The sequence below is a fragment of the Scyliorhinus torazame genome, chromosome 1, assembly GCF_047496885.1.
Source record: "Scyliorhinus torazame isolate Kashiwa2021f chromosome 1, sScyTor2.1, whole genome shotgun sequence".
Classification (NCBI taxonomy): domain Eukaryota; kingdom Metazoa; phylum Chordata; class Chondrichthyes; order Carcharhiniformes; family Scyliorhinidae; genus Scyliorhinus; species Scyliorhinus torazame.
Window position 1 is genome coordinate 410,968,169 of NC_092707.1, and position 72,089 is coordinate 411,040,257.

The 72,089-nt window shown below is 50.7% G+C and overlaps 1 protein-coding gene and 1 gene segment (V, D, J or C); one reads left to right on the forward strand and one right to left on the reverse strand.

Annotated features, from left to right (window-relative positions):
- Window positions 1–2,189, reverse strand: part of LOC140411142 (Ig heavy chain V region HC-3-like) — a 19,751-nt gene extending 17,562 nt beyond the window's left edge. The window contains 1 exon segment of the V gene segment in view: window positions 1,858–2,189. Within this exon segment, the coding sequence occupies window positions 1,858–2,122 (265 nt within the window).
- A 14,362-nt stretch (window positions 2,190–16,551) lies between these two features.
- On the forward strand, window positions 16,552–43,780 carry LOC140423527 (titin-like). The gene is made up of 5 exons (XM_072507793.1): window positions 16,552–16,591; window positions 38,286–38,636; window positions 39,867–40,211; window positions 41,164–41,505; window positions 43,649–43,780. Exons 1-5 carry the CDS (start codon window positions 16,552–16,554, stop codon window positions 43,753–43,755), a joined length of 1,185 nt encoding a protein of 394 aa, XP_072363894.1. The 3' UTR covers window positions 43,756–43,780.
- The last annotated feature ends 28,309 nt before the right edge of the window (window positions 43,781–72,089 follow it).

Sequence of the window (72,089 nt, forward strand, 5' to 3'; positions counted from 1 at the left end):
TCACTGAATCCCACCCCAACAACATCATGGGGGTCACCATTGACCAGGGACAAGCTGGACCAGCTACATAAATACTGTGGGTGCATGAGCAGATCAGAGATCACCAGCTACAAGGCACAAGACAGGAGTGTGAGGGAATAGTCTCCACTTGCCTGGATGAGTGCAGCTCCAACACTCAAGAAGGTCGACACCATCCAGGGTAAAGCACCATGTAGCTTGGCCCCCCCCCATTCATCACTTTAAACATTCACTCCGTCCACCACTGATACACAGTAGCAGCCGTGTGTACCATCTACAAGATGCACTGCATCAACTCGCAAATACTCCTTCCACAGCACCTACCAAACCCACAACATCTACCACCTTGAAGAACAAGGGTAGCAAATACATGGGAACACCACCAACTGCAAGCTTCCCCCTCAGGTCACACACCATCCCGACGTGGAAATTTATCACCATTCCTTCAATGTCGCTGGGTCAAAGTCATGGAAGTCCCTCCCAACCAGCACTGTGGGTGTACCTACACCACAAGACGTGCAGCGGTTCAAGAAGTCAGCTCACCACCACCTTCTCCAGGGCAATTAAGGATAATAATAATCATCACTTATTGTCACAAGGGGGCTTCAATGAAGTTACTGTGAAAAGCCCCTAGTCGCCACATTCTGGGACCTATTTGGGGAGGCTGGTGCAGGAATTGAACCTGCGCTGCTGCCTTGTTTTGCATTATAAGTCAGCTGTATAGCCCACTGTGCTAAACCAGCCAATTTGGACCATTGTCAATAATGCCCACCAGATATGAATATAAAACAAAACAGGTAGAGGCACCACATTGACAAATACCTGAATAAACAAAGGAGAGAGAGAAGGTTAAAACAAAGAGAAGGAGCGAAACAGAGAAATGTCAAAGAATTGAAGTTATGGAGACAGAATCTTTCTGTGAGTAAAACCACATGAGTTCAAACAGTCTATTTTCTAATGGGTTCCCTTCACCAGGGGGGATTGTGATATTTATCACTAACACACCTCCGATACAGTCAATGCATAAGAACATAAGAAGTAGGAGCAGGAGTAGGCCATCTGGCCCCTCGAGCCTGCTCCACCATTCAATGAGATCATGGTTGATCTTTTGTGGACTCAGATCCACTTTCCGGCCCGAATACCATAACCCTTAATCCCTTTCTTCTTCAAAACACTATCTAGCTTTATCTTAAAAACATTTAACGAAGGAGCCTCTACTGCTTCACTGGGCAAGGAATTCCATAGATTCACAACCCTTTGGGTGAAGAGGTTCCTCCTAAACTCAGTCCTAAATCTACTTCTCCTTATTTTGAGGCTATGCCTCCTAGTTCTGCTTTCACCCGCCAGTGGAAACAAGCTGCCCGCATCTATCCTATCTATTCCCTTCATAATCTTCTATGTTTCTATAAGATCCCCCCTCATCCTTCTAAATTCCAACAAGTACAGTCCCAGTCTACTCAAACTCTCCTCGTAATCCAACCCCTTCAGCTCTGGGGTTAACCTAGTGAATCTCCTCTGCACACCCTCCAGTGCCAGTACGTCCTTTCTCAGGTAAGGAGACCAAAACTAAACACAATACTCCAGGTGTGGCCTCACTAACACCTTATACAATTGCAGCATAACGTCCCTAGTCTGAAACTCCATCCCTCTAGCAATGAAGGACAAAATTCCATTTCCCTTCTTAATCACCTGTTGCACCTGTAAACCAGCTTTTTGCGAGTCATGCACTAGCACACCCAGGTCTCTCTGCACAGCAGCATTTTAAAATATTTCATCATTTAAATAAGTCATGAGTAAGTGATGATTACTTCAGAATATTGTTATGGAAACTGTACTTACTGGTTACATTCAGCTGTGATCCATTCCCACTGATATCTCCCCACACGGAGCAGTAATAGATGGCAGTGTCATTGGGCTGCACGTTGCTGATTGTCAGGATGAAGGTTTTATTGGACGTGTCTCGGGAAGGATGGAAACGCTCAGTGAAACCTGGACTCCGTTGTGTGTTGTTCTTTATATCATGTGTTAAAACCCTCTCCATATCTTTCCCTGGCAGCTCCCGGTTCCAGTGAACATCGGTGTGTGTCACTGCGGCGTTCCGCATGGTGCACTGTAACCGTGCAGTCTGACCCTCTGTGACACGTTCCAGGCTCGGAGACTGGATAAGGACTGGAGCATTCGCACCTTTAAGACAAAAATATCAACAAGTTATAACCAGTCTGAAGGTTGTGAATATCTGCAAATGTTTCAAGGAGAAATGTATCCGCTGATGTTACCTTGGGGACAAAGTCAAGAAATTATCAAACGCTCTGATCTGAAAAAGCGAAAGATTTATTTGTTGAAGGTCACATGTTCAGCTGTCTCTGCCACTCCCCCCACCATTCCCAACTTCCCTATTCCTCCTCCGTGATCCCTATCACGGCAGAATCTTCCCATTCTCCCTCCCAATCCCTCTCTCCATATTTCCTAAATGCCCCCCTCCCCCGTTAATTTCTATTTCTTACCTCCCCTGACACTTTGTCATTGTTTACTCTCGGGTCACACACTGGGGGCTTTCCTCAAATATTCAAAACCATTGTCATCAATCCTCTCTTCATAGAAACCATCCAGACATATCTGCCCCCCGACTGCTGACTCTTCATCTAATCTCAATCCATAAACCATCTCAAATCCACCTGTTCAAATCCATCCAGCGTCAGGATCCCGGAGCAAACCCCAACATTTGTTAGGATCCCGGAGCAGACCCCAACATTTGTTAGGATCCCGGAGCAAACCCCAACATTTGTTAGGATCCTGGAGCAAACCCCAACATTTGTTAGGATCCCGGAGCAAACCCCAACATTTGTTAGGATCCCGGACCCGACCCCAACATTTGTTAGGATCCCGGACCCAACCCCAACATTTGTTAGGATCCCGGACCCGACCCCAACATTTTTTAGGGTCCCGGACCAGACCCCAACATTTGTTCGGATCCCGGACCCGACCCCAACATTTCTTAGGATCCCGGACCAGACCCCCAACATTTGTTAGGATCCCGGACCCGACCCCAACATTTGTTAGGATCCCGGACCAGACCCCAACATTTGTTAGGATCCCGGACCAGACCCCAACATTTGTTAGGATCCCGGACCAGACCGCAACATTTGTTTGGATCCTGGACCCGACCCCAAATATTTTTTTAAAATTTGTAAAGCTGTGAGGAAAATATACTTCACCCCAGGAGTGATGAGCCTGACCAATCGGCACCTTTTATGTTAAAACAAACATTAATTTAAACACAGAATGAACCACATCAACACCAAATAAATAGATTTACAATTAACACTTAAACAGTTCTGAAATAAAAAGAAAAACTTTAACTTAGTATCTGTATCTGTTGTTGACTAAAATTAAGGAACCCAATTCAGTTCAAATGCCTCTTATAAATAAAGTTAACAAGAAGATTATTTGCTGAGCCGTGTAAAGACTTTTGGAGAAAGATAATTTCAAGAGAAGATCTTCAAACTAGCAGTAGTTGACAAAACTGCTTAAAACCCGATATCAAACTGCGAAACTACAGACAAACCGGGCTCCTCCCTTTAATTCCATCATCTGTATCCAACTGAGTTCCACGGCCTCCTTAGCTCGGATGAAACACCTCGCCCCCATAAATTGTCTACACTCCAGGAAATCCCCAGTAATCAAAACATGATTCCATTAGCTCTTCATCTGGAACCAAGTAAATGGTTGGATTCAATACCTTTTACTACTCCTTAATTACAGATTTAGCAGATGCACAAACTGTACCTACATTACTGCCACAAATATGAAATATAATATATAATAATTTCTGCATCCATCACACCAGATTAACTCCCAGCATCCAGCGCAGTGTTGCTCGTTCACCACTGGAGGCAAAACCTATCTGTCTGTCTCTGAATTCACCAAATAGATGCCATGTTTTCATCTTCAAATCTCCATCTATTCATATCCCACCCGAGCTCTCCACCCTCTTGCAGACCCGGAATGCCAATGCTCCTTGCTGTTCTAACTCTGGGTTCTTTCCCTGAGTTGAGGAGCTCAATGTCCATCAGTTGTGTGGGTGAAATCCATGGACACACATTTTCTCTCCTCACTGCCTGCCCTCTTCACACAGTTCGGCCACTGGAACACCTCTGGATCCCAATATTCCCGTAACCACAGGAGCAGGAGGCGGGGATGTGACAAGGGAGGAGCTCACGCTGGTCAACAAGAGGGTTTGCAATGGCAGCGGCAGAGAGGGGGAGGCTGGCCAGGATGTAACCATCCAGGGAGGACATTGTGGAAGAGCTTCCCTGTTTGACCAGAGGTTCTGTAGCCCACCTATCGGTGCCACATCAGCAGCTTCCCTGCCCATAGCCCAGCAGAGTGCCCACACTGCCCGCACGGTAAAGTTTAATTACAATCAGCTGGGAAAGGCAGAGAGAGAGAGAGGACAGAAATTCACACTTTCAGTTCTGTCAAAATCCACCCCGAATCCCCACTGGGAATCTGAACGGGAAAATCCCAGACAACACCCCCTGGAGCTCTGAGAGATTTTAGGGGTGAAACTTTGATGTCGCACCTTTACACTCACGCTGTCGCTTTACGTCTGTGTGTGTGTTTAAATTGTACATTTTTACTTCACAGACTTCAGGCTTCTTCCCAGATCGTTCCTCCCTCTGGGTCACAGCCTCCGAGGCTGGCAATGTTCCATCATATTCCTCTAATATATGGTCAAATATGGAATAAAAGCAATATAAGATAGACATTACTCACTGGTTACATTCAGCCGGGTTCCATTCCCAAAGATTTTCCCCCAAATCCCACAGATATAGACAGCGGAGTCACCGTGCTTCACATCTCTCACTGTCAGAATGTAGCTGTTACCGGGAACATCTCTGGAAGGCTGAAACCGATCAGACAGATCTCTCGCCCGGGAAACTTTGCCATTTAAATCATGACACAATATCCATTCCTTACTTTGTGAGCGGTACCAATGTCCATTGTATTTATCCACAGTGTGCCCTACATGCTCGCTCTGTAAGTCACACAGAAACGTCACTGTTTCACCCTCAGGCACTTTCACAACGTGAGGAGATTGGATAAGAACCGCCCCTGTCACATGACCTGTGAACAGAAAATAACTGAAGATCAGAACAAATAAGAAAATACAAAATCGAAGCTGAGAGCATGTTATAAAGTCTCCTGTGTATTGATGTGTGGATATTGTGTATTATCCGCACTAACTTGTTGAACAACAAAGAACAAAGAAATGTACAGCACAGGAACAGGCCCTTCGGCCCTCCAAGCCCGTGCCGACCATGCTACCCGACTAAACTACAATCTTCCACACTTCCTGGGTCCGTATCCCTCTATTCCCATCCTATTCATGTATTTGTCAAGATTCCCCTTAAATGTCACTATCTTCCCTGCTTCCACCACCTCCTCCGGTAGCGAGTTCCAGGCACCCACTACCCTCTGCGTAAAAAACTTGCCTCGTACATCTACTCTAAACTTTGCCCCTCTCACCTTAAACCTATGCCCCCTAGTAATTGATCCCTCTACCCTGGGGAAAAGCCTCTGACTATCCACTCTGTCTATGCCCCTCATAATTTTGTAGACCTCTATCAGGTCGCCCTCAACCTCCTTCGTTCCAGTGAGAACAAACCGAGTTTATTCAACCGCTCTTCATAGCTAATGCCCTCCATACCAGGCAACATTCTGGTGAATCTCTTCTGCACCCTCTCTAAAGCCTCCACATCCTTCTGGTAGTGTGGCGACCAGAATTGAACACTATACTCCAAGTGTGGCCTAACTAAGGTTCTATACAGCTGCAACATGACTTGCCAATTCTTATACTCAATGCCCGGGCCAATGAAGGCAAGCATGCCGTATGCCTTCTTGACTACCTTCTCCACCTGTGTTGCCCCTTTCAGTGACCTGTGGACCTGTACACCTAGATCTCTTTGACTTTCAATACTCTTGAGGGTTCTACCATTCACTGTATTTTCCCTACCTGCATTAGACCTTCCAAAATGCATTACCTCACATTTGTGCGGATTAAACTCCATCTGCCATCTCTCCGCCCAAGTCTCCAAATAATCTAAATCCTGCTGTATCCTCTGACAGTCCTCATCGCTATCCACAATTCCACCAACCTTTGTGTCGTCTGCAAACTTACTCATCAGACCAATTACATTTTCCTCCAAATTATTTATATCTACTACAAACAACAAAGTTCCCAGAACTGATCGCTCTGGAACACCACTGGTCACAGCCCTCCAATTAGAAAAGCATCCTTCCATTGCTACTCTCTGCCTTCTAGGACCTAGCCAGTTCTGTATCCATCTTGCCAGCTCACCCCTGACCCCTTGTGACTTCACCTTTTGTACTAGTCTACCATGAGGGACCTTGTCAAAGGCCTTACTGAAGTCCATATAGACAACATCCACTGCCATACCTGCATCAATCATCTTAGTGACCTCCTCGAAAAACTCTATCAAGTTAGTGAGACACGACCTCCCCTTCACAAAACCATGCTGCCTCTCACTAATACGTCCATTTGCTTCCAAATGGGAGTAGATCCTGTCTCGAAGAATTCTCTCCAGTAATTCCCCTACCACTGAAGTAAGACTCACCGGCCAGTAGTTCCCTGGATTATCCTTGCTACCCTTCTTAAACAGAGGAACAACATTGGCTATTCTCCAGTCCTCCGGGACATCCCCTGAAGACAGTGAGGATCGAAAGATTTCTGTCAAGGCCTCACAATTTCCTCTCCAGCCTCCTTCAGTATTCTGGGGTAGATCCCATCAGGCCCTGGGGACTTATCTACCTTAATATTTTTTAAGACACCCAACACCTCGTCTTTTTGGATCTCAATGTGACCCAGGCTATCTACACACCCTTCTCCAGACTCAGCATCTACCAATTTCTTCTCTTTGGTGAATACTGATGCAAAGTATTCATTTAGTACCTCGCCCATTTCCTCTGGCTCCACACATAGATTCCCTTGCCTATCCTTCAGTGGGCCAACCCTTTCCCTGGCTACCCTCTTGCATTTTATGTACGTGTAAAAAGCCTTGGGATTTTCCTTAACCCTATTTGCCAATGACTTTTCGTGACCCCTTCTAGCCCTCCTGACTCCTTGCTTAAGTTCCTTCCTACTTTCCTTATATTCCACGCAGGCTTCGTCTGTTCCCAGCCTTTTAGCCCTGACAAATGCCTCCTTTTTCTTTTTGACGAGGCCTACAATATCTCTCGTTATCCAAGGTTCCCGAAAATTGCCATATTTATCCTTCTTCCTCACAGGAACATGCCGGTCCTGAATTCCTTTCAACTGATACGTGAAAGTCTCCCACATGTCAGATGTTGATTTGCCCTCAAACATCTGCCCCCAATCTATGTTCTTCAGTTCCCGCCTAATATTGTTATAATTAGCCTTCCCCCAATTTAGCGCATTCATCCTAGGACCACTCTTATCCTTGTCCACCAGCACTTTAAAACTTATTGAATTGTGGTCACTGTTCCCGAAATGCTCCCCTACTGAAACATCTACCACCTGGCCGAGCTCATTCCCCAATACCAGGTCCAGTACCGCCCCTTCTCTAGTTGGACTGTCCACATATTGTTTTAAGAAGCCCTCCTGGATGCTCCTTACAAACACCGCCCCGTCTAAGCCCCTGGCACTAAGTGAATCCCAGTCAATATTGGGGAAGTTGAAGTCTCCCATCACCACAACACTGTTGTTTTTACTCTTTTCCAAAATCTGTCTGCCTATCTGCTCCTCTATCTCCCACTGGCTGTTGGGAGGCCTGTAGTAAACCCCCAGCATTGTGACTGCACCCTTCGTATTCCTGATCTCTACCCATATAGCCTCACTGCCCTCTGAGGTGTCCTCCCGCAGTACAGCTGTGATATTCTCCCTAACCAGTAGCGCAACTCCGCCACACCTTTTACATCCCCTTCTATCCCGCCTGAAACATCTAAATCCTGGAACGTTTAGCTGCCAATCCTGCCCTTCCCTCAACCAGGTCTCTGTAATGGCAACAACATCATAGTTCCAAGTACTAATCCAAGCTCTAAGTTCATCTGCCTTACCCGTAATACTTCTTGCATTAAAACATATGCACTTCAGGTCACCAGACCGCTGTGTTCAGCAACTTCTCCCCAATAAACCCCAAGAAAATTACTGCAGATTTTGACAATCAGGATTTCAGAAAATGCTGGGAATGAATGCCCAGGAGACCCAGCAGCCTCTGTAGACAGCGAGACAGTGACAATCAGATCACCATGCCCGTGTTGAATGGCGGAACAGGCTCGAGTGGCCCAGGGGACTCTGTAGACAGCGAGACAGTGACAACCAGATCACCATGACCGTGTTGAATGCTGGAACAGGGTCGAGGGGCCCAGGAACCTCCTGCTGCTCCGAATTCATACACTGGCAAAACGTTTCAAACTGACAACCCTGCATCAGAACTTACCGACTCTTTCACATTGCACTGTACTGACCAACAGTCCCTCAGGATGAAGTTAACCCCCCAATTCCTCTTCAGAAGCCCTCTTGACATGCATGCTAATATTGCATTTGCCTTCTGAACTGCCGACTGAACCTGCACATTAACCTTTAGAGAATCGTGAACAAAGACTCCCAAGTCCCTTTGTGCTTCTGATTTCCTAACCATTTGCCCATTTAGAAAACAGTCTGTGCCTAAATTCCTCCTTCCAAAGTACATAACCTCACACTTTTCCATTGTATTTCATTTGCTACTTCATTGCCCACTCTCCCAGCTTGTCCAAATCCTTCTGCAGCCCACCTGCTTCCTCAATAGTACCTGTCCCTCTACAGATCTTTGTATCATCTGCAAACTTAGCAACAGTGCCTTCAGTTACTTCTTCCAGATCATTAATGTATATTGTGAAAAGTTGTGGTCCCAGCACAGACCCCTGAGGCACACCACTAGTCACCGGCTGCCATCCTGAAAAAGACCCCTTTATTCCCACTCTCTGCCTTCTGTCAGTCAGCCAATCCTCTATCCATGCCAGGATCTTGCCCTTAACACCATGGGCTCTTAACTTATTTCACAATCTCCTCTGCAGCACCTTATCAAAGGCCTTCTGGAAATCTAAATAAATCACATCCACTGGTTCTCCTTTGTCTAACTTTCTTATTACCTCTTCTTTAATAACAGACTCTAAAATCTTACCAATGACCGAAGTCAGGCTAACCGGCCTATAATTTCCCGTCTTCTGCCTCCCTCCCTTCTTAAACCGCGCAGAAGGAAGCCATTTGGCGCATTGAGACGACACCAATCGCGCCCTCAGTTGGAGCCTTCAAGTTGCAGCGTCTCAAAAGTGTATCCAAGTAAATGTGGTTTGGATTTCTGTCTCTGCCACCCTCTCAGGCAGTGGGTTCCAGTGGTTTGGGCAGTTCCCAGCATGTCCATTAACTAGCTGTTAACCCCTGGGAGAGGTGGGTAGGGCAGGGTGAGTAACTAACACATGTCGTTATGGTCCGTTATCGATATCGTTATAACACATATGGTCCACCCACGTCGACGCTACCACCAAGAAAGCACAACAGCGCCTATACATCCTCAGGAAACTAAGGAAATTCGGCATGTCCACATTGACTCTTACCAACTTTTACAGATGCACCATAGAAAGCATCCTATCGGGCTGCATCACAGCCTGGTATGGCAACTGCTCGGTCCAGGGCCGCAAGAAACTTCAGAGAGTCGTGAACACAGCCCAGTCCATCACACAAACCTGCCTCCCATCCATTGACTCCATCTACACCTCCCGCTGCCTGGGGAAAGCGGGCAGCATAATCAAAGACCCCTCCCACCCGGCTTACTCACTCTTCCAACTTCTTCCATCGGGCAGGAGATACAGAAGTCTGAGAACACGCACGAACAGACTCAAAAACAGCTTCTTCCCCACTGTCACCAGACTCCTAAATGACCCTCTTATGGACTGACCTCATTAACACTACGCCCTGTATGCTTCATCCGATGCCAGTGCTTATGTAGTTACATTGTATATGTTGTGTTGTATTATGTATTTTCTTTTATTCCCTTTTCTTCTCATGTGCTTAATGATCTGTTGAGCTGCTCGCAGAAAAATGCTTTTCACTGTACCTCGGTACACGTGACAATAAACAAATCCAATCCAATCCAATCCAATCGTAGTGTGAAATGGTCAACTCTGCTCTCTGGCACCCCCAGCCCCACACCCAACACCCTCTGGTATCGACCCGACCAACTGCTACCTGAGCTCGGGAGAGGAAATTGAGTGCTGGCCAGGTTGTATATTGTGGTTATGCCGGAATTCACAATGTCCTCCTTGCTTCAGTTTCACAACTTCCTCTTGCTAAAGAATTGCTTCACAGTTACATTTCCCGGCAATCGCTGAGAAGCTGAGCTTTGGAGCAGATCGGGGAATACGGATTGTGAAAGAAGAACCTCCTGAACAGAGGAAATGAGGAGAGTTTGAACAACTTCCAATTGTTTCCTTTGGCCCACTCCCCCGCAAGCCCGTGCAGTGATCATGGCCAATCCACCTAACCTGCACTTTGGACTGTGGGAGGAAACTGGAGCACCCGGAGGAAACCCACGCAGACACGGGGAGAACGTGCAAACTCCACACAGTCACCCGAGGTCGGAATCAATCCCTGGTACTATGAGGCAGCAGTGCTAACCACTGTGCCACTGTGCCACCCCGAGTGACATGTGTTACTCTCCAGTGCAAATACTACCCCTGGATCTCCCGAGCTTTGGAAACTTCTGAGGAACACGTTTACAATTTTCTCAGCTGTTCTTTTGATAACTTGACATGGAAACCATCAGGTCCTTGAGATTTATCGATCTTAAATCCCAACACTTACTCCACTGTCACTGCCTTTACCCGTATCAAATCCAATTTGTTTTCCTGAAGGACTGCAACATTCTCAGTGAACAAACCTGCCATTTCCTTCTCATCGATCATTCTTCACAGTCTTTTCCTGCATTCCTTTCCTCACTATTCTCTCTCACTCTCTCTGTATCTCTTTCCTTTTCACATTTTTTATTGTATCTGCCTTTTAGTTTAATATCAGCTTGAACTGACAGGTGATGTCAGCCCTGGTGTGGAAATGATTATTCTCTGGGAGGCTGCAGGCAAACGTTTGGGTGGCTTCTCGAGCTCGACGAGCAGCTGATTGGCCTCCAAGTCTAGCAGTCTGACACACACCGATAACTGGGCTGGGGACTCAGTCTTATCTCCGACTTTCCCATCGAACCGCGAGGAATCCCAAACTATCACCTTCCAAAACAGAAATATCTGACCCAAAATACACGTCGCCCACCAATAACCAGCAAATCGAATTCCAAAACATAACCACACCAAACAAAGTCACCCCTGTGTGTTTACTTACTGATTGTGAGACCGAGGGCCAGAGTCAGCGCTGAGAGAATCCAGTCAAACATTTCAAACAAGCTGGTTTTTCAAAGGTGAAATTCCTGATCTTTCACACCGAGTATAATCTGATACTGCTGAAGTTTCAGATGTAACTGACTCTCACTACGGTTCACGTAACTCGAATACCAGTCACAGAAAGAGGAAGGAATAACAAGAGAAAGAGGGACTGCCCTCTGATATACAATTCACAAATCAGGAACAAGAGGGCAAACAGATTGGCACCAATCACCCTTCAATGTCTCTTTTATTGAATCCAGTGACTCCCACTCAAGTCCAGGTCCACAGGCACTGTGTAAACTGCAGGCTGTGGAACCAATTCACCCAAAACGGGATCAACACAGCAGTGATTTCAAAGCTGTTAATTAAGTGAGTTATTATAATGTACTGGCATAAAAAATATCCCAACACTAAATAGACATGGAAAGCACATGAGCCATGAGAGTTAGAACTGTCAGATAGAGATGGACAGCGCGGAGCGAGTGTTGATCTCTCTCACTTACGTTGGCAGACTTGTACGCTCCAATCGAAGTGTAAAGAAGCTCTTCTCCCCGTCTCCATCACTCTATCCCATCACCCTCACTCTACCCAGAGTCTCCCTCAATCTCCCTCACCCCTTCTCACTCGACCCCGAATCTCCCTCAATCTCCCACATCCCACCTCACTCCAACCCATCACCCTCACTCTATCCCGAATCTCCCTCAATCTCCCTCATCCCTCCTCACTCGACCCCATCAACCTCATTCTACCCCAAGTCTCCCTTAATCTCCCTCATCCCTCCTCACTCGACCTGTTGCTCTTTTTAGATTTAGTCTATTTGCTCATGAGTCGCCAGGTACCTTTATGACACCGCCATGTGGTTCAAGTTCAGGTTATGATTCTTAATACAGCACACCGCTTAGTAAGGATTAAAACAACGGTCATTTATTAGATACAACAAGCAATATTAATACCCTGATACTACTTTCTATGTAATAAACCTATCACTACTGGCCAATACTTAACTTGAGGAAGAGCCCACCAGGTCAGGGAAACGAATGGCTTGTCCAATCAGATCTGGCCCGCGGGATTCAAAAGGCTGCTACAGGTCGGTGGCTAGGTGTCTCTACCGGATAGCGATCGCTGGATTCAAATTTACAGTTGCCGGTTGCTGTTCTTGCGAAGGTCTTGAGCAGGCGAAGAGGAGAGAGAGAGAGATCTGAACTTGGCCCCTCACTTTTATAGGGGGCTTCCCGCCTCCCGGGGCGGCCCTTGACCCTGATTCCCAAGGGATTGGATCTGTCCCCAATCTCTGGGGTCGATGTGTCCAATGGTGAGGCGATTCCTCGATCGGGGGGTGGTCGCTCACCTGTCTTTGTTTCGGCCACTGCAGGCGCCGACAGGTCTGGCCCGGTATTCAATTGCTAATATGTTGCAATTGTTCCCGGGGATAGCCGATTTAACTGTGGATGTCTGAGTAGATTAGGTGTAAACAGTCCCGAATGAAACTGCGGATACATGGGTTGATGGGCTGTTGATAGCCCTGAGTATCGATCTGGGCTACCTTCCCAGAGCTGAATATGCAAACCTGTCTGCAGCTGCCTGCCTGTGTCTTCTTAGCTGCTTTTCCCAGCAGTCTTTCGGGTTAGCCATTTCAAACTGGGTTTTGGCCAGATTAATCGGAACGCAGCCATTTTACGTGGCTACAGACCCCATCAACCTCACTCCACCCTGAGTCTCCCTCAGCCCTCCTCACTCTACCCCATCACCCTCACTCTACCCCGAGTCACCATCAATCTCCCTCAGCACTCCTCACTCTTAACCCAATGTCACTCTATCTGAGTCTCCCTCACTCTTCCCTGTCTCCCTCACTCTTCCCATCTCCCTCATCGCCCTCATTCTTCACTCATCTTCGTCACTGTTCCCTGACTCCCTCACTCTTCGCTCAACTCATTGGGTCACTGTCTGTGCGGAGTCTGCACGTTCTCCCCGTGTCTGTGTGAGTTTCTTCCGGGTGCTCCGGTTTCCTCCCACAGTCCAAGATGTGCAGGTTTGGTGGGGTTACGCTGATAGGGCGGGGAGTGGGCCTAGGTAGGGTGATCAGTCACAGGCTAGGTGCAGATTTGATGGGCCGAATGGTCTCCTTGTGCAATGTAGCAATTCTATGACAATTAAAAACCTGCCATTGTGAAAATGAGCTGCTGAATTTCCTACTTTACTCGGCAGACAGCGGCTGTGATGTACTGGGACAAGTCCAGCTGATGTGAAAGGTGCTACAGAAATGTAACTGTTCTTTTTTTGGCTCTTTATTCAGGTACCTTCCTTCCAGAATAGCAACTTTGATAAGAAATACATCCGAGTTTGTTGCTGACTCAGTTTTCAGTGCTGGCCGTGTATGTAAAGGACACAAACCCCTTCTTGATGTAAATGTCATTGAGGAAGCTGTAAAAGGGAAAGTTGAACTTTAAACAATACCACAGGAGTTTATTTTTGAACAAAGAACAAAGAAAAGTACAGCACAGGAACAGGCCCTTCGGCCCTCCAGGCCTGTGCCGACCATGCTGCCCGTCTGATCTAAAATCTTCCACACTTCCTGGGTCCGTATCCCTCTATTCCCATCCTATTCATGTATTTGTCAAGATGCCCCTTAAACATCACTATCGTCCCTGCTTCCACCACCTCCTCCGGCAGCGTGTTCCAGGCACCCACTACCCTCTGTGTAAAACACTTGCCTCGTACATCTCTTCTAAACCTTGCCCCTCGCACCTTAAACCTATTCCCCCTAGTAATTGATCCCCCTACCCTGGGGAAAAGTCCCTGACTATCCACTCTGTCTGTGCCCCTCATAATTTTGTAGACCTCTATCAAGTCGCCCCTCAACCTCTGTCATTCCAGTGAGAACAAACCAAGTTTATTCAACCGCTCCTCATAGCTAATGCCCTCCATACCAGGCAACATCCTGGTAAATCTCTTCTGCACCCTCTCTAAAGCAGCCACATCCTTCTGGTAGTGTGGCGACCAGAATTGAACACTATTCTCCAACTGTGGCCGAACTAAGGTTCTATACAGCTGCAACATGACTTGCCAATTTTTATACTCAATTCCCCAGCCAATGAAGGCAAGCATGCTGTATGCCTTCTTGACTACCTTCTCCACCTGTGTTGCCCCTTTCAGTGACCTGTGGACTTGTACACCTAGATCTCTCTGACTTTCAGTACTCTTGAGGGTTCTACCATTCACTGTATATTCCCTACCTGCATTCGACCTTCCAAAATGCATGACCTCACATTTGCCCGGATTAAACTCCATCTGTCATCTCTCCGCCCAAGTCTCCAAACGATTTAAATCCTGCTGTATCCTCTGAAAGTCCTCATCGCTATCCGCAATTCCACCAAACTTTGTGTCGTCTGCAAAGTTACTGATCAGACCAGTTACATTTTCCTCCAAATTATTTATATATGCTACGAACAGCAAAGTTCCCAGCACTGATCCCTGCGGAACACCACTCGTCACAGCCCTCCAATCAGAAAAGCACCCTTCCATTGCTACTCTCTGCCTTCTATGACCTAACCAGTTCTGTACCCATCTTACCAGCTCACCCCTGATCCCGTGTGACTTCACCTTTTGTCCCAGTCTGCCATGAGGGACCTTGTCAAAGGCCTTACTGAAGTCCATATAGACAACATCCACTGCCCTACCTGCATCAATCATCCTTGTGACCTCCTCGGACTGAACATGTCTCAATGCGCGCTTTTGTTTGTGGAGTTGTGGCCTCTGCACATTTGACTGTCCAATAGCAGGGTGCACAATGCTGCTGGCCTTGTCACTTCTCCACTGAAGTCTACGTTGAAACATTTAAGGAAGTCATTAAAGAAATATACAATCATTGCAGTCTGTCTGGCAACAGGTTTTTTATTCCACGGGATGTGGGCGGGGCAGGCCGGGCCAGCATTTATTGATTCATTGCCCTTGAGGGGGCAGTAAAGAATCAACCACGGTACTGTGGGTCTGGAGTCACATGTAGACCAGACCAGGTAAGAACGGCAGATTTCCTTCCCTCAAGGACATTAGTGAACCAGATGGGTTTTTATGATAATCGACAATGGTTTCATGGACATCTTTCAATTTTTAATTCCAGATTTATTTCCTTGAATTCAAATTTCTCCATCTGCCCTGGTGGGATTTGAACCTGTGTCTCCACAGTATTACTCTGGGTGTCTGGTTTACTAGTCCAGTGACAATACCACTACACCACTGCCTCCTGAAGAGAAATACAAGGACAAATAGGCTTGACAGAGATCCTCTTTTTATTTACATACTGTCCCAATTGTGGTGCAAAGGAAAATGTGATGTTGTAAACTGAGGACATACTTTGGCTGCCTCCCCCGAATCCCCCAACAACCCCCATCCATCTGAAACCCTCGGCATTGCTCACTTTCAAATAGAACACCCCTAAAGCTGTCCAGGCCAGCCTCACATCTTCCACCCTTCATCAACCTGAACTCACCCGAAACTCAGTCCCGATGTTCTATTTCTCACCAAGTGCCGTTCAATTTTCAACTGATCAGAGAGATCATAAAATTATAAAACATCGGAGCAGAAGTAGGCCATTCAGCCCATCGAGTCTGCTCCATTCAATGACATCATGACTGATCTGATGTGATAATCCTCAACTCCCCTTTCCCGCCTTAAACCCATAACCCTCGATTCCCTTGCTGATTAAAAGTCTGTCTATCTCAGTCTGAAACATACCTTACGACCCAGCCCCTGCAGCTCTCTGCGGGAAAGAATTCCACAGATTCACTCCCCTCTGGGAGGAGAAATTCCTCCTCATCTCTGTGTTAAAATCCGAGACTCTCCCACAGGGGAAAAGAACAAGCGAGTCAGTGTGGATGTGTAAAGGGTTGGTCATGCCTGACAAAAGTGATTGAACTTTTGAAGAAGTGGCTAACACAGTGGAATGTCAGTGGATGGGGGGAAATTGGGAGGAGAAGGAAAGTCGGAATGATTGGGGACTCGATTTGGCCGAATGTGATGAATGTGTCCCACAATAATCTGTGTTGGGGGCTCAACTATTCACCAAATGTATCAACAACTTAGATGATGGGACGGAAAGCTACAAATTTCCACACGGTGTTGACAAGTAATTGTCTTGTCAACAAGCCCCTGGAATGAAAGGAACAGTCGTGGTGTGGGGATGAAGTTGGGAATAATGTGGAAAATTGTCACTTTGATGATGAGAATGGAAAGGAGAATATTTTGTAAAAGGCACGAAGCTTCCAGATGTTGTTGTTCAGAGGGAGTCTGAAGGGATGTGGGCGTCGCTGGGCTGGGCCAGCATTTGTTGCCCATCCCTAATTGCCCTTGAACTGAGCTTGCTCGGCCACCTCTGTGGGGGGCAGTAAAGAGTCAACCCCATTGCCGGGTGGGTCTGGACTCACACGGAGGCCAGGCCGGGTTAAGTTGTCAGATTCACTTCCCAAAAGGACACAGTGAACCAGATGGGTGTTTATGTTAATCAACACTAATATTGCAGATGACACCAAGATTGGTGGCACAGTGGATAGTGAAGAAGGTTATCTAGGATTGCAACGGGATCTTGATCAATTACGCCAGTGGGCCGACGAATGGCAGATGGAGTTTAATTTCGATAAATGTGAGGTGATGCATTTTGGCAGATCGAATCAGGCCAGGACCTACTCAGTTAATGGTATGGCGTTGGGGAGAGTTATAGAACAAAGAGATCTAGGAGTACAGGTTCATAGCTCCTTGAAGGTGGAGTCGCAGGTGGACAGGGTGGTGAAGAAGGCATTCGGCATGCTTGACTTCATTGGTCAGAACATTGAATACAGGAGTTGGGACGTCTTGTTGAAGTTGTACAAGACATTGGTACGGCCACACTTGGAATACTGTGTGCAGTTCTGGTCACCCTATTATAGAAAGGATATTATTAAACTAGAAAGAGTGCAAAAAAGATTTACTAGGATGTTACCGGGACTTGATGGTTTAAGTTATAAGGAGAGGCTGGATAGACTGGGACTTTTTTCCCTGGAGCGTAGGAGGCTTAGGGATGATCTTATAGAGGTCTATAAAATAATGAGTGGCATAGATAAGGTAGATAGTCAACATCTTTTCTCAAAGGTAGGGGAGTCTAAAACTAGAAGGCATAGGTTTAAGGTGAGAGGGGAGAGATTCAGAAGGGCCCAGATGGGCAATTTCTTCACTCAGAGGGTAGTGAGTGTCTGGAATGTGCTGCCAGAGGTAGTAGTAGAGGCGGGTACAATTGTGTCTTTTAAAAAGCATTTAGGTAGTTACATGGGTAAGATGGGTATAGAGGGTTATGGGCCAAGTGCGGGCAACTGGGACCAGCTTAATGCTAAAAACTGGGCGGCATGGACTGGTTGGGCTGAAGGGCCTGTTTCCATGCTGTAAACTTCTATGATTCTATGATTCTATGATTCTAACACTGGTTTCATGGTCATCATTAAAATTCTCATTCCAGATTCTTTTATTGAATTCACATTTCACCATGGGCCCTGGTGGGGTTGGAACCCGGAACCCCAGAGCATTACCCTGGGTGTCAGGATTACTCGTCCAGTGGGAATACCACTGCACCACTGCCTCTCCCCAAAGAGACTTTATAATGTGTCACTGGCGATTGTGGAGATGGGGAAGTATGCTTTGGAGCATGCCCAAGCCGGGCAGGAAAATCCCTGGCTGGGAAGCCATTATCTCCCTTTGACTGAATAAGCGATCGCTGTCGCTATTTTGAAACTCCTCTCCACGTGGAAACTCCTCGAGTGGAACCATCCTCTCCAAGTCCACTCTATCCAGGCCTCGCAGTATCCTGTAAGTTTCAACGAGATCCCCCCTCATCCTTCTAAACTCTGAGTGTAGACCGAGAGTCCTCAACCATTCTTCATATGACAAGCTCTTCATTCCAGGGAACATTCTTGTGAACCTCCGCTGGTCCCTTTCCAAGGCCGGCACATCCTTCCTTAGATACGGGGCCCAAAACTGCTCACAATACTCCAAATGGGGTCTGACCAGAGCCTTATATAACCTCAGAAGAACATCCCTCGTCTTGTATTCTAGCCCTCTCGACATGAATGCTCACATTTCATTTGCCTTCTTAACTGCCAACTGAAGATGCACATTGACCTTAAGAGAATCGTGAACAAGGACTCCCAAGTCCCTTTGTGCTTCTGATTTCCGAAGCATCTCCCTATTTCGAAATAGTCTATGCCTCCATTCTTCCTACCAAAATGCATAACCTCTTTTCCAGATTGTTTTCCACCTGCCACTTCTTTGCCCACTCTCCCAGCCTGTCCAAGTCCATCAGCAGCCCCCCTGCTTCCTCAATACGACCTGTCCCTCGACATATCTTTGTATCATCTGCAGACTTGGCAACAGTGCCTTCAGTTCCTTCTTCCAGATCGTTCATGTATATTGTGATGTGGACTAAAAGCAATGATGGTCGAGTGAACCTTTATAAATGACGGGTCCAGTCTCAATGGAGGTTTGCGTCTAGCTCTGGGCACCACACTTTAGAAAGGATGTGAAGGCATTGGAGAAAATGCAGAAAAGATTGACAGAAATGGTTTGAGGATGAGGAACTTCACTGGGGGGTGGGGGCAGGGGGGTGTGGGGAAGAGCTTGGGGGCATTACCCAGATAGGCCCAATGGGGGCATAAAGGAGGAGCCCCCTCGCTCGCCAGCAGCCCACCCAATGAAAGCTGCCCGGCTGCAGGTCAGCTTTGGATTTCTCCTGCTGCTGGTTCAATGCCAGTGGTGGCAAAATGTTTGGCCAATTAATGGCCTCTATTGGCCCAGTGGACAGGTCGGCCTCCCGATATTACCCTTGCCATGGGTACAATTGTGACGGGGTCAGGGTGGGTGGGCAGGTGGTGGGCACGGTGCCCATGGACTATAAACAGAAAATGCTGGATAACCTCAGCAAGTCTGGCAGTGTATTTGGAGAGGGAAACACGTTTCGGATCTAAATGACTTTTACAGAACTGGAATGTGGATCTGATTCCAGAGGAGTACATCTCTGTGAGGGCCTCCTCCAGGAACCACAGACAGCACACGCATAACTCTGGATACTACAGGAGATATGGAAAATGCTCCCTGACCACCCAGCATGGATAAGGCTACCTGCTACGAGACTTTCTGTCTCAAAGCACACAGCACCTCCGGAAACTCGGAGTCAGGAGAAAATAAGCAGCAATTAATTTGTCAATGATTGTTGAACCCAATCATTGTCTCTGGTGGTGATTGAAGGAGTCTTCCTGTTGTTGAACCCATGTTCAGCGCCTCCTGCGGAGGAGGTGGTCCGGATTGGTTCTGTGCCAGCTGGGCATTGGAGTGGTCCTTCTGGCCTCCGCTGATGACATGTCCTCATGTTCATGAACCTTGCTGACCTGCAGCGGAAGCTGCGTCTCCTCCCTGGATCCACTGGAGTGCTACTGACTCCGGGTCAGTCCGGGGCGGATGGACATCCCTCCTAGAGGAGATCAGGCCTTTCACCTGGAGCAGGACCAGCCTCCTCTACTTGGGCGTCCATCTTTGTCCGGCTGAGGAATCCTGGCCGGCTAACTGGCAGGAGCTGGAGGCCAAGGCCACCGCTCGCCTGAGAGAGTGGACAGGACTGCTCCGAGTGCTGTCTTACAGGGGCCGAGTTCTGGTCATAAACCAGCTGATGCCTTCATGTTGTGGTACCGGCTGGTCACATTGGCCCCTCCCCCTGACTCTGTCACAGAAATCCAGAGAATGTTCATACAGTTCCTCTGGGACAAACACTGAGGATTCCCGGACACCTAAATCCCGACTGTTTGGATGCCGGGTGCCGGGGTCGATGCCGGGTGCCGGGGTCGATGCCGGGTGCCGGGGTCGGTGCCGGGGTCGGTGCCGGCTGCCGGGGTCGATGCCGGCTGCCGGGGTCGGTGCCGGGTGAATGTTTGGCACCACGGTTACCCCTTTGCGTCTCAGATATGCTGATCAAACACCCAGCTCTCTGAAATCATGTTCACGGTGCTCCACCGACAGATAATTCAACCGGTCCCATTCAACACTGGACACCAGAGGGAGGGCCTCACCTGGCGAGCCGCACTTCACTCACAACTTTGGGGTTGGGGATTTAGATGTTTTTATATTTATTTACGGGGCATCGCTGGTTAGGCCGGCATTTATTGCCCATCCCTAGTTACCCTTCAGAAGGTGGGGGTGAGTTGCCTTCTTGAATCGCTGCAGTCCCTGGCGTGTAGGTGCACCCACTGTGCTGCTAGGGAGGGAATTCCAGGATGTTGCCCCAGTGACAGTGAAGGAACGGCGATATATTTCCAAGTCAGGGTGGTGAGTGACTTGGAGGGGAACCTCCAGCTGGTGGGGTTCCCAGGTACCTGCTGCTCTTGTCCTTCTGGATGGTAGTGGTTGGGGGTTTGGAAGGTGTTGTCTAAGGAACCTTGGTGAGTTACTGCAGTGCATTTTGTTGATGGTACACACGGCTGCCACTGCTTGTCAGTGGTGGAGGGTTTGAATATCTGTGGAAGGAGGAGCAATCAAGCGGGCTGCTTTGTCCTGAGTGCTGTTGGAGCTGCACTCATCCAGGCAAGTGGAGAGTATTCCATTACACTCCTAACTTATGCCTTGTAGGTTGTGGACAGGCTTTGGCGGGTCAGGAGGTGAGTTACTCACCATAGGATTCCTAGCCATTGACCTGTCCTGGTAGCCACAATATCAATATGGCTAGTCCAGTTCAGATTCTGATGAATGGTAACCCCCAGGATGTTGACTGTGGGGGATTCAGCGATAGTAATGCCATTGAATGTCCAGGACCGATGGTTAGATCCTCTCTTGTAGGAGACGGTCATTGCCTGGCACTTGTGTAGCGCAAATGTTATTTGCCAATTGTCAGCCCATTTAACCTGAGGATCACCACACCTCAGGCGAGGGCAAGGTTGAGAAGGCGAGGCCTGAATGTATAACCTCAGCTGGTACAGGAATTGAACCCGCGCTGCTGGCCTCGCTTGGGTAAGAGGACCAATCTCTGTCTTACAAAGGAAATTAGGGATAGTATCCGATCCAAGGAAGAAGCACACAGATTGGCCAAGAAAAATAATAAGTCTGAGGATTGGGGGCAGTAAAGAATTCAAGAAAAAAGGATCAAGAGATTGATTAACAAGGGGAAAATACAGTCCGAAAGTAAGCTTGCAGGGAACATAAAGACAGACTATAACTGTTTCTATAATACATAAAGAGAAAGAGATTGGTAAAGACAAATGTCGGCCCCCTACAGACAGAAATGGGGGAATGTATAATTGGTGACAAAGAAATGGCTGAGCAATGGAATACATACTTTGGTTCTTTCTTCACAAAAGAGGACAAATTAGATACCAGGAATGTTGGAGAATGAAAGGCTGAGTGAGAGGGAAGAATTGAGGGAGATCAATATTAGGAGAGAAATGGCGTTGGGGTAATTGATGGAACTGAAGGCGGATAAATCCCCAGGGTCTGATAATCTACATCCCAGAATACTGAAGGAAGTGGCTCTGGAAATAGTGGATGCATTGGTGGTCATCTTCCAGGATTCTATAGATTCTGGAGCAGCCCCTGCAGATTGGAGGGTGGCTAATGTCACTCCAATATTCAAAAAGGGAGACAGAGAAAAAGCAGGGAATTATAGACCAGTAATCCTAACATTGGCAGTGGGGAAAATTCTCAAATCCATTATCAATAACTTTGTAGTGGACATTTAGAAAGCAGTGGCAGGATCAGTCAGAGTCAGCATGGATTTATGAAGGGGAAATCATGCTTGACAAATCGAATGGAATTCTTTGAAAATGTATGTAGTAGAGTTGACAAGGGGGAGCCAGTCGATGTGGTATATTTGGACTTTCAGAAGACATTTGACAAAGTCCCGCATCAGAAATTCTCGTGCAATATTAAAGTGCATGGAATTGGGGGAAGTGTATTGAGGTGGATAGAAAACTGGTTGGGAGAGCAGAAACAAAGAGCACAGATTATTGGGTCCTTTTCAAATTGGCAGGCAGTAACTAGTGGGGTACCACATGGACCGACACTGGGACCCCAGCTATTCACAAGAGATATTGATGATTTGGATGAGGGAACAAAATGTAACGTCTCAATGTTTGTAGGTGACACCAAGTTGGGTGGGAGGGTGAATTGTGATGAGGATGCAGGAATCCTACAGCATGATCCGGACAGGTTGGGCGAGTGGGCAAATCATTGGCAGATGCAGTAGAATTTGGATAAGTGTGAGGAAGCAAAAACAGGAAGGCAGATTACGACCTGAATGGTTGTAAATTGGGAGAGGGGAGTGTGCAGCGGGACCTGCGTGTCCTTGTGCACCATTCGATGAAGGTAAGCATGCAGGTACAGCAGGTGGTAAAGGAGGCGAATGGCATGTTGACCTTCATTGCGAGAGGTTTCGAGTACAGGGGCAGGAATGTGTTTTTGCAATTATACAGGGCCTTGGTGCGGCCACACCTAAATATTGTGTGTAGACTTTCAGTAGCGGCCATGACCTGCTAGGTCACGCGAACGGCAGCTCCCGCCGGGATCGGTGTTTCGGGCCGCTAAAAGGAGCGGCGGCGGCAATTAACAGGAGGGACCGGCATGGGAACAGACGTGGGAGAGCCCCCCCCCCTCTGGTGCATGGAGAGGACCAGGAGCGGAGCCGGCAGATGCGCGAACCCGGGGAAGAAGGTCGAGAAGGTCCGGGAGGACAAAATGGCGGCCGGAGAATATCGGGAGGTGTGGGCCCAGTGGGCCGGACAACAGCAGGAGCTCCTGAAAAACTGCTTCATGGAGCTGAAAAGGGAGATGCTGGCCTCCATGGAGAGAATTGTGGTGACCCAGAAGGCGCAGGAAAAGGAGATCAAGGAGGTGAGGAGGAAGGTGGCGGAGAACGAGGACGAGATCCTGGGCCTAGCGGTGAAAGTGGAGGCGCACGAGGCGCTCCATAACAGATGGCAGGAGAGGCTGGATGGCCTTGAGTGCAGATCTCGGTGCCACAATCTGCGGATCCTGGGCCTTCCTGAAGGAGCGGAGGGGGAGGACGCGAGCACGTACGTGGCCACAATATTGGGGACGCTGATGGGCGCGGGGGCCTTCCCACGGCCCTTGGAGCTGGATGGGGCGCACAGGGTTCTCGCTGGAAAGCCGAGGGTAAACGAGCCACCGAGGGCGATGGTGATACGGTTTCAGCGCTTGGCAGACCGGGAGCGAGTCCTGCGGTGGGCGAAGAAAGAGCGGAGCATGAAGTGGGAGAGTGGCGAGATCCGAATTTCCCAGGACCTGGGAGATGAGCTGGCGAGGAGGCGTGCAGGGTTTAACCGGGCAAAGGCGGTCCTTCACGCTAAAGGGGTGAGGTTTGGGCTCCTGCACCCGGCGAGACTGTGGGTAACATACCAGGACAGGCAACACTATTTTGATACCCCAGACGAGACGTGGTCGTTCATCAGGCAGGAGAAGCCGGACCTGAACTAAGGGACTGTTGTATGGGGGTGAAATGTGCGGGTGGGGAGGGGCCGAGGGGAGGACTGCGGGTAAAGCATAAGTTTATGGGCATGTCTGCCCTAGTTTGGTTGGGGTTTGTTGTTTGTTTTGCTTGTTTTCCAGGTGTTTTGTTTTACAGGTGTTCGGTGCTAGGGGGTGGGAATCGCCCGGGACGGGCTGTCCGGGGCACGGGGAGGTCCCAGATGGCGCTTCTCCCTCTACCCTGTGGGGGAGGGGGGGGATTGGGTGGCCCGAAGGGAGCAACAAGTTAAGGGTGGATATATAGAGGCGGGAGCGGCCGGGATCAGCATGGGTGAGCTGACTCACGGAAGCAAAATGGGGGGGAAACCAGAGCTAAGCGGATGCTTGGCTGGGGGGGAGGGGGGGGGGGGAATTTTGGGGGGGGGGGGTTTGGGGGGGGAAGGGGGGGAGGGGTGCTGCTTTGCTGACTGAAGGGGAGCCAGGTGAGGGGTATGGATGGAGAGTCGGGCGGGGGGGGTCGCCGGGGGGAGAGCTGGAGGAGGGAGGCCGGGGCACGCGGTTGGCCGAAAAAGGGAGATGGCTAGTCGGCGGGATGGGGGGATGGTTACCCCCCCACCCCCCCAAGCAGGCTGATCACATGGAACGTGAGGGGCCTGAATGGGCCAGTCATGCGGTCCCGCGTGTTCTCGTATTTGAAGGGGTTGAAGGTAGACGTGGCCATGTTGCAAGAGACGCACTTAAAGCTCGCGGACCAGACGAGGCTAAGGAAAGGATGGGTTGGACAGGTGTTTCACTCGGGGTTAGACTCAAAGACCAGTGGAGTGGCTATTTTGGTCAGTAAATGAGTGGCGTTTGAGACGGGGAGTATCGTGGCGGACAAGGGGGGCAGGTATATATTGGTGAGTGGCAAGCTGCAGGGGGCTCGGGTGGTGTTAGTGAATATATATGCCCGGAACTGGGTCAATGCGGACCATATGCGGCGCGTACTGGGTAGGATCCCGGACTTGGAGATAAGTCAACTGATTATGGGAGGGGACTTTAATACGGTCTTGGATCTGGGCTTGGATCGTTCCAAATCCAGAACGGGAAAGAGGCCGGCGGCGGCCAGGGCCTTGTGGGAGTTCATGGGCCAGATGGGGGGGGGAGTGGACCCCTGGAGGTTTACACGGCCAAGGATGAAGCAGTTTTCCTTTTTTTCCCATGTCCATAAAGTCTATTCACGAATAGACTTCTTTGTGTTGAGTAGAGCGTTAATCCCGAGGGTGGAGGGGGTAGAAAGATCGGCCATTGCGGTCTCGGACCATGCGACTGGGGTGGAACGGGGTCAGCGCCCTCTCTGGCGACTGGGTGTGGGGCTGCTGGCGGACGAAGAGGTGTGCGGGCGGATAAGGAGGAGTATTGAGAATTATGTGGGAACGAATGACACAGGAGAGGTGACGGTGGCAGTGGTTTGGGAGGCTCCGAAGGCGGTCAGTAGGGGAGAGTTAATCTCCATTAGGTCCCACAGAGAGAAGGAGAGGGTGGAGAGGGAGAGACTGGTGGGAGAGATACTCAGGGTAGATAGGAGGTACGCGGAGGCCCCAGAGGGGGGATGTTGAACGAGCGCCGGAAATTACAGGCGGAGTTTGTCTTGCTGTCCACGGGGAAGGCGGAGGCGGAGCTGAGGAAAGCGAAGGGGGCAGTTTATGAGCATGGGGAGAAGGCGAGTAGGATGCTGGCGCACCAGCTGCGCAGGAGGGAGGCGGCCAGAGAGATTGGGGGAGTGCGGGATATGCCTTTTACCCCTGCCAACACCCCCCCCCCCCCCCCAGGAGAAGCGCGCAAACAACAATAGGGAGCATGTGAGGACTGGAGGAGGGCCCGCTGATGAGAGGCCACTGACCGTACACGAGGAAAGGGCCCTGGAACTGGCTGGCGGACCTGAGGACCGGGAGGTTGCTGATGCAGAGGTCGGGGCCCCACGAGCAAGTGAGCCACCAACAGCCCGTCCCCATATCCCCCCTCCCCTATATCCCCCTCCCCCATATCACCTGATCACTGCCTGATGTCTCACCATGCATGCTTCATTGTGTATCGCAGGACCAAACGTCCAGGCACCCATCCCCGCAGATGAAGACCGCCCGCAGGATGCCCCTCGGAGACCACGGGAGACGGAGAGACCCGCACCCTCCAGCATGCGACGCCCGCAGGATGCCCCTCGGAGACCACGGGAGACGGAGAGACCCGAACCCTCCAGCATGCGACGCCCGCAGGATGCCCCCCGGAGACCACGGGAGACGGAGAGACCCGAACCCTCCAGCATGCGACGCCCGCAGGATGCCCCTCGGAGACCACGGGAGACAGAGAGACCCGAACCCTCCAGCATGCGACGCCCGCAGGATGCCCCTCGGAGACCACGGGAGACGGAGAGACCCGAACCCTCCAGCATGCGACGCCCGCAGGATGCCCCTCGGAGACCATGGGAGACGGAGAGACCTGGAGCAACAGGGAGACGACACCCCCGTCACGTGCGGGAGTGACCACCCAGCGATGAGGGGGGCAGTCACAGGCCCCCGTCACATCCGAGCCGGGACACCCCTACCCGGGACACCCCTACCCGGGACACCCCTACCCGGGACACCCCTACCCGGGACACCCCTACCCGGGACACCCCTACCCGGGACACCCCTACCCGGGACAGCCCTACCCGGGACACCCCTACCCGGGACAGCACTACCCGGGACACCCCTACCCGGGACACCCCTACCCGGGACACCCCTACCCGGGACACCCCTACCCGGGACAGCACTACCCGGGACAGCACTACCCGGGACAGCACTACCCGGGACAGCACTACCCGGGACAGCACTACCCGGGACAGCACTACCCGGGACAGCACTACCCGGGACAGCACTACCCGGGACAGCACTACCCGGGACAGCACTACCCGGGACAGCACTACCCGGGACAGCACTACCCGGGACAGCACTACCCGGGACAGCACTACCCGGGACACCCCTACCCGGGAAGACGAAATACCGGACAGTGACTCAGAGTGGATGGGTGGAGACGAACCCCCAACCCAAAGTGCCATGGACTCAGAGTGGGACGAAGAGCACGACACAACGCCACTGCTGTCACCAACACCCTCCACCATCGCAGAAACACTCACCACGGTTGGGCACATTAGTGATGAGGCGTCTGGTACACTCACTGGTGCGCACAACACAGCCGTCCCGGTACAGCAGGTGGAGGTAGGAGCAGCAGAGGGACCGGGCGGTCGGAGGGCAGCCCAGGCCAAGCGAACATCTGCCGCCCAGATGGATCCCGGGTTCCTGCAGTTACCACACCCACACATAGATCCGATGCAACCACCGACACGGAGACGAGTGAATAGGGTGACGGGTGGCTTGCGGCGGCTGCGGTCGCAGGTGGAGGAGTCCACCCGCGTCCAGGAGCTGGGAGTGGTCCCGGTCATGCGTGCCACCCAGGCTGACACCGCACGGGTGGCGTCCGCGGTGGAGGCAATGGGTGCGACGGTGTCAGACATGGGGAACGGTTTGCGAGGCCTGGGGCCTTCCGTGCAGGCGGCGTCTGTGGCCCAGGAAATGGCTGCCCTCTCACAGGAGGCCATGAGCCAGTGCCAGCGCCAGATGGCAGAGGCGCTCAACGCCATAGCCCAGTCTCAGCAGGCCATGGCCCAGTCTCTGCAGGCCATGGCCCAGTCTCAGCAGGCCATGGCCCAGTCTCAGCAGGCCATGGCCCAGTCTCAGCAGGCCATGGCCCAGTCTCAGCAGGCCATGGCCCAGTCTCAGCAGGCCATCGCTGAGGGCATCGGCGCCAGTGGCCATGTGCGAGCTGGCGTCGCACTGTCGCAGACAGGGTTCGACAACCCCCTGGGCTCCATGGCTGCAAACCTGCAGACCCCTGTCGATACCAGCACGGGCCTCCAGGACTGGCAGCGCCAGATGTCGGGGGCGCGTCGGATGGCCAGTCCGTTCGCATCCCCCACCCATGTAGAGGCCTGGGGGCCATCGGGCACCCCGAGGGAGGAGGAGGTGGTGTGGTCCGTCCCGGCTCCCTCTGTAGGGGAGGTCCCGGTTCACCGCGACACCTCGGACTCCCCCCTTCCGTCCCAGGTGCATCGGGTGGGCAACGGGCAGGACAGGCTGGCAGCTCGCCATCCCAGTCGCCCGGGCCGCAGCCTGGCCCATCTAGGCCAGGACGCCCCAGGAAACGGCCGCCAAAGGGATCCAGTGTCAGAGGGCAGGAATCACAGGAGTCCACCTCCAGTTCTGCTGTACCGTCTGGGGAACCACGTAGACGTAGTCAAAGGGCCCGTAAGGCTAAACAATTAGACACTGAGTAAGTTGGCACGGGTGCAGGGCACAGATGAGTTTTAGGCGCTAGGGCACATGCATGAACTCCTTTGGTTATTAAAGTCAATGTTACACCTACCGAAGCTGCCTTTGTGCTCTGTCCAAAGTGTGCGGGGGTGTCATGTACGTTGAGCGCAAGTGTGTGTGTGAGGGGTGGTCTTACCTCAGCCCCAGGTGAGTCTGCCCCCTTCCCCCTGGGCCGCCATCAACATCCCCCGGGCAGAGGACGGGACCGTGCGCTGCAGTGTCACAGCCGCATGCAGGGATGGTCCGGGTGGATGGTGGTACTGTGGCCATGGGTCAGACATAGTCCAATGATGTAGAGCCAGGAGCTCATCGGAGGCGGGTTGTCATCATTCTCCATGGCCTGCGATCGACACGCGTCCACCCGCAACTGTGTGAGCCCGGCCCGTTGTGCCGCCGGTGGATCGGCAATTGGGAGTGGGGGGGTGGTGTGCATGCGGGTGGGGTGTGTGGGGTTGGGGAGGGGGGTGAGGGTGCTGGGTGGGTGGATGGGTGGGGGGTGTGGGTGGTCGGCTGTTGTCATGGTGTGTGGTCTGTGGCCATACTACCCGATTCCCACGCCCATCTAGTCAGTGAAGCGGGCGGCTATCAGCCTGTCCCGTGCCCGCTGGGCCAGCCGGTAATGGTGGACAGCCACCCGTCTGTGTCTACCCCGTCTGCCCTGACCATTGCCCCCATCCCCCTCATCTGGGGAGGACTGGGCCTCTTCCTGCTGCTCCTCCACTCCGCCCTCCTCTGCCTGCGGCACATCGCCCCTCTGCTGGGCTATGTTGTGCAGGACGCAGCACACCACAATGATGCGGCCGACCCTATCTGACCGATACTGGAGGGCGCCCCCAGAGAGGTCCAGGCACCTGAAACGCATCTTCAGCACGCCAAAGCACCTCTCGATCACTCCCCTTGTCGCTACATGGGCATCATTGTAGCGGTTCTCCGCCTCATTGCGTGGCCTCCGTATAGGCGTCATCAGCCACGATCGCAATGGGTAGCCCCTGTCGCCCAGCAACCAGCCCCTCAGCCGGGGATGGCGTCCCTCGTACATGCCGGGGATGGATGACCGCGACAACACGAATGAGTCGTGTACACTGCCTGGGTGACGGGCGCAGGATCATCATGCGGTGGTCGCAGACCACCTGTACGTTCATCGAATAGGTCCCCTTCCTATTAGTGAACACGGCCCTGTTATCTGCAGGTGGCCGCACGGCGACGTGCATCCCATCGATCGCGCCCTGGACCATGGGGAACCCGGCAATGGCAGAGAAGCCCACGGCCCGGGCATCTTGGCTGGCCCGGTCCACGGGGAAGCGGATGTAGCGGTGCGCCATGGCATAAAGGGCATCTGTCACTGCCCGGATGCACCGGTGCACCGATGTCTGCGATATGCCGGACAGGTCCCCACTCGGTGCCTGGAATGACCCCGTTGCATAAAAGTTCAGGGCCACCGTAACCTTGACGGACACGGAGAGAGGGTGTCCCCCGCCAGTGCCACGCGGTGACAGGTGTGCCAGCAGGTGGCAGATGTGTGCCACGGTTTCCCGGCTCATCCGGAGTCTCCTCCTGCATTCCCGGTCCGTGAGGTCCTGGTATGACTGCCGGGGCCGGTACACACGGGGCGCCCTCGGGTGCCTCCATTGCCGTGGGGCCGCGACGTCCTCCTCCCCCTCCTCGTCCTGTCGGTCAGGTGTCCCTCCAGCCTGGGCGGCTGCCGCCTGCCCCTCTGCGGCAGCCTGCGCCGCCTCTCTGGCACGCTCCTCCTCCTCCTCCTCCTCATCCAGGGCAACATAGACATGAGCGGCTGCCACCACGGCGGCCAACATCGCTGGATGATCTGAAAACATGACGACCTGGTGGGGGGGAGGGGAACGACGACATGTCATCATTGCCCATATCCCCTCCTCCCCCCAGCCAGGTGGCATGGACCGCATGGGTCCAACTGTTGGAGGCGGGCACCTGGCCAGGTGGACCAACTCATTTGCCCTCCCATCACCCACCCCGGCACAGACCCCCCCCCCCCCCCCCCAACTTCCACCCCGGCACGGACCCCCTCCCCAACCCCCAACCTCCACCCCAGCACGGACCCCCTCCCCAACCTCCACCCCGGCACGGACCCCCTCCCCAACCCCCAACCTCCACCCCAGCACGGACCCCCTCCCCAACCTCCACCCCGGCATGGACCCCCCCCCAACCTCCACCCCGGCACGGACCCCCTCCCCAACCCCCAACCTCCACCCCGGCACGGACCCCCTCCCCAACACCCAACCTCCACCCCGGCACGGACCCCCTCCCCAACCCCCAACCTCCACCCCGGCACGGACCCCCTCCCCAACCCCCAACCTCCACCCCGGCACGGACCCCGTCCCCAACCCCAACCTCCACCCCGGCACGGACCCCCTCCCCAACCCCCAACCTCCACCCCGGCATGGACCCCCTCCCCAACCCCCAACCTCCACCCCGGCACGGACCCCCTCCCCAACCCCCAACCTCCACCCCAGCATGGACCCCCTCCCCAACCTCCACCCCGGCACGGACCCACTCCCCAACCCCCAACCTCCACCCCAGCACGGACCCCCTCCCCAACCTCCAACCCGGCACGGACCCCCTCCCCAACCCCCAACCTCCACCCCAGCATGGACCCCCTCCCCAACCTCCACCCCGGCACGGACCCCCTCCCCAACCCCCAACCTCCACCCCGGCACGGACCCCCTCCCCAACCCCCAACCTCCACCCCGGCACGGACTCCCTCCCCAACCCCCAACCTCCACCCCGGCACGGACCCCCTCCCCAACCCCCAACCTCCACCCCGGCACGGACTCCCTCCCCAACCCCCAACCTCCACCCCGGCACGGACCCCCTCCCCAACCCCCAACCTCCACCCCGGCACGGACCCCCTCCCCAACCCCCAACCCGGCACGGACCCCCTCCCCAACCCCCAACCTCCACCCCGGCACGGACCCCCTCCCCAACCCCCAACCTCCACCCCAGCACGGACCCCCTCCCCAACCTCCACCCCGGCACGGACCCCCTCCCCAACCCCCAACCTCCACCCCAGCACAGACCCCCCCCCAACCTCCACCCCGGCACGGACCCCCTCCACAACCCCCAACCTCCACCCCGGCATGGACCCCCCCCCAACCTCCACCCCGGCACGGACCCCCTCCACAACCCCCAACCTCCACCCCAGCACGGACCCCCTCCACAACCCCCAACCTCCACCCCGGCACGGTTCCCCTCCCCATCCCCCAACCTCCACCCCAGCACGGACCCCCCCCCCAACTTCCACCCCGGCACGGACCCCCTCCCCAACCTCCACCCCGGCACGGACCCCCACCCAACCTCCACCACGACACGGACCCCCTCCCCAACCCCCAACCTCCACCCCAGCACGGACCCCCCCCCCCAACCTCCACCCCGGCACGGACCCCCTCCCGGCACTCCCCCGGAGCCCAGCCTACTCTAACCACCCCCCCCCCCCGCCGCACACACACACAAGCCGAGACACATCTCTCCTCAGGCAATCAGTCTGCGGCCACGCCATTTCCTGCCCAGAGCCAACCCCCCAGGCCGTCACTCACCTCCTCGCTGGTCGGCGTGAGCCTGGAGCACCGGGTCACGCCGATGAAAAGGAGGTTTGATTCACGTCGACGTGAACGGTCATCACGTCGACGGGACTTCGGCCCATCCGGAAGGGAGAATATCGGCAGGCCGAAAATCGGCTGCCTTGCGCAGACCCGTGACATTCTCCGCGGCAGCGGCGCCATTAACGCCCCGCCGACTTTTCTCCCTTCGGAGACTTCGGCGGGGGCGGGGGCGGGATTCACGGCGGCCAACGGCCATTCTCCGACCCGGCGGGGGGTCGGAGAATGACGCCCCTGGAGTTTGCACATTCTCCCTGTGTTTGCGTGGGTTTCACCCCCACAACCCAAAGATGTGCAGGGTAGGTGGATTGGCCACACAAAATTGCCCCTTTATTGGAAAAAATGAATTGGGTTCTCGAAATTTATTTTTAAAAAACACCATCAGAGTGAGGGGAGGGAGACCATTGTCTATAGAATAAAATGGAGCCATTTCCACTGGTCAGTACTGACGAGCTCTCCGAGTATCTGTGGAGACGCAGGGTGAACCTTGCTGAAGTCTGCTGCTGGGGCTCCTGAATTATCATCCCCAAAACCACTTTAATGTCCCTCAGTAACCCAATCTGTTCCATGGGAATGAATCAGAGAATCACAGAAACATTCCCGACAGTGCAGGAGGAGGCCATTGGGCCCATTGAGTCTATATTGACCCTGTGAATGAGCCCCCCGCCAAGGCCCACTCCTCCACACTTAATTTTGTTTTTTAATAATCTTTATTGTCCCAAGTAGGCTTACGTTAACACTAGTCGCCACATTCCGGCGCCTGTCCGGGTACACAGAGGGAGAATTCAGAATGTCCAATTCACCAACAACACGTCTTTCGCGGCTTGTGGGAGGAAACCGGAGCACCCGGAGGAAACCCACGCAGACACGGGGGAAAACGTGCAGACTCCGCACAGACAGTGACCCAAGCCGGGAATCGAACGTGGGACCCTGGAGCTGTGAAGCAACAGTGCTAACCACTGTGCTACCGTGCCGCCCAACATCTATCCCCATGTCACCATGTAAGCTTTTGAATAGTACGGGCAATTTAGCATGACCAATCCACCTACCCTGCACATCTTTAGACACTGAGGGACAATTTAGCATGGCCAGTCCACCTAACCTGCATAGCCTTGGACACTGAGGGACAATTCAGTATGACCAATCCACCTAACCTGTGCATCTTTTCTCTGTGGAATGAAACCGGAGCACCCGGAGGAAACCCACGCAGACACGGGGAGAATGTACAAATTCCACACAGTCACCCAAGACTGGAATTGAACTTGTGTCCCTGGCGCTGTGAGACAGCTGTGCTGACCCGGGTCCCTGGCACTATGAGACAGCTGTGCTGACCCGGGTCCTTGGCACTATGAGACAGCCGTGCTGACCCGGGTCCATGGCACTGTGAGATAGCAGCTGACCCGGGTCCTTGGCACTGTGAGATAGCATTGCTAACCCGGGTGACTGGCGCTGTGAGGCAGCAGTCATAACCTCAATGTCACCGTGCTGTCACACCTCTAGAAGTAAAAATAGGAAGTAATATTGAGACATCCCGCAATCATTCACAGCAACATCGAATAGAAGAGTGTGTGAAAGAAACAAGAATTGTGTGTTTGCAATAGGACTTTGTTTGGAATGTTTTGCCCAGCTCTCTCTGCTCTGACTCTCACCCTCTGTATGGCGGTGGGTAAGTAACCTGGGGCTGCTTGCACATCGTTATGTTTTTGAGTTGATTTTCTGGTTATTGGGGGTGATGTGTGTTTTTAGTCAGATTTTCCTGTTTAAGAGTTGGGATAGTTTGGGGTTCTCATGGTTCAATGGGAAAATACAGCGTCAGAGACAACACTGAGCCCCCAGCTCAGTGATCCCACTCTGAAACTCCAGCGGCCGGCAATCCACAGACACAATTGTCTCACTCTTCATGTTCAAAACATCGTTGGGCGGCACGGTGGCACAGTGGTTAGCACTGCTGCCTAGGGAGCTGAGGACCTGGGTTAAAACCCGGCCCCGGGTCACTGTCTGTGTGGAGTTTGCTCATGCTCCCCGTGTCTGCGTGGGTTTCACCCCCACATCTCAAAGATGTGCAGGGTAGGTGGATTGTCCATTCCAAATTGCTCCTTGGGTACTCTAAATTTAATTTTAAAATTAACAAAACCTCGTTAATTCATTTATTCCCATTTCTCCTGATTTGCGTGATGATTTTCATTGGATTATTTACCGTCCTAGAATGTTAAATGGAGGGAATTAATTTGCCAGCGGATTTCTTCCTCAAATCCACCATTCATAAACTGCTCCTGAATTATCATCCCAAAATCCTCCAGACCCCTTTCATGTCCGTGAGGAGCCTGATCCGTCTCATAGGAACAGTCACCCTATTGAAGCCTTTCCCCCAAACTTGTGTGCCCCTATTTACTGCTGTCTGTGTGAATGGGAATGGGAGGTGTAGGGATTGCTGAGGGGGTCAGCACACTGAGGAGGATGTTTAATGTACAGATGCTGAAGGCTGAAGTGACTCTGACACAACTCCAGGCATTTTTCTGCCTCTATGCTTCAGTCAGGAATTTTGTGAGCATGTTTCCTGATCTAATTAGTGTGAGTGATCCGAGCTTCCCAATGGGAATCCTGTGGTGATGTTGAGGGGGATGTGAAGAGGTCCCACTCGGTGCCTCAGCAGAGTTGACAATCTCAGAAAGCCACCTTGGAATGTTCTGCCCACCAGAGGGTCAGAACCCTGCCCCTTGCGTTGAGGGTCCTGAATCCAGTAACGTTGCCGTAGGCTGCAGGGGGCGTTGGGAACTCAAAGTGGTCAGAAATTCTCGAGATCCAGTTTGATTGTTGGACGATCGTTGGGTCAGGAGATCAGTTTACCCAGTGTATCTCACAAAGACTCCATGAGACGAATAGAGTGAAGTCGATGAGGCTTTATTAAGCGTGATGTAGCCTTCGAGGCCTACATCAGATCGACCACAGGCCGAGTCTCAGACGAACAAAAACTGCAGGTCCTGCACTCGAGGGTGAGCACGGAGATTTTCACCCTCATTGAAGACACCGACGATTTCCAAACGGCGTTCACAGCACTGAGAAGTCTCTACGTTCGCCCAGTTAACCAAATCTACGCTCGCTACCAGCTCCCGGAGAATCGATGGACGAGTTCTACGCCGCGCTGCTGATTTTGGGACGAGCCTGCAGCTGCCCGTCGGTGAATGCAAACGAACACACGGACATGTTAATGCGCGACGCTTTTGTGGCAGGTATGCAATCCTCCCAAATCCGCCAAAGACTTCTAGAAAAAGAGTCGCTAGGACTCTCAGAGGCACGGGCCCTAGCAGCCTCCCTAGACGTCGCCGCGCGTAATACCCGCGCCTACGGCCCCGACCGCGCAGCAGGCCATTGGGCCCCGTACGTACCCGTCGCGGCAAACTCCCTACCCCCCCCCCCCCGGACACCCCACAGGCTTGAGCAGTCCAAACGCCGAGTCGCACCGGGGGCGCCCGCTGTTATTTCTGCGGCCAGGCGAAGCACCCCCGACAATGCTGTCCGGCCCGCGCAGCCATCTGCAAAAGCTGCGGGAAAAAGGGCCATTATGCGGTGGTGTGCCGATCCCACGAGGTCGCCGCCGTCCCGGGGCCACAGGGAGCCCTACAAGCAATCTACGCCTCCCAACCCCCCCAGCACGCCATGTGCGACCCGCAGACGCCGCCATTTTGGGTCCCGACCACCGCGGCCCCGGGAGAACTGGGAGCCCTGCACGCCGCCTACGCTCCCCAACCCCCCTCCCCGCAGTCCATGTACGACCCGCCGCCGGCGCTCCCGACTTGGGTGCCGGCCAACACTCTCCACGGAGAGGAAGGGGTTTTTCGCGTCCCGAACGCCACCCTCACCCCCGTCCCGCGCCCCACGCCTGACCCGCCGGCGCCGCCTACCTGGGCCCCGACCGCCGCTGTCCCCGGTGAGGGAGCTCCTTGCGCTCGCGGCCCCACGCCTGACCCACCGGCGCCGCCTACCTGGGCCCCGACCGCCGCTGTCCCCGGTGAGGGAGCTCCTTGCGCTCGCGGCCCCACGCCTGACCCGCCGGCGCCGCCTACCTGGGCCCCGACCGCCGCTGTCCCCGGTGAGGGAGCTCCTTGCGCTCGCGGCCCCGCGCCTGACCCGCCGGCGCCGCCTACCTGGGCCCCGACCGCCGCTGTCCCCGGTGAGGGAGCTCCTCGCGCTCGCGGCCCCGCGCCTGACCCGCCGGCGCCGCCGGTTTGGGCCCCGACCCCCGCTGTCCCCGGCGAGGGAGCTCCGCGCGGTCCTAGCGCCTGCGGCCCTGGCGCTCGCAGTGAGGGAGCTCCGCGCGGTCCTAGCGCCCGCGGCCCTGGCGCTCGCAGTGAAGGAACTCCGCGCGGTCCTAGCGCTCCCCAGACCCCCCAGCACACCATGTGCGACCCGCAGATGCCGCCATTTTGGGTCCCGACCACCACGAGGGGAGGAGGGGCGCCGCCATCTTGGACCGCCCCCGGCCTGTACGACGCATGGGGGCGGCCATTTTGTCCACCCCCGACGCCATCTTGTGACCCCTCAGCCACGTGCGATGTATGGGGGCAGCCATTTTGTCCATCCCCGACGCCATCTTGGACGGCAACAACGGACCCCACCCCACTACTACAACCACGGCTCGCTTCGGTTACGCTCTGTCAGGCTCGGCCCCGGACTCTCCAGACGACGACGACAACGGTCCTAATTAACGGCCACGAGACGCCATGCCTAGTCGACTCCGGGAGAATGGAAAGTTTTACTATCGGGCTGCTGGGGAACAGACACGCTTAATAAATTGTAGCGCACAAAGACTCCCATGAGACGAATAGAGTGAAGTCGATGAGGCTTTATTAAGCGTGTCTGTTCCCCAACAGCCCGATAGTAAACTGGCATGCGGGGGAAGACACCGGCTTCTTATACTTCGCCTTCAGGGCGGAGCTTGAGGTCAACGGCCAACCAGGACCCGGGATCTGTCAGCCAATGCCATTAGGGCTTCCAGTCCCACATGACCCCCAATACATACTACCACACCCAGCGTGCCCAATGGGAGATGATTATTTTATCAATTTTCATAGACTTTTGGATTTTATCTTTCTCAGCTTCTGATAGGATCCTTGATGCGAAACCACAAGAAGCCAGGAAAGAGAGTGAAGTCAGACAGGAAATGACATCCAACAATGTGATTAGAAATCTCAATTAAAATAAAATGAAGAGAAATGTTGCACTTAAGAAAGGAAATATAACATGTCCTGGGAATTATAGACAATTTGGTATCACATAAGTTGTATGAAACATAATGAAATTACCACTAAAAAAATCTAGACTCTAAAAAACAAACAGAAGAATGAATAGTCAACATGGACTTGAAATGGACGTGTCATTCTTGACCAAATCAATTCATAGACTCAGAGAATCCCCACAGTGCAGAAGGAGGCCATTCAGCCCATCCAGCCTGCACCGACCCTCTGAAAGAGCACATGACACAGGGTCAGGCCCCCACCCTATCACCGTAACCGAACACTAAGGGGCAAATTTCCATGGCCAATCTATTTAACCTGTATATCTTTATACTGTGGGAGGAAACCGGAGCAGCCGGAGGAAACCCACACAGACACGGGGAGATGATGCAAACTCCATACAGACAGTCACCCGAGGCCAAAATTGAACCTGGGTCCCTGGTGCTGTGAGGCAGTAGTGCTAACCTCTGTGTTACCATGCCACTGAACAGAATTCTTTGAAGAGCTAACTAAGAGAGTAGACATAGGTAAACTTGTAGATGTAATATATTTAGATTTCCTTTGATAAGGTAATAAACAAATGAATGAGAGAAGACGGGAATTGGAGCTCTACAATGTTCTGTGCTGGGATGACTCTTGTTTACCATTTATATCAATAATTTAAACTTGGACCACGCTTAACAGAGGAAACTGCACTGCTCCTGGCTGAATACATTCTGTTCCTGGCTCTAAGGCCTGCAAGCAGCCATTCATAACTCCAGCACACATTTGGTCAATCTGACCCACCTCCAGGACATCGTTCTATCCCTCAGATCCTCCCCACTGTGTCCATCTTGGCTCAGTTCAAATCCCACTTGAGACGCGAGGCTTTGAGCACAAAATGCTGGGCTGACATTATTGGTCAGTACAGTGCGATGTGAGACAGTGAAGTTCAGGGTGTGGATAAAGCAACTGGGCTACAAGTTACTGATGACAATGCACAATATTAATTCCTGATCTACACGGGATTTTATAATAACTGGTGTTTCAGCTTCTATTTTGTATTTTCTTATTTGTTCTGATCTTCAGTTATTTTCTGTTCACAGGTCATGTGACAGGGGCGGTCCTTATCCAATCTCCTCAAGTTGTGAAAGTGCCTGAGGGTGAAACAGTGACGTTTCTGTGTGACTTACAGAGCAAGAATGTATGGCAGACTGTGGATTTATACCATGTACATTGGTACCGCTCACAAAGTCAGGAATGGATATTGAGTCATGATGCAAATGGCGAAGTTTCCCGGGTGACAGGTCTGTATGATCGGTTTCAGCCTTCCAGAGATGTTCCCGGTAACAGCTACATTCTGACAGTCAGAGATGTGAAGCTCGGTGACTCCGCTGTCTATATCTGTGGGATTTGGGGGAAAATCTTTGGGAATGGAACCCGGCTGAATGTAACCAGTGAGTAATGTCTATGCTTTATTACTTTTATTCCAAATAATGTTATTGCACAAAGACTGAGTTTAAAAACAGTGACTTGACCGCCCAGAACTTGAATCTTGATGAAAAGAGAGAGATGTTGCTGAAGTTTGATACAGATGAGAATGTGGAGGGAGGATCAGTAAGTTTGTGAAAGACACAAAGATGGAGCTGGTGGTTAATAGTGAGGAAGAAGGTTTCCGGTTGCAGGGGGGGGGGGGGGGGGAGCACAGCACCGGGGTAGGGGGATAGCAGAGCACCGGGGGGGCGGGTAGAGAATGGGAACGGGTCTGTCGCCCGGCGCCGATCCCAGCGGGTTTCCCGATCTCAGCGGCCTCGAGCGCAGAATACCGGCCGATGTCCCCGTGGATTGATCCTAAAATGAAGGAATTTGGGAAATTTGTAACGAGTGCATTCTCTAAATCTGCAGCGATCTCTTTTAGAATCACAGGGTGTGGGCCATCAAGTGTGTGAGATTTTCCAGCTTGCTGTCTTTGCCCTCCCCTCCCGGAGGTGGGAACTCTTCCTGAGCTTTGTTCCCTGCAGTCCTGACCACACAGATTGGTGGCATCGACAATGATTTATTAAACTATTGAGCAGCTCAATGCTCACTTTCCAATCATCAATGAGAATTGCTGGAATGTGGACTAAAGAAACAAAGGTTTGTTCTTGAATTGAGCAACTCCTTCAGCTAATAGGACAAGGGCCACAAAATAGTTGCCCCAGACTTTGAATGTGAGTGAGGAACACATTAACTGGCGGCTTCAGTGCGGCCGGGACAATGGGTGGAATCTTGTGGAGGTGATGGGAACTCAGCGGGTGGCTGGAGAGGCAGCCACACCCCCACATCATTTCTTTTTGGGAAGCTCCATTGGATTATGTGAGCATGAAGGGATTGACAGGTCAATAATGGGTCTGACCCTGTGATCGAGGACCCCCGAGTCTCTGATCGGAGGGTGGCACTTCTACTAAAAGCAGAAAGAAAGGCTGCAATTCTCTGGCCGTTGCGATTGCCGCCGGCAGCGCCCCCTCGCCCGGGGCTTTCCCTGTGGCGTGGCTTCAATGGGAAATCCCATTGACAAGCGGGAAGGCAGAATCGCGCTGCCTGGGAACAGCGCGCCACCGAGAAACACGCGGCTGGGGAAGCGGAGAATCAGCCCAGACTGCAACCTCAGCACCTGTTTATAAATTGTTGATATTTTTCTCTTAAAGGTGAGAAACCTCCAGTCCTTATCCAGTCTCCGAGTGTGGAACGTGTCCCAGAGGGTCAGACTGCACGGTTCCACTGCTCCATGCAGAACGCCGCAGTGAGATACACAAAAGTTTCTTGGTACCGGGAGCTGCCAGGGAAAGAGAGGGAGAGGATTTTAGCACTTGATACAAAGAATTATGTAGACCGGGATTCAGGTTTCTCTGAGCGTTTCCAGCCTTCCAGACACATCGACTCCAACAGCTTCATCCTGACAATCAACAACGTGCAGCCCAGTGACACTGCCGTCTATTACTGCTCAGTGTGGGGAGATATCAGTGGGGATGGATCACAGCTGAATGTAACCAGTAAGTACAGTTTCCATTATTCTCATTAATCTTCACACCACGTGTTCTGTCTTGTGGTTCTCAGAAGTCTCAAATGTTCACACTTTTTTGGACACAAAGCCCGCTTCTTGATACAGGTGATGGGGTCTCTCACTCACTGGCCTGAGATCCAGGGAGAGGCCCATGTTGCTTCCTTTGTGAAGGATCAGGCACATACATAGACAGCGGTGGGCCTTCCACATGGCCATGGTGCCTGAGACAGGGAGCTGCACATTGCAAACACCAGTCAAACCAGTGGCCCACAAGAAGCTCAGGCTGAGGGACTCGGACCAAAGGTGATTGTGGGAGGGTTTGGGGTCATAGGTTGAGATTGTGGGAAGAGGGGTTAGCAACCTGGACAGGGTGGTAGCTCTTCACAGGCCCCCCTCCCCCTTCCTGATGTCATGGCAGCCAGTACTTAACAATGAGGAACTCCCCCAGGTCATCATTAGAAACACGAAGTGTGTTAGTTTTTATCCAAATGGGGAGTCCCCCTCCTGATGCTGGTGGTGGAATGCGGTCTTCAAATGGGTATTGGTGCCAATTTAAGGATTTTGTTTGGATGGTGGGGGAGTGTCCGAGGAAGGGTGCTCTTCCAGAGGGTTTGTGCAGACTGGATGGGCTGAATGGCCTCTTTCTCCACTGCAGTGATTCTGTGTTTTTTTTTACAATTTCAAGTACCCAATTCATTTTTTCCAATTAAGGGCCAATTTGGCGTGGCCAATCCACCTACCCTGCACATCTTTGGGTTGTGGGGGTGAAACCCACGCAGACACGGGGAGAATGTACAAACTCCACACGGACAGTGACCCAAAGCTGGGATCGCACCTGGGACCTCGGCGCCGTGAGGCACCAACGATTCTATGTTTAACTACCAGAGCTACTTTGTAAATCCAAAATACTCTTTTAAATTATGAATATTGTTTCTCCAAAGGTGCAGATGCCCCAGTGGTTATCCAGTCTCCTGCCCCAGAACCTATCAGACAGGGTCAGAGTGCACGGTTACAATGCATCCTGCATAACGCCGCTGTGACACATTCTGATGTTCATTGGTACCGACAACAACCAGCTTACATCGAGTGGATTTTAACAGATGAGATACTGAACAACACACGATGGGGTCCTGGCTTCTCTGAGCGTTTCCAGTCTTCTCGAAACATGTCCAGTAACAGCTTCATTCTGACAATCAGCAACATTCAGCCCAGTGACGCTGCCATCTACTATTGTGAAGTGAGGGGAGATATCGATTGGAATGGAACCCAGCTCACTGTAATAAGTAAGGACAAGTTACATTTTCCAACTTCACAGACTCGAGCACATAATCTAGTGCAGGACATACTGGTTGATGGATTTCTAGGTGCCAATGATATTGAGGGTTATGGGGATAGTGAGGGAAAATGGTGCTGAGGTCAACACTCAGCCATAGCCCAGTTGAATAACACAGAGGGCTCGAGGGGCTGAATGGCCTACTCCTGCTGCTCTGCTCTGACAAAGGGAATTGCCCACAATGTCCATACAGAGTGAACACACTGGAATTGAAGATGAAAGGGAAAAGGATATGTGAGGAGAGCTGTTGAACTGGTTGGGGATTGGCTGTTGGGGAAAGATCCCTTGGAAACAGCTCTGGGCTGGGAGTAGGTGATGTTTGAATTATCCATCCAGGCAGTCTGGAAATGTATTGGACTGTGAAAAGCAGTTTCTGAAGGTCTTTGATTTTCACATTTGAGTGCAACGTGGTTTGAGAGATCATGTGGGATACTTTTAGTCAAGTTACAGCAGTTGTGCCTCGGTTAATATTAACTGGATTTTGATATTTAAACATATATTAGGGAGTATTGCCTGGAAGAATTTTATTTATGAGTCTGATCAATTAGGGAGTCTTTTGGGGGAACATATTGTGAAATCAATTTTAACTGTGTAATTGTAATTGTGTGTGGTTAAATTTTCTTTTCTTCTCAATAAATCTTGGAGGTTTACATTTAAAAACTCCAAAATCGCCACTGGACTGCCCCTTTCTGGGAACACTGCTACTTACCATCAATGCAGTTCCTGGAACATTGTCTCAGGCACAGTGCTGCAGTACCTCTTACAGCCACTGTAGCGCTGTGCATGGAGGGACTGGGACTTCTTTCCAAATGCGGACCGGAGTTCATTTGAGCAGGAAATGGCAGCAATGTTGTCGAGTCGTCCCCGTCGACTCTCCGAATGATGAGCAAGGAACTCTCACCATCCATAAAATCCAAGCCATACGGACCTTTACTGACATCTCCAGTTGTCCCAAAGTGCTTTACAACCAATTAAACCCTTTGTAAAGCTTGGGCCCTATTTAAATGTAGGAAATATATCGGCCAATTTGTGCACAGCAAGCTCCCTAAATAACAATGTGATAATGGCCCGATAATATCATCTTTGTCGTGTTGAAGAATGAATATCACAAGTCGGAATAGTTTGTCTCAATTTGCTTCAGCAAAATGATTGAGAATTCGGAACAATTCTATCAGAGGATGATCAGACGAGACTTTAAACCAAGCCCTGGTCCGCTCTCTCTGGGAGATGCAGGAGGCCACATGACAGTAGCTTAAGAAGAGCAGGAGAGTTCACCCCAGTCAGTAACTCGAGGGAATAAACTAAACAAAACCCATCCCATTAGCTCCCTTTCAGCCTGGCACGCTGCCCATCACAGCCAACATTGGCAATGACCTGAATCAACACAATTACTCTGAACTTTAGTCCCAATCCCACTCACACATTTAAGTCACTTTTTTGAATAGGTTAATTCTCTTTGGAGGGTGTTCCATTAATCTAAAACTCTCTACATTCTTCCTTGTTAATTTTGCAATCACAATCTTTTAGACAAACTCCATCTTGCTAACTGATGTGTCATTGACATTTCCTCTTCCAATATAGAGAACTTTACCTTCATCTCAGTCCCCATTGCTCAGCCTTTCCTCAACTCAACTCCTCCATGTTTAAAAACAAACTTCATCTTGTTTATACGGATCGCCTGGTCACATTAGTGGTGTCGGTCACACAATACACACCACCTATCCAAAAGTCACTCCCCTACAGTGTAATGTTGGTGTGGACGGAGGAGGATACAGAACGGAACTCACTGGGGATCTGTTGGTGGTTTTCTTTCCATCTGTGGAACTTTGCTGCACTGTTACCAAGTCAGCCAGAATGGCCAGCAAGTGGTCAGTGTGTGATATAAGATTGGCCTGCCGCATTATCAATAAATCAAATTGATCTGAGTTTAAACTGACATTGTTATTCCAGGTGTCCAGCAGATAGAAATATCTGCTCAGTCTGAATTCCACCTGCTTTCATGTCTCTACTTTACCATTTCAAATGTCACCGACTGACGAGAATCAAATCCATTCCCCGTCCTTTAACCGTAAACATGTGATTTCCTTTCACAGACCCGGCTGACGCTGAGAAGACGAAGCTTGTCTGGATCATTGTGGGAACTCTTACGGGATTTGCAGGACTTAGTTTGCTCATCGGATTCATAGTGCTTCGGAAATAACAATCCCGTAATTTTGACAGAATAATTCAGTTTCTCTCGGTTATTGTGTATAGTTTGTTTTGTTTGTTTATGGGATGTGGGCATTGTTGGCAAGATCAGCATTTATTGCCAATCTCTAATTTCCCTTGCGAGCAATTAACAGTCAACCCCATTGCTGAGGATCTGATGGTACAATCCCAGACCAGACGAAAACAGTGGATGAGATACGGGACAGGAACCCCAATATTTGATCTTAATTTGGTAAAACTGTGATGAAATGACACCTCACACCAGGAGTGATTTGGGGAAAAATAGGGATATGGTGTATTAAACAAACTTGACTACTTAGAGTACGAAATTATATTTTACATCACACCAGGAAATAGCTGACAATCGCCACGTAAACAATGCAAATCAATACAGTGAATACAGTAACCCTTAACGGCTATCTTTGTTCCCACTCAAACAATTAAAAATCCCATCTCAACTCTCATAAGAGCATAAGAACTAGGAGCAGGAGTAGGCCATCTGGCCCCTCGAGCCTGCTCCACCATTCAATGAGATCATGGCTGATCTTTTGTGGACTCAGCTCCACTTTCCGGCCCGAACACCATAACCCTTAATCCCTTTATTCTTCAAAAAACTATCTATCTTTATCTTAAAAACATTTAATGAAGGAGCCTCTACTGCTTCACTGGGCAAGGAATTCCATAGATTCACAACACTTTGGGTGAAGAAGTTCCTCCTAAACTCAGTCCTGAATCTACTTCCCCTTATTTTGAGGCTATGCCCCCTAGTTCTGCTTCCACCCGCCAGTGGAAACAACCTGCCCGCATCTATTCTATCTATTCCCTTCATAATCTTATCTGTTTCTATAATATCCCCCCTCATCCTTCTAAATTCCAACGAGTACAGTCCCAGTCTACTCAACCTCTCCTCGTAATCCAACCCCTTCAGCTCTGGGATTTACCTCGTGAATCTCCTCTGCACACCCTCCAGTGCCAGTATGTCCTTTCTCAAGTAAGGAGACCAAAACTGAACACAATACTCCAGGTGTGACATCACTAACACCTTATACAATTGCAGCATAACCTCCCTAGTCTTAAACTCCATCCCTCTAGCAATGAAGGACAAAATTCCATTTGCCTCCTTAATCACCTGTTGCACCTGAAAACCAACTTTCTGCGACTCATGCACTAGCACACCCAGGTCTCTCTGCACAGCAGCATGTTTTAATATTTTATCATATAAAGAATAATCCCTTTTGCTGTTATTCCTACCAAAATGGATAACCTCACATTTGTCAACATTGTATTCCATCTGCCAGACCCTAGCCCATTCACTTAGCCTATCCAAATCCCTCTGCAGACTTCCAGTATCCTCTGCACTTTTTGCTTTACCACTTATCTTAGTGTCGTCTGCAAACTTGGACACATTGCCCTTGGTCCCCAACTCCAAATCATCGATGTAAATTGTGAACAGTTGTGGGCCCAACACTGATCCCTGAGGGACACCACTAGCTACTGATTGCCAACCAGAGAAACACCCATTAATCCCCAGTCTTTGCTTTCAATTAATTAACCAATCCCCTATCCATGCTACTACTTTCCCCTTAATGCCATGCATCTTTAACTTATGCAACAACCTTTTGTGTGGCACCTTGTCAAAGGCTTTCTGGAAATCCAGATATACCACATCCATTGGCTCCCCGTTATCTACCGCACTGTTAATGTCCTCAAAAAATTCCACTAAATTAGTTAGGCACGACCTGCCCCTTTATGAACCCATGCTGCGTCTGTCCAATGAGACAATTTCCATCCAGATGCCTCGCTATTTCTTCCTTGATGATAGATTCCAGCATCTTCCCTACTACCTAAGTTAAGCTCACTGGCCTATAATTACCCACTTTCTGCCTACCTCCTTTTTTAAACAGTGGTGTCACGTTTGCTAATTTCCAATCCGCCGGGACCACCCCAGAGTCTAGTGAATTTTGGTAAATTATCACTAGTGCATTTGCAATTTCCCTAGCCATCTCTTTTAGCACTCTGGGATGCATTGCATCAGGGCCAGGAGACTTGTCTAACTTTAGCCCCATTAGCTTGCCCATCACTACCTCCTTGGTGATATCAATCCTCTCAAGGTCCTCACCTGTCATCGCCTCATTTCCATCAGTCACTGGCATTTTATTTATGTCTTCCACTGTGAAGACCGACCCAAAAAACCTGTTCAGTTCCTCAGCCATTTCCTCATCTCCCATTATTAAATCTCCCTTCTCATCCTCTAAAGGACCAATATTTACCTTAGACACTCTTTTTTGTTTTATGTATTTGTAGAAACTTTTACTATCTGTTTTTATATTCTGAGCAAGTTTACTCTCATAATCTATCTTACTCTTCTTTATAGCTTTTTTAGTAGCTTTCTGTTGCCCCCTAAAGATTTCCCAGTCCTCTAGTCTCCCACTGATCTTTGCTACTTTGTATGTTTTTTCCTTCAATTTGATACTCTCCCTTATTTCCTTAGATATCCACGGTCGATTTTCCCTCTTTTTACCGTCCTTCCATTTTGTTGGTATAAACCTTTGCTGGGCACTGTGAAAAATCACTTGGAAGGTTCTCCACTGTTCCTCAACTGTTTCACCATAAAGTCTTTGCTCCCAGTCTACCTTAGCTAGTTCTTCTCTCATCCCATTGTAATCTCCTTTGTTTAAGCACAAAACACTAGTGCTTGATTTTACCTTCTCACCCTCCATCTGTATTTTAAATTCCACCATATTGTGATCGCTCCTCCCGAGAGGCTCCCTAACGATGAGATCCTGAATCAATCCTGTCTCATTACACAGGACCAGATCTAGGACCGCTTGTTCCCTCGTAGGTTCCATTGCATACTGTTCGAGGAAACTATCGCGGATACATTCTATAAACTCCTCCTCAAGGCTGCCTTGACCGACCTGGTTAAACCAATCAACATGTAGATTAAAATCCCCCATGATAACTGCTATACCATTTCTACATGCATCTGTTATTTCTTTGTTTATTGCCTGCCCCACCATAATGTTACTATTTGGTGGCCTATAGATTACTCCTATCAGTGACTTTTTCGTCTTACTATTCCTGATTTCCACCCAAATGGATTCAACCTTATCCTCCATAGCACCGATGTCATCCCTTACTGTTGCCCGGATGTCATCCTTAAATAACAGAGCTACACCACCTCCCTTACCATCCACTCTGTCCCTCCGAAAAGTTTGATACCCTCGGATATTTAACTCCCAGTCGTGACCATCCTTTAACCATGTTTCAGTAATGGCCACTAAATCATAGTCATTCACGATGATTTGCGCCATCAACTCATTTACCTTATTCCGAATACTACGAGCATTCAGGCAAAGTACACTTATGGAGGCTTTTTTACCTCTGTTCTGAATCTTAACACCTCGATCAGTAACCTCTCCTAAGTTATATTTCCTCTTAACCTTTCTCCTAATTTTCCTGGTCATCGAACCCATATCTTCCTGTAACAACCTGCTGCGCCGCTTACCATTAATGTTTTCCCTTCCCGTTTTATTTCTTTTAGTATTCCTGGTCCTATTCACTGAGCTCCCCTCAGTCACTGTACCTTGTACTGTCGCCCTTTTTGATTTTTGACTATGGCTTCTCTGCCTTACACTTTCCCCCTTATTGCCTTTTATTTCTGTCCCTGTTTTACTACCTTCCAACTTCCTGCATTGGTTCCCATCCCCCTGCCACATTAGTTTAAACTCTCCCCAACAACTCTAGCAAACACCCCCCTAGGACATCAGTTCCAGTCCTACCCAGGTGCAGACCGTCCGGTTTGTACTGGTCCCACCTCCCCCAGAATCGGTTCCAACGTCCCAGGAATTTGAATCCCTCCCTCTTGCACCATCTCTCGAGCCACGTATTCATCCTCTCTATCCTGACATTCCTACTCTGACTAGCTCGTGGCACTGGTAGCAATCCTGAGATTACTACCTTTGAGGTCCTACTTTTTAGTTTAACTCCTAGCTCCCTAAATTCAGCTTGTAGGACCTCGTCCCGTTTTTTACCTATATCGTTGGTGTCTATGTGCACCACGACAGCTGGCTGTTCACCCCCCCCCCCCCCAGAATGTCCTGCAGCCGCTCCGAGACATCCTTGACCCTTGCACCAGGGAGGCAACATACCATCCTGGAGTCTCGATTGCGTCCGCAGAACCGCCTGTCTATTCCCCTTACAATTGAGTCCCCTATCACTATAGCCCTGCCATTCTTCTTCCTGCCCAGCTACGCAGCAGAGCCAGCCACGGTGCCATGAACCTGGCTGCTGCTGCCTTCCCCTGGTGAGCCATCTCCCTCAACAGTATCCAAAGCGGTATATCTGTTTTGCAGGGAGATGAACGCAGAGGACACCTGCACTGCCTTCCTACTCTTGCTCTGTCTTTTGGTCACCCATTTACTATCTCCCTCAGTACCTTTCACCTGCGGTGTGACCAACTCGCTAAACGTGCTATCCACGACGTCCTCAGCATCGCGGATGCTCCAAAATGAGTCCATCCACAGCTCCAGAGCCGTCAAGCGGTCTAACAGGAGCTGCAACTGGACACACTTCATGCATGTGAAGGAGCCAGGGACAGTGGACGTGTCCCTGAGCTCCCACATCGCACACGAAGAGCATGACACGGGTCTGAGATCTCCTGCCATGTCTTAAACCTTCGGTTAACTTCAACAATTTCAATTTCCCCCCCCAAAAAAATTAAATAAATAAATAAACAATGAAGAAAAAAGTAAATAAATATACCAATGAAAATAAACAGAAAAACAGAAACACTACTTACCAGTCACAAAAAGCACTTCCTCCCCACCCAGCTTTGAATTCCCACCTCGATTCAAATTCCCAAACTCACTCTTTGCTGCATCACTCTGGCTGTCTTCTCTGTCTCACTGGGAGAACTCACTGGGAGTGAGTTTACAAGTGGCTCTTTTTAAACTGTCCTGAATTGACTCCCCTCCCCCACCTGCTTTTAGATCAAAGTAGATTAAAGTGACTGACACTTAACTGCCAACCAGTTATGTGAGTGGGTGGGGCAGCCCTTGTTAACCTACACTGCACAATACTCGCTTAATTTAAATTAATTTAAACTCCTGAAATTTAAAAGGAGCTGCCTTACTGATTCAATTTAATTCAATTCAATTCCCACCTCGATTCAAATTCCCAAACTCACTCTTTGCTGTCTCACTCTGGCTGTCTTCTCTGTCTCACTGGGAGAACTCACTGCCACATATCATGGATTCGGGAAAAGCAGCTGATTTCTGTCACTTTCTGTATAAACGGTGAAACATTCACTCAAAATGGACCCAAAACAGCAACGCTGCATAGAATGTTTTTAAACATATTCTTCCCTGGGATGTAGGTGTCACTGGCTGGGTCCAGCATTTATTCCCCGTCTATAGTTACCCTGGGACTTAGTGCCTCGCTCGGCCATTTCAGAGGGTGTTTCAGAGTCAACCACATTGCTGTGGGCCTGGAGTCACATGCAGGCCAGACCGGGAAAAGGTGGCAGATTTCCTTCACGAATAAGTGAACCAGATGGATTTTCATACTGATCAACAATGGTTTCATGGTGATCATTCGACACACACAAACATTCACAAACACACACACTCAGAAACACACACACACTCATACACACACACACACACAGAAGCACATGTACACACACTCAGACAAACACAGACAAACACACTCACTCACAGAAACACCCATAAACACTCAGAAACACACACACTCATTCCCACAAACACACACAAATTCAGAAACACAGACACACTCAGACACACACACACACTCACTCACAGAAACCCACACACACTCAGAAACACTAAAACAGACATTCACAGGAACATGGACTCAGAAATGCATCCACTCATTCACAGAAACAGACACACACTCAGAAATCCTCACACACTCAGAAACACACTCACTCACGGAAACACACATATACAGACAAACACACTCTCACAGAAACACATAAATTGACACGCAGAAATAGATACACGCACACTCACTTATAAAAACAAACACACACTCACAGAAACACATACACACACACACAAATGACATACAAACACACTCACAAAAACATACACACCTTTCATCCTTTCTACTTAAAAAAAATAGCTAATTAAATTGATGCACGATCAATGACCACTAAAGCGAGGTTGTAGTCCAACTGAAGGCTTTAATAAGCTAGATGTTTCCCCCAGCAGCTCAGGTACAGTATGAAGGCTGCTGGGGCGGCACTGGTTCTTATACCCCGCCGAGTAGGGTGGAGCTATCTTACATTCTAACCAATAGAAAGCAGACAATTTCCACCAATGGTGCTTTAGCCTATCAGGTACCGTAGTACCTATAATACCACAGGAGTATAAAGTGGGACAATGTGCTCATTTTGGAAGGCATAAAGAGTATTATTTAAATGTAAAATACTGCATAAAGCTGCAACACGAAGGGACATTGGGGGACTTGTGCAGGAAACACAAAAAGCTAGCACACAGGGGCAGCAGGTAATCAGGAAGGGTAATGGAATGTTGGCCCTGATTTCACTGGGGTTGGAGTATAAGTGTCGGGAAGTCTTGCTGCAACTGTACAAGGTTGTAATAATCCACAGGAGGCAGGGGTTCCGTCACTACACCAGTATTGATTTGCAATAACTTATATACAAGAGCAGCTCCAAACAGGGCTACTAGCATTCCAGTCAACCTAAGACTGCGTCATAAAGCCGACACAGGTGCTTATATGGGCCCCCTCAATGAGCTATCATTGAGGGAGCTCATACTCCAATTGGCCAACCAATAACGCCAATTGGAGGTCATTACACCCCACCCCCCCCCCCCCCGCAAAGGTCCGAGGAATTCCTGCCAGCTGGCATTCCTCTGAGCTTCTTCCTGCTCCTCCTGTCCGGGTCTCTCACCTCTATGTCGTCCGCCGGGGCGTTCTCCGACGTGGGTGGGGTGTACGTTATAGGTGCCCGTCTTTTCCTTGACGACCTCCTTGGAAGTTGTACTTCCTCCTCCTCGGGGAGAGGTGTCGCGGCGGCCTTGTCAAACGTGTCCATCTCCGACTCTGACGCCTGGATGACGGGGTCTGGAGAAATTGCTCGGGGCTGGGGTGTGGGTATCTTTCCCGTCTGAGCTATCCCAGCTTGAGGCGGTCCTGCTTCGACGGCCTCCAGGTGTGGTTCCGCTGCCCTTATTTGGTCTCGGTGTTTCTTCAGCACCTTACCTTCTATTGAAACTTCATATGACATGGGCCCTGTTTGGGACTCAACCGTGCCTTTGACCCACGTTGGTCCATTCCCATAATTCTTGACCCAAACCGGTGCCCCCACCTGGAAATGTCTCTGCTGCCGACTATTATCATGCCCCCTGCGTTGGACCTCCTGTTGTTTCTCCACATTCCCCGTTGAATTTGGGAAAAGGAGACTCAGCCTCGTTCGCAGCCACCTCCCCATTAAGAGTTCAGCTGGCGGTATGCCCGTTGTGGAATGCGGTGTTGTCCTGTAATCAAACAGCCAGCGGGAGAGCTTTGTGTCCATTGACGCTGCTGGCTGCTTCTTGAGTCCCGCTTTTAGTGTCTGGACCGCTCTCTCTGCCATGCCGTTGGACGCTGGATGGTAAGGGGCCGTTTTGATGTGGCGGACTCCATTTCCCTTTAGAAATTTTCCAAATTCCCCACTTGTGAATGCCGTTCCGTTGTCCGACACCACTACCTCCGGAAGTCCATGTGTTGCAAACGAGGCCCTGAGTTTTTCAATTGTCGATGCTGTGCTTGCCGCGTTACCCGGTGGACGTCCAACCATTTGGAGTGGGCGTCCACTATTACCCAAAACATTGAGCCCATTAATGGGCCTGTGTAGTCAATATGCAGGCGGGTCCACGGTCTGCCTGGCCATTCCCACGGGTGCAATGGTGCAGCTGGTGGCACTCTTTGCCCCTGTTGGCACTCCTGGCACCGACGTACCAAGGCTGCTATGTCTGTGTCCAATCCTGGCCACCAAACGTAGCTTTGAGCGAGCATCTTCATTTTAGACACCCCTGGGTGTCCATGGTGTAACTCGGTTAAGATTGCCCGACGGCCCTGAGCTGGGACTATTACCCGGGCTCCCCATAATAGGATACCGTCTTCTACGGTTATTTGGTCCCTTCTGCTCCAGTATGGGTGCATCTGGGGCTCCACTGGTCTCTCCAGTTCCCCTGTTAGCAGTAAATGCTTCATTTTGGCTAAAACTGGGTCTTTTTGTGTCCACAACCGAATGTGTTGTGCGTCCACTGGTAGGGTGTCCAAAAAATTTAGAGTAATGACTGTCTCCTCTACTTTCGGTATTAGCGGCGGGGTGTCGGGGAGGGGAAGTCTGCTCAAAGCATCTGCATTTGCTCCTCGCGTTCCCGGTCTGTGCTCCAGAACGTATCTATACGGTGCCAGTATATTGGATTCTAGCTGATGCAATCGGGGGTATTGACTTGTCTTCTTTTAATAACCCTAATAACGGCTTATGGTCCGTCACTCTGGTGAATTTCCGCCCGTACAGATACTGGTGACAATTTTTTACTGCAAATATCACCGCCAGTCCTTCCTTCTCGATTTGGGCGTACTTTCTCTCAGCCATCGCCAAGGTCCTCGAAGCATAGGCTATTGGCCGTTTTTCCCCATTCCTTCCTTGATGGGCTAAGACGGCTCCTACCCCGTAAGGTGATGCGTCACACGTGACCACCAACTCCTTCCTTGGGTCATAATGCTCGAGGACATTTTCGGATGGCAGCTGTTCCTTAATGTCCCTAAATGCTCGGTTTTGGCGGGCGGACCATTTCCATTCTTGTCCCTTTTTTAGTAGCTGGTGGAGGCGTTCTAGGATGTACGCCCTATTTTCAATAAATTTGCCATAATATGTTACCAATCCTAGAAATGATCGTAGCTCCTGGACTGTGGTGGGAGCTGGGGCTTCTTTTATTGCCAATGGGTGTAAGCCCGACTCGTCTACTTTATATCCCAGGTACGTCACTTGTGGGGACAGAAAAACACATGTTTCTCTTTTCAGCCGTACGCCTGCCTTTGCGAAACGCCTGAGCACTTCCTCCAGGTTCCTTAAGTGTTCCCTGTTTGTCCTACCCGTGATTAAGACATCGTCCAAATAAATCGCCACCTGCGGTAGTCCCTGCAGAATATTTTCCATCGTACGCTGGAATATAGCGCAGGCTGATGACACTCCGAAGGGTAGCCTAGTATAACGAAAAAGTCCCTTCAGGGTGTTGATCGTAGCGAACTTCTGGGAGTCCTTGTCCAGTTTTAACTACAGGGAGGCGTGGCTCATGTCCAGTTTCGTGAACAAAAGCCCACCTGCCAATTTGGCATATAGGTCGTCTATTTTCGGGATCGGGTATTTGTCCAGCAGTGCGTATTTGTTTACTGTCTGTTTGAAATCTCCACAGAGATGTATCGAGCCGTCTGGCTTCAAAATTGGTACCACCGGCGCTGCCCATTCCGAGAACTGTACTGGTCTGATAATGCCGTCGCGCCGTAACCTTTCTATTTCCACATCTACTTTCTTCCTTAATGCAAAAGGTACCGGCCTGGCCTCACAAAATTTCGGAAGGGCTTCTGGGTCCATGTGCAAAGTTGCTTTGGCGCCTATAATTTCCCCCAAACCTTCTTGGAAGACCTCTGGGTATTTTTGGAGTACTCCACTCAACTGCCCGCTTCCACTCTGGAAAATTTTCATCCAATCTAAGTTTAGGTCTTTCAGCCAGTTCTGTCCTATTAAGTTCAGTCCGGAGCCCTCTACTATCGTCAATGGTAATCTGAGCAATTGTTTGTCATATTCCACGGGTCCATGAGTCGTGACTAGAACTTCCAGGGGATCCCCCATGCAGGTTTTAAGTTTTGTCGATGTTTTTGTTCGGGTTAGTGGCTGGAGTCCATCTTTGATTTTTTAAAATGCTGCCACTCCCATTACTGATACGGCCGCACCCGTGTCTATTTCCATTATTGTCGTCCGACCGTCCACCCGGGGGGTAATCTTAATAGGTTCTGCTTTCTTTGTCGCAATATTATAGAACTGTTCCCCTTCGGAGGAGGATGGGGCATCTAGGTTGTGTACTTCCCTGCGTCCCCACCTGCTATTCCTCTTTTGCCACCTCCTTCTAGGGTTTCTGTCGCTGTTACCCCACTCTGTCTGGTGCCAGAAACGGTCCTTCTCTGTTGGGGGAGCCTCAGCCGGTTGTTCCCTCTGTCTACAGTTAGTCCTAGCAGACTTGGGGGCAGTTCTGGGGTTTTCCTTTGGCCCTCTGTTCCTCAGGCTTTTCCTGAGGGCGGCTATCTGGTAGCTGGACCCATTGTGGTAGTCCCTCTCCCAGGTATCTACCTCCATTGGCATGCCCTGTAGTTCCTGTGCCCCACTTGCTGCCTTTTCTAGAGACAGTGCGAGCTGTAACGCCCGCCTGCAGTCTAGCTGCGTTTCTGCCAACAGGCGATTCTGTATTTGGAGGTAATTTATGCCACACACTAACCGGTCCCGAAGCATTTCATTTAGCGTCGAGCTAAACTCACATTTTTCCGCCAGCCTTCTCAGGCGGGTCAAGAAATTTGTGACTGACTCTCTGTCTTCCCGCTTCGTTGTGTAGAATCTGTACCTACCCAAAATGAGGGGTGGTTTTGGGTCATAGTGCTCTTCCACCAATTTTGTTAATTCTTGGAAAGGTATCGTGTCCGGCGTATCGGGATAAGTTAGACGACGTATAATGGCGAAGGCTGAGGGTCCGCACGCCGACAGCAGTAGAACCTGTTTCCTTCCATCCTCCGTTATCTCATTGGCCTGGAAAAAGTAACACATTCTCTCCACATCCTGGGACCAGTCCTCAATAGTCGGGTCAAATGCATCCAACTTCCCAAAAAGAGGCTTTTTTGAAAGAGCAAGCTTACCCTCCGAGTGCGGCAGCTGGTCTCCGCAAGGTTCTTTGTTTACCTCGTTTTTGCCAATTGGAGGTCATTCCAAAGGTACTGGTGAGACCACATCTGGAGAGCTGTGAACAGTTTTGCTCCCTTATTTAAGATAAGATATTATTCCATTGGAGGCGGTTCAGGGAAGGTTGACACGGGTTGGAGGGATTGTCTTTGCAGCAAAGGTTAATCTGGTTGTTGGGACGCTACTTGTTGGAAGTTGGAAGAATGAAAGGTGATCTCAGTGAATCTTATTCTGAATGGGCTTGACAAGGACAATGGTGAGAGGCTGTCCGCAGCCAGCACGCCAGCTTCCTGATCGCTGGGACCACACGCGGCCCGCTCCGTCAGGAACTCGGCCCATCGGAGGCGGAGCATCGCGGGTGGGCCGGCTGATGACATGGCAACGGCGTTCTGACTGCGCGCGGCATGCGTCTCAAAGAAGCCGATTCGGAGGGGGAGGAGCATAGCGAGCCGGAGTCAAACCGGCGCCTGCCCCGATTCTGCCGACGGGAGTCATTCTCCGCCCAATCGCCATTCTCGATTTCAGCGTCGGGAAATTCCAGAGAATTCCGCCCATGGAATAGATTCTGTGGAACAGGAGATGTATTTAAGCAGAGACAAGTGGTTACTCGGGAAGTGAATGGATCCAATGGGAAAGTGAAAATGAAAGCAAATTACTGCGGATGCTGGAATCTGAGACAAAAACAGGAAATACTGGACAATCTCAGCAGGTCTGGCAGCATCTGTGGAGAGAGAAGGGAGCGAACGTTTCCAGTCTGAGTGACTCTCTCCCAATGGGAAGCTTGTTGACCACAACAGCTGTTCCTGAAAAGTCTGATGATCTGATTGAACCACAATCATTAACGTGATACCAGGAAACAGAAATTGGCCGAGGTTTGAACACACACAAAAAAACAAATCCACACGGATATGAAAATGAAATGAAAATGAAATGAAAATCGCTTATTGTCACAAGTAGGCTTCAAATGACGTTACTGTGAAAAGCTCCTAGTCACCACATTCCGGCGCCTGTTCGGGGAGGCTGGTAGGGGAATATTGTATGGTACTGCTGTAATATATTTAGAGATTAATGAGTTTCATTTTGCAGAACCTGTCTTTCGCAGAATAAAGGTAAATCAAGTGCACGTTAAGAAAGGTGGTTTACGAACGGTGAGGGGTTGACTGTGTGGGTAGCAGGGCTGACAGAGTCGAGGGTTTATTAACCTCTGCCAGGGCCAGTGGGGGTGGGGGGCTGGTGTTCAGAGTCAGGGGCCTGTTGATTAAGTCATCAATACAAAATATAAACACACAAACCTGTTTCCTGAATCCCAACCTGTCCACCTCTCACACCAATGGGGATCAATTAGAATCATGAAAACTGCACTTACTGGTTACATTCAGCTATGATCCATTCCCACTGATATCTCCCCACACGGAGCAGTAATAGACGGCAGCGTCACTGGGCTGCACGTTGCTGATTGTCAGGATGAAGGTTTTATTGGACGTGTCTCGGGAAGGATGGAAACGCTCAGTGAAACCTGGACTCCGTTGTGTGTTGTTCTTTATATCATGTGTTAAAACCCTCTCCATATCTTTCCCTGGCAGCTCCCGGTTCCAGTGAACATCGGTGTGTGTCACTGCGGCGTTCCGCATGGTGCAGTGTAACCGTGCAATGGTGATTTTGAAAAAAATGACCTTTGATAAGCAGAGAAATAAAAACACTGAACAACATGAGGCCATTCATTTCCTGTTGACTCCATTATGGATCACCCCACTATTATATTCCTTTGCAAAACTGGACCCAATCTTGGACTGGATTGGATTTGTTTATTGTCACGTGTGCCGAGGTACAGTGAAACGTATTGTTCTGCTTACAGTCCAGACATATCATTCCGTACATGAAAAATACAAAGGCCATACATGTATTTGGAATGTATATAAATGATTTGGAGGAAAATGTAACTGGTCTGATTAGTAAGTTTGCAGATGACACAATGTTGGTGGAATTGCGGACAGCGATGAGGACCGGACCGTCAGAGGATACAGCAGGATATAGATTGGTTGGAGACTTGGGCGGAGAGATGGCAGATGGTGTTTAATCCAGACAAATGTGAGGTAATGCAGTTTGGAAGAACGAATACAGATGGGAAATATACAGTAAATGGCAGAATCCTTAAGAGTGTTGACAGGCTGAGAGATCTGGGTGTTCAGGTAGATAGGTCACTGAAAGGGGCAACGCAGGTGCAGAAGGTAGTCAAGAAGGCATACGGCATGCTTGCCTTCATTGGCCGTGGAATTGAGTTTAAAAATTGGCAAGCCGTGTTGCAGCTTTACAGAACCTTAGGTAGGCTGAACTGAGAATCTGGTGTTCAATTCTGGTCGCCACACTACCATAAGGATGTGGAGGTTTGGAGCTGGTACAGAAGTGGTTTACCAGGATGTTGCCTGGTATGGAGGGCATTAGTTATGAGGAGAGGTTGGAGAAACTTTGTTTTATCTCATTGGAACGACATAGATTGAGGGGTGACCTGATAGAAGACTACAAGATTATGAGGGGCATGGACAGAGTGGATCGTCAGAAGCTTTTTCCCAGGGTGGAAGAGTCAATTACTAGGGGGCATAGGTTTAAGGTGCGAGGGGCAAGGTTTAAAGGAGATGTATGAGGCAGGTTTTTTTACACAGAGGGTGGTGGGAGCCTGGAACTCGCTGTTAGGGGAGGTAGTGAAAGCAGATACGATAGCGACTTTTAAGAGGCGTCTTGACAAATACATGAATTGGATTGGAAGAGAGGGATTTGGTCCCCGGAGTAGTGGGGGGATTTAGTTCAGATGGGCAGCATGGTCAGTGCAGGCTTGGAGGGCTGAAGGGCCTGCTCCTCTGTAATTTTCTTGTTCTATGTATAAATACGCAATGTAAATACATAGACTCAGGCATCGGGTGAAGCATACAGGAGTGCAGTACTACTCAGTAGAAAAGATGTGTGAAGCGGTCAGATCAGTCCATAAGAGAGTCGTTTAGGAGTCTGGTATGAGTGAACAAAGAACAAAGAACAAAGAAATGTACAGCACAGGAACAGGCCCTTCGGCCCTCCAAGCCCGTGCCGACCATACTGCCCGACTAAACTACAATCTTCTACACTTCCTGGGTCCGTATCCTTCTATTCCCATCCTATTCATATATTTGTCAAGATGCCCCTTAAATGTCCCTATCGTCCCTGCCTCCACTACCTCCTCCGGTAGTGAGTTCCAGGCACCCACTACCCTCTGCGTAAAAAACTTGCCTCATACATCTACTCTAAACTTTGCCCCTCTCACCTTAAACCTATGCCCCCTAGTAATTGACCCCTCTACCCTGGGGAAAAGCCTCTGACTATCCACTCTGTCTATGCCCCTCATAATTTTGTATACCTCTATCAGGTCGCCCCTCAACCTCCTTCGTTCCAGTGAGAACAAACCGAGTTTATTCAATCGCTCCTCATAGCTTATGCCCTCCATACCAGGCAACATTCTGGTAAATCTCTTCTGCACCCTCTCTAAAGCCTCCACATCCTTCTGGTAGTGTGGCGACCAGAATTGAACACTATACTCCAAGTGTGGCCTAACTAAGGTTCTATACAGCTGCAACATGAATTGCCAATTCTTCTCAATGCCCCGGCCAATGAAGGCAAGCATGCCGTATGCCTTCTTGACTACCTTCTCCACCTGTGTAGCCCCTTTCAGTGATCTGTGGACCTGTACTCCTAGATCTCTTTGACTTTCAATACTCTTGAGGGTTCTACCATTCACTGTATATTCCCTACCTGCATTAGCCCTTCCAAAATGCATTACCTCACATTTGTCCAGGTTAAACTCCATCTGCCATCTCTCCGCCCAAGTCTCCAGACAATCTAAATCCTGCTGTATCCTCAGACAGTCCTCATCGCTATCCGCAATTCCACCAACCTTTGTGTCGTCTGCAAACTTACTAATCAGACCAGTTACATTTTCCTCCAAATCATTTATATATACGACAAAGAGCAAAGGTCCCAGCACTGATCCCTGTGGAACACCACTGGTCACAGCCCTCCAATTAGAAAAGCATCCCTCCATTGCTACCCTCTGCCTTCTATGGCCTAGCCAGTTCTGTATCCACCTTGCCAGTTCACCCCTGATCCCGTGTGACTTCACCTTTTGTACTAGTCTACCATGAGGGACCTTGTCAAAGGCCTTACTGAAGTCCATATAGACAACATCTACTGCCCTACCTGCATCAATCATCTTAGTGACCTCCTCGAAAAACTCTATCAAGTTAGTGAGACACGACCTCCCCTTCACAAAACCGTGCTGCCTCTCACTAATACGTCCATTTGCTTCCAAATGGGAGTAGATCCTGTCTCGAAGAATTCTCTCCAGTAATTTCCCTACCACTGAAGTAAGGCTCACCGGCCTGTAGTTCCCGGGATTATCCCTGCCACCCTTCTTAAACAGAGGAACAACATTGGCTATTCTCCAGTCCTCCGGGACATCCCCTGAAGATAGCGAGGATCCAAAGATTTCTGTCAAGGCCTCAGCAATTTCCTCTCCAGCATCCTTCAGTATTCTGGGGTAGATCCCATCCGGCCCTGGGGACTTATCTACTTTAATATTTTTTAAGACACCCAACACCTCGTCTTTTTGGATCACAATGTGACCCAGGCTATCTACACCCCCTTCTCCAGACTCAACATCTACCAATTCCTTCTCTTTGGTGAATACTGATGCAAAGTATTCATTTAGTACCTCGCCCATTTCCTCTGGCTCCACACATAGATTCCCTTGCCTATCCTTCAGTGGGCCAACCCTTTCCCTGGCTACCCTCTTGCTTTTTATGTAAGTGTAAAAAGCCTTGGGATTTTCCTTAACCCTATTTGCCAATGACTTTTCATGACCCCTTCTAGCCCTCCTGACTCCTTGCTTAAGTTCCTTCCTACTTTCCTTATATGCCACACAGGCTTCGTCTGTTCCCAGCCTTTTAGCCCTGACAAATGCCTCCTTTTTCTTTTTGACGAGGCCTACAATATCACTCGTCATCCAAGGTTCCCGAAAATTGCCGTATTTATCTTTCTTCCTCACAGGAACATGCCTGTCCTGTATTCCTTTCAACTGACACTTGAAAGCCTCCCACATGTCAGATGTTGATTTGCCCTCAAACATCCGCCCCCAATCTATGTTCTTCAGTTCCCGCCTAATATTGTTATAATTAGCCTTCCCCCAATTTAGCACATTCATCCTCGGACCACTCTTATCCTTGTCCACCAGTACTTTAAAACTTATTGAATTGTGGTCACTGTTACCGAAATGCTCCCCTACTGAAACATCTACCACCTGGCCGGGCTCATTCCCCAATACCAGGTCCAGTACCGCCCCTTCCCTAGTTGGACTGTTTACATATTGTTTTAAGAAGCCCTCCTGGATGCTCCTTACAAACTCCGCCCCGTCTAAGCCCCTGGCACTAAGTGAGTCCCAGTCAATATTGGGGAAGTTGAAGTCTCCCATCACCACAACCCTGTTGTTTTACTCTTTTCCAAAATCTGTCTACCTATCTGCTCCTCTATCTCCCGCTGGCTGTTGGGAGGCCTGTAGTATACCCCCAATATTGTGACTGCACCCTTCTTATTCCTGATCTCTACCCATATAGCCTCACTGCCCTCTGAGGTGTCCTCTCGCTGTATAGCTGTGATACTCTCCTGAACAAGTAGCGCAACTCCGCCTCCCCTTTTACATCCCCCTCTATCCCGCCTGAAACATCTAAATCCTGGAACGTTTAGCTGCCAATCCTGCCCTTCCCTCAACCAGGTCTCTGTAATGGCAACAACATCATAGTTCCAAGTAGTAATCCAAGCTCTAAGTTCATCTGCCTTACCCGTAATGCTCCTTGCATTAAAACATATGCACTTCAGGCCACCAGACCCGCTGTGTTCAGCAACTTCTCCCCGTCTGCTCTGCCTCAGAGCCACACTGTCCCTATTCCCTAGTTCTCCCTCAATGCTCTCACCTTCTGTCCTATTGCTCCCGTGCCCACCCCCCTGCCATACTAGTTTAAACCCTCCCGTGTGACACTAGCAAATCTCGCGGCCAGGATATTTATGCCTCTCCGGTTTAGATGCAACCCGTCCATCTTATACAGGTCACACCTGCCCCGGAAGAGCTCCCAGTGGTCCAGATAACAGAAACCACCCTCCCTCCTACACCAGCTGTTTAGCCACGTGTTTGTCTGCTCTATCTTCCTATTTCTAGCCTCACTGGCACGTGGCACAGGGAGTAATCCCGAGATTACAACCCTCGAGGTCCTGTCTTTTAACTTTCTGCCTAGCTCCCTGAACTCCTGCTGCAGGACCTCATGCCCCTTCCTGCCTATGTCGTTAGTACCAATATGTACAACGACCTCTGCCTGTTTGCCCTCCCCCTTCAGGATTCCCTCTACCCGTTCGGAGACATCCTGGACCCTGGCACCAGGGAGGCAACATACCATCCTGGAGTCTCTTTCACGTCCACAGAAGCGCCTATCTGTGCCCCTGACTATAGAGTCCCCTATAACTATTACTCTTCTGCGCTTTGACCCTCCCTTCTGAACATCAGAGCCAGCCGTGGTGCCACTGCTCTGGCTGCTGCTGTTTTCCCCTGATAGGCTATCCCCCCCGACAGTATCAAAAGGGGTATATCTGTTCGAGAGGGGGACAACCACAGGGGATTCCTGCACTGACTGCCTGCCCTTTCTGGTGGTCACCCATTTCTCTGCCTGCACCTTGGGTGTGACCACACTTACATAACTGCGATCTATGACGTTTTCCGCCACCTGCATGCTCCTAAGTGCATCCAATTGCTGCTCCAACCGAACCATGCGGTCTGTGAGGAGCTGCAGTTGGGTGCACTTTCTGCAGATGAAGCCATCCGGGACGCTGGAAGCCTCCCGGACCTGCCACATCTCACAGTCTGAGCACAGCACCCCTCTAACTGACATTGCATCAATTAATTAAAATTAAAATTTGTCTTTTTTTTTTTTAAATACTTTTTTTTTAAATTACAAAGTTACTGTCAACTATCTGTTTCCTAGCACTAGATTTCTAATAGAAATGCGATAGCTAACTATAATATTCTCCGATCTCTGGCTTAGATATCCTCTAACTTATAATTAAGTTATTATGTTTAATTAGTTCCCAAATACTCAAAAAATTTAAGTTAGAATCCCAACCAGCCACTCAGGTCACAGCTTTTCTGTGATGTCACTTCAGTTTCCCCCCGACACACACAATTTGAAAAAAAGGTATAAAAGTAAAAATCACTTGCTTACCTTCTGAGATGTTCTCAGGTTCTCTCGCTGACAGAGACTGCTCCTCCACCTCCAATCCTTGACCTGCACAATGCTAATAATATAATAATATAATATGGCACTTACCTTACACCAATGGGTCTTATTATTAGGTTAGAGGAGGAGGGTGGGTGGGAGACACTACACGTGTAGTGTCTCGGGTTTCCTCTCCACCAGAATTTATTGGTTGGGGGGGGGGGGGGAACTTGCCAGAGGTCGAACTTCCGGTTCCCGCCGAAATCCAAAGGGCTGCTCCTGTAAAGGTAAGTGGTTTTAAACTCACTACTCACCTCCAAGAAGGCCCCTGCGCACCGCTGCCGCCGAAATCCAAAGGGCTGCTCCTGTAAAGGTAAGGTTTTTAAACACACTACTCACCTCCCAGAAGGCCCCTGCGCACCGCTGCCGCCGAAATCCAAAGGGCTGCTCCTGTAAAGGTAAGTGGTTTTAAACTCACTACTCACCTCCAAGAAGGCCCCTGCGCACCGCTGCCGCCGAAATCCAAAAGTGGGGAAGAAGCTGTCTTTGAATCTGTTAGTGAGTGTTCTCAGACTTTGCATCTCCTGCCCGATGGAAGAAGTTGGAAGAGTGAATAAGCGGGATGGGAGGGGTCTTTGATTATGCTCCCCGCTTTCCCAAGGCAGCGGGGGTCAATGGATGAGAGGCGGGTTCGCGTGTTGTTGAGGCACGTTGCCTGGTTCTTCTTTGACACCAGTATGATGATGGTCTTCTTGAAGCAGGTGGGAACCTTGGAATGGAGTCGGGAGAGGTTGAAGATGTTTGTGAATACATTAGTCCGTGCAGCATGTGACTGCATGACCAGGGACCCCGACCCAAACCGTCGCTTTCCGAGGGTTCACTTTCACGAAGCCCATCTGACTTCGGAAGCTGTGACGGTGGGTATGGGTGTGTCCGGGGCTGCTGGGGCTGTCGACAATGGTTAGAATCTATCATGGAATTTACCCATTGTAGCGCACAATGACTTACGAGAGACGAATAGAGATGAAGTCGATGAGGCTTTATTAAGCGTGACTTGTTCCCCGCAGTTCAGCAACAGTCTGGAGCTGCGGGGAGAACTCCTGGTTCTTATACTCCGCCTTCAGGGCAGAGCTAGAGATCAACAGCCAACCAGGACCCGGGATCTGTCAGCCAATGGCATCACACATGACCCCTAATGCATACTACCACATTCACCCCTTGTTAAAAATGAACCCGGCGGGGTGGTGCTTCGCATGGTGGTAGGGGTTTACAAGGCTGGTCCTGGGAGGAAAACTTTTGCATGTCATTACAGTGCCCTACACTTTGCCCTACACTGGGCTATGTACTGGGTTTGTGAACTATTTACAATATTCGTAAGAAGAAAAAAAGAACATTCTCGTTAAAGTCCACAACATTCTTGTGTTGCACCGATGCCACGAGTCGGTCGGGCGGTCTGGTCTTCCTTGTCGATCGCCTGAGCCCCGGTGGTGGTGCAGGTGCTTGTTCCAGCGTTGCCGTCACCGGGAGCTTTATGGTGTCTGCTTCTGCTTCACTCCTGGTCGGACATGGGAGGAGGACCGATACTCCCGGGAAGGGGGCGGTCGCGGGGTGCGCCAGTGGCAGGGAGGGGGTGATTGGTGTCGGGGGGGGTGCGCATGTTGCCGGCGGGCGCCAGGTCTCGCAGGGAGACCGTGTCCTGTCGGCCGTCGGGGTACGCCACGTAGGCGTACTGCGGGTTCGCGTGGAGGAGGTGAACCCTCTCGACCAACGGGTCCGACTTGTGCGCCCGCACATGTTTCCGGAGCAAGATGGGTCCTGGGGCCGCCAACCAGGTCGGCAGCGACGTTCCAGAGGAAGACTTCCTGGGGAAGACAAGGAGGCGCTCATGAGGCGTTTGATTAGTGCTAGTACACAGCAGCGACCGGATGGAGTGGAGAGCGTCCGGGAGGACCTCCTGCCACCGTGAAACTGGGAGGTCCCTGGACCGTAGGGCCAGTAGGACGGTCTTCCAGACCGTGCCGTTCTCCCTCTCTACTTGCCCATTCCCCCGGGGATTGTAGCTGGTCGTCCTGCTCGAGGCTATACCCTTGCTGAGCAGGAACTGGCGCAGCTCGTCACTCATGAAGGAGGACCCCCTGCCGCTATGGATATATGCGGGGCAACCGAACAGTGTGAATATGGTGTTAAGGGCTTTAATAACTGTGGCCGCTGTCATGTCGGGGCAGGGGATGGCGAAAGGGAAACGAGAGTACTCGTCCACCACGTTCAGGAAGTATGTGTTGCGGTCGGTGGAGGGGAGGGGCCCTTTGAAATCCAGACTAAGGCTTTCAAAGGGACGGGAAGCCTTGATCAGGTGCGCTCTATCCGGCCTGAAAAAGTGCGGTTTGCACTCTGCGCAGATGTGGCAGTTCCTGGTGACTGTACGGACCTCCTCCACGGAGTAGGGGAGGTTGCGGGACTTTATAAAATGGTAGAACCGAGTGACCCCCGGGTGGCAGAGGTCCTCGTGGAGGGTTTGGAGATGGTTTATTTGTGCTTGGCACATGTGCCGCGGGATAGGGCATCGGACGGCTCGTTCAGCTTTCCGGGACGGTACAAGATCTCGTGGTTGAAGGTGGAGAGCTCGATCCTCCACCTTAAGATCTTGTCATTTTTAATTTTGCCCCGCTGTGCATTATCGAACATGAAAGCGACCGACCGTTGGTCAGTGAGGAGAGTGAATCTCCTGCCGGCTAGGTAATGCCTCCAATGTCGCACAGCTTCCACTATGGCTTGGGCTTCCTTTTCCACTGAGGAGTGGCGGATTTCTGAGGCGTGGAGGGTTCGGGAGAAAAAAGCCACGGGTCTGCCCGCTTGGTTAAGGGTGGCCGCCAGAGCTACGTCGGAGGCGTCGCTCTCGACTTGGAAGGGAAGGGACTCGTCGATGGCGCGCATCGTGGCCTTTGCGATATCCGCTTTGATGCGGCTGAAGGCCTGGCAAGCCTCTGTCGACGGGGGGAAGGTAGTGGACTGTAGTAGGGGGCGGGCCTTGTCTGCGTACTGGGGGACCCACTGGGCGTAATATGAAAAGAACCCCAGGCAGCGTTTCAGGGCTTTGGAGCAGTGGGGGAGGGGAAATTCCATGAGGGGGCGCATGCATTCGAGGTCGGGGCCTATTATCCCATTGCGCACTACATATCCCAAGATGGCTAGCCGGTTTGTGACGCCAAATGGGACCAGCCTTGTAAACCCCTACCACCATGCGAAGCACCACCCCGCCGGGTTCATTTTTAACGAGGGGTGAATGTGGTAGTATGCATTAGGGGTCATGTGTGATGCCATTGGCTGACAGATCCCGGGTCCTGGTTGGCTGTTGATCTCTAGCTCTGCCCTGAAGGCGGAGTATAAGAACCAGGAGTTCTCCCCGCAGCTCCAGACTGTTGCTGAACACGCACTTGTCCTCGTTGTATGTGAGGTTCAAGGCTTTAGCGGTCTGGAGGAATTTTTGGAGGTTGGCGTCGTGGTCCTGCTGATCGTGGCCGCAGATGGTTACGTTGTCGAGATACGGGAACGTGGCCTGCAACCCGTGTTGATCAACCATTCGGTCCATCTCCCATTGGAAGACCGAGACCCCGTTTGTGACGCCAAATGGGACCCTTAGGAAGTGGTATAGTCGCCCGTCTGCCTCGAAGGCTGTGTACTTGCGGTCACTTGGGCGGATGGGAAGCTGGTGGGAGGCGGACTTGAGGTCCACGGTGGAGAAGACCTTATATTGGGCAATCCGATTGACCATGTCGGATATGCGGGGGAGAGGGTACGCATCTAGCTGTGTGTACCTGTTGATGGTCTGGCTATAGTCTATGACCATCCTTTGCTTCTCCCCTGTCTTTACTGCTACCACCTGTGCTCTCCAGGGACTATTGCTGGCCTGGATTATGCCTTCCTTCAGCAACCGCTGGACTTCGGACCGAATAAATGTCCGGTCCTGGGCGCTGTACTGTCTGCTCCTAGTGGCGACGGGTTTGCAATCTGGGGTGAGGTTTGCAAACAAGGATGGGGGTTCAACTTTGAGGGTTGCGAGGCCGCAGATAGTGAGTGGGGGTATTGGGCCGCCGAATTGGAATGTTAGGCTCTGCAGGTTGCACTGGAAGTCTAATCCCAGTAATGTGGGCGCGCAGAGTTGGGGAAGGACGTAGAGCCTGTAGTTTTTAAACTCCCTCCCTTGCACCGTTAGGGTCACTATGCAGAACCCTTTGATCTGTACGGAGCGGGATCCTGCAGCTAGGGAAATCTTCTGCGTACTGGGACGGATGGTCAAAAAACAGCGTCTTACCGTGTCGGGGTGGATGAAGCTTTCTGTGCTCCCGGAGTCGATCAGGCATGGTGTCTCGTGTCCGTTGATCAGCACCGTTGTTGTCGTCGTCTGGAGCGTCCGGGGCCGTGCTTGGTCCAGTGTCACCGAGGCCAGACGTGGTCACAGTGTCTCAGCGTCTTCTTCGAACCCCGTGGAGCCGTCGATGCAGGGGTCCATTTTTGTCATCCGAGATGGCGGCGGGGGTGAACAAAATGGCCGTCCCCATGCATCGCACATGGCTGGGGGGTCCCAAGATGGCGGCGGGGGTGGACAAAATGGCTGCCCCCATGCATCGCACATGGCTGGGGGGTCACAAGATGGCGGCGCCCATCCTCCCCTCGTGCTGGCCGGGACCCAAAATGGCGGCGCCTGCGGGTCGCACATGGGGCGCTGGGGGGGTTGGGGAGCGTTTGGGATGCGCTGGACTCTTTCTTCTCCGGGGACAGCGGCGACCCCCCGGGACCGGCACACAACCGCGAAATGGCCCTTTTTGCTGCAGCTCTTGCAAATCGCTGCGCGGGCCGGGCAGCGCTGCCGGGGGTGTTTCGCCTGGCCGCAGAAATAGCAGCGGGCCCCCCGGAATGACCTGGCGTCTGCACCGCACAAGCCTGTGAGGGGGGGGTTTGTCGTGACGGGGGTCCACGGAGCCGAAGGGGCTGCCGCGCGGTCGGGGCCGTACGCGCGGGCGTTTTGCGCGGCCACATCTAGGGAAGCTGCTAGGGCCCGTGCCTCTGAGAGTCCTAGCGACTCTTTTTCTAACAGTCTTTGGCGGATTTGGGGAGAGTTCATACCTGCCACAAACGCATCGCGAATTAACATGTCCATGTGTTCAGCCGTGTTTACCGGCGGGCAGCTGCAGGCCAGTCCCAAAATTAGCAGCGCGGCGTAGAATTCGTCTAGCGATTCTCCGGGACTTTGCCGCCTCGTTGCGAGTTGGTAGCGTGCGTAGACCTGGTTCACTGAGCGAATGTAGACGCTCTTTAGTGCTGCGAACGCCGTCTGGAAATCCTCTGCGTCTTCTATGAGAGGGAAAATTTCCGGGCTTACCCTCGAATGCAGGACCTGCAGTTTCTGGTCTTCTGTGATCCAGCCGGGGGCCGTTCGGAGGTAGCCTTCGAAACAAGTCTGCCAGTGTTTAAAAATTGCTGCTGAGTTCACTGCATGGGGGCTGATCCTCAGGCATTCCGGGACGATCCTGAGCTCCATAGTCCTTTAAGCACGCTTAATAAATTGTATCGCACAATGACTTACGAGAGACGAATAGAGATGAAGTCGATGAGGCTTTATTAAGCGTGACTTGTTCCCCGCAGTTCAGCAACAGACTGGAGCTGCGGGGAGATCTCCTGGTTCTTATACTCCGCCTTCAGGGCGGAGCTAGAGATCAACAGCCAACCAGGACCCGGGATCTGTCAGCCAATGGCATCACGGCTTCACAGTCCCACATGACCCCTAATGCATACTACCACACCCATCCTTCCACAGCCTGTGTACACTCTCCTCCAAATCTGACTCCACCTAGCCAGGGGCTGGTTTAGCAGACTGGGCTAAATCACTGGCTTTTAAAGCAGACCAAGGCAGACCAGCAGCACGGTTCAATTCCCGTACCAGCCTCCCCGAATGTGGCGACTAGGGGCTTTTCACAGTAACTTCATTTGAAGCCTACTTGTGACAATAAGCAATTTTCATTTCAGTTAATCACTTTCCACAGCCCGTGCATAATGAATCTATCACAGGCTTTTCACCTCACCCGTTTCTTCCTGATTCTGATTGATTCCAGTTTTGCTCGGGTTCATTGAGGCCAAACTCAGTCAAATGTTCTCTTGGTGTAAAAAACTGTTACTCTCCATCTCCATTGGTTGGGCTCAAACCCGGCACAAAGGAAGATGGTTGTGGTTGTTGGAGGTCAATCATCTCAGTGCCAGGTCATCACTGTAGGAATTCCTCAGGGCAGTGTCCTCGGCCCAACCATCTCCAGCTACTTCATCAATGACCTTCCTTCCATCGTAAGGTCAGAAATGCGGATGTTCACCAATGACTGCACAATGTTCAACACCATTCACAACTCCTCAGATACTGAAGCAGTTTGAGTCCCTGTGCATCAAGACCTGCACAACATTCAGGCTCGCTTCACAAGTGGAAAGCAACATTCATGATACTCAAGTGCCAGGCAATGGTCATCTCCAACCAAAGAGAATCTAACCATCATCCCTTGACAGTCAAGGACATTACCATCGTTGAATCCTTCAGTATCACCATCCTGGGGGTTACCCTTAACCAGAAACTGAACTGCATTAAATATAGAAACAGTGTGGCTACGAGAGCAGGTCAGAGGTGAGGAAACCTGCGGCAAGTAACTCACCTCCTGACTCTCCAAAGCCCGTCCACCATTCAGTCAGGTGAGAAATGCTCTCCACTTGCCTGAATGACTGCAGCTCCAACAACACAAAAGAAGCTCAACACCATCCAGGAGAAAACAGCCCACTTGATCGGCACCCCATCCACCTCCTTAAACATTCAGTCCCTCCACCATCAAAGCAAGTAACAGCTGTGTGTACCACCTACAAGTGTGATGAATGTAGGAATTTCTGATATCTTGTATTATATGTACTTGGTGGGGTAAGGGTTATAAGCCTGGGATAGAATGTGTGACTGCTGTAAGCATGTTTCAAAATAAATCCTAGTCTGAAAGGCAACACAGGATTGGGAGCCAGCGCTCCCAATGATGAAATTATTGTAAAAGGCTTGGGCTAATGCAGTTTTGTTTGGACTAAGGCGATTCCCTGTGGAGTTAATTAGATTTCAGCTTGGTAAGATGATGTCATTACTGGGTGGACCTAGGGTATCTGACATTTTGCAGGGAATGCAGGGCAGTGGAGTTCTAACTGAAGCTGTGACCAGAAGTTAAGCAGTTTGTTCTCTGCAGTTCAGTTAAAAGCTCTGTCTGCAGACAGAGAGCTGTGTGGCTGGAAGGGTGAACAAACCAGCTGAAACAGCTTCTAAGGCGATACAGCCAGAGTTTCTGCATGGGTCTGACAGGAGTAAAGACACCTTTCTTTATCAAAGTAGATTAGCCAGGCATCCCTGTCGAGCAGGTATTCCTGAGAGCTAAAGTTACTGAAGGTAGACTGAGAGCTGAGATGTATTTTCTTGTAGTTTGAGTGGGAACAAAGATAGCAGTTAAGGGTTACTGTATTCACTGTATTGAGTAGTATTGTTGAAGGCATAATTGTAAACTATTTTCAGGTCCGATGTGAAAGATACTTTAATACTGTGTTAGTTCTGAGGTTTGTTTACTATGTCCCTATTTCTTCATGAAATCCTTCCTGGAGTGAGGTCTCCTTTCCTCAAACTCTTACACAATTAAAATAAAATATTGGGGGTTCTGTCCCATATCCCAGCCACTGTTACAGTCTGGTCCAGGATCGCAATAGAAGGTACACTGCAGAAACTCATCAAGCCTCCTTTGGCAGTAATTTCAAAACTCTACCATCCAGAAGGACAAAGGCAGCAGGCATTTGGGAACACCACCATCTGCAAGCCCCCCTCCAAGTCACTCACCATCCTGATTGGAAATATATCCGTTCCTTCACTGTCGCTGGGTCAAAATCCCGGAGCTTCCTCTCTAACTGCTCTGTGGATGTACCTACATTACAGGGACGGCAGCGGTTCAAGAAGGCAGCTCACCACCACCTCCACAAGGACAATTATGGAAGGACAATTAGGTTATGGGGATAGGATTGGACAGGGATAGAGTGCCCATTTGAAGGGTCGGTGCAGACTCGATGGGCGAAATGGCCTCCTTCTGCGCTGGAGGGATTCGATGATTCTATGATACGTTATCTTGGGTCTTTCTAATTTACTGATCGATCTGTCATGTGTCTTACTAAAATCAATGTAAACTACATCAGTAACGCTGCCCAAAAGATGTTGCTGGAGTGTGAAATACAGCTCCGCATGGATCAGATCCTGGAAAAGGTCCTCACAGCGGAAATTAATCAATCACCATAAGTTCCTGTTCATTGCGTAGACAGGGCCTATCATTGTGTAGACAGGGCCTATCATTGTGTAGGCAGAGCCTATCATTGTGTAGACAGGGCCGATCATTGTGTAGACAGAGCCTATCATTGTGTAGACAGGGCCGATCATTGTGTAGACAGAGCCTATCATTGAGTAGACAGGGCCGATCATTGTGTAGACAGAGCCTATCATTGAGTAGACAGGGCCTATCATTGTGTAGACAGGGCCTATCATTGTGTAGACAGGGCCTATCATTGAGTAGACAGGGCCTATCATTGTGTAGACAAGGCCTATCATTGTGTAGACAGAGCCTATCATTGTGTAGACAGAGCTTATCATTGAGTAGACAGGGCCGATCATTGTGTAGACAGAGCCTATCATTGAGTAGACAGGGCCGATCATTGTGTAGACAGAGCCTATCATTGAGTAGACAGGGCCTATCATTGTGTAGACAGGGCCTATCATTGTGTAGACAGGGCCTATCATTGAGTAGACAGGGCCTATCATTGTGTAGACAAGGCCTATCATTGTGTAGACAGAGCCTATCATTGTGTAGACAGAGCTTATCATTGAGTAGACAGGGTCTATCATTGAGTAGACAGGGCCAATCATTGTGTAGACAGAGCCTATCATTGTGTAGACAGGGCCTATCATTGAGTAGACAGGGCCGATCATTGTGTAGACAGGGCCTATCATTGTGTAGACAGAGCCTATCATTGAGTAGACAGGGCCGATCATTGTGTAGACAGAGCCTATCATTGTGGAGACAGAGCCTATCATTGAGTAGACAGGGCCGATCATTGAGTAGACAGGGCTGATCATTGAGTAGACAGGGCTGATCATTGAGTAGACAGAGCCTATCATTGAGTAGACAGTGCCTATCATTGAGTAGACAGGGCCGATCATTGTGTAGACAGAGCCTATCGTTGAGTAGACAGGGCCTATCATTGTGTAGACAGGGCCTATCATTGTGTAGACAGGGCCTATCATTGTGTAGACAGGGCCTATCATTGTGTAGACAAGGCCTATCATTGTGTAGACAGAGCCTATCATTGTGTAGACAGAGCTTATCATTGAGTAGACAGGGTCTATCATTGAGTAGACAGGGCCAATCATTGTGTAGACAGAGCCTATCATTGTGTAGACAGGGCCTATCATTGAGTAGGCAGGGCCTATCATTGTGTAGAGAGGGCCTATCATTGAGTAGACAGGGCCAATCATTGTGTAGCCAGGGCCTATCATTGTGTAGACAGGGCCTATCATTGAGTAGACAGGGCCTATCATTGTGTAGACAGGGCCTATCATTGTGTACACAGGGTCTATCATTGAGCAAACAAGGCCTATCATTGTGTAGACAGGGCCTATCATTGTGTAGACAGGGCCTATCATTGAGTAGACAGAGTCTATCATTGAGTAGACAAGGCCTATCATTGTGTAGACAGGGCCTATCATTGTGTAGACAGAGCCTATCATTGAGTAGACAGGGCCTATCATTGAGTAGTCAGGGCCAATCATTGTGTATACAGGGCCTATCATTGAGTAGACAGGGCCTACCATTGAGTAGTCAGGGCCTATCATTGAGTAGACAGGGCCTATTATTGTGTAGACAGGGCCTATCATTGTGTAGACAGGGCCTATCATTGTGTAGACAGGGCCTATCATTGTGTAGACAGGGCCTATCATTGTGTAGACAGGGTCTATCATTGAGTAAA

Bases quoted from the DNA above. Each gene is read 5' to 3' on its own strand.
- LOC140423527 (XM_072507793.1), top strand. From the start codon at position 16,552: ATGGGACGGAAAGCTACAAATTTCCACACGGTGTTGACAA. The intron at 16,592-38,285 runs GTAATTGTCTTG...TTCTGTTCACAG, and splicing joins TTTCCACACGGTGTTGACAA to GTCATGTGACAGGGGCGGTC. The intron at 40,212-41,163 runs GTAAGTACAGTT...GTTTCTCCAAAG, and splicing joins ATCACAGCTGAATGTAACCA to GTGCAGATGCCCCAGTGGTT.